The sequence below is a fragment of the Trachurus japonicus genome, chromosome 12 (genome assembly GCF_045865225.1).
Source record: "Trachurus japonicus isolate A0001 chromosome 12, Traja_1.0".
NCBI classification, from domain to species: domain Eukaryota; kingdom Metazoa; phylum Chordata; class Actinopteri; order Carangiformes; family Carangidae; genus Trachurus; species Trachurus japonicus.
The window spans coordinates 17,376,288-17,448,376 of NC_140918.1; the positions used below are offsets into that span (position 1 = coordinate 17,376,288).

A 72,089-nucleotide genomic window follows, 5' to 3' on the forward strand; every position below is an offset into this window, starting at 1 on the left:
CAGACAAATCTTGCATTACTGTGTTTATTTGTCAAAAGGCTCAAATTGAACTTGGAATATGTCTGAATGAACTTAAGCCGTTGGAGAGATGACATTTTTATGGATGTGAGGATCGAATAAAAAACTGCAGTTCTTTTTGATGTATGCTTTCAGTGTCTATTTGATGCATGCTTTCAGTGTCTTTGATACAAGCTTTTGGTATCTTTGATGTATGTTTTTTCTGTGGGATTTTTAGTATATTTCTTAGCAAAATAACAAGGTGTCCCAATCAATACATATAAAGTGGACATGGAGAAGACAAATCCAATTCGTAGCCTAGCTCATGATCATGTTTTAATCTACATGAATAGATGTTGAGATTTTGTAAATGTTGTCAGCATGTTTCAAAATCAATTTCAAGAGTTGTTTCAGAGTGGTGTCTGTTTTATTCTTTCTTTGGACATCTGTCAAAAAGCTCCAAGTTAACTCTATTTCTGAATGAACTTTGAGTTATAAGGACAGATGTTTCTTACCAAGACTGCAGTGGTTTGTATGTGATGACGTAGTCTAACCCGAAACTGTAAACCAAAGTCCATATAATCTGGAGGTTGGGATGATTGTTGGTGAATTCTTAATCTTGCAGACCATAACACCAAAACAATGAGCTGAAAGACCCCATGGAGCACGAGGTGAACTGAGCTGGTTTATAATTTTCTGTAGGTTTATCCTGAAGAATACAGGTCTGGACAACCTTGTTTGCCTATTGCCAAGAACTACCCCCATCTATTTCCACAGACTTATGCCAGCAGATCACAATTAACACTACAAGCATGTTTTAACCTTGTAGGCCATTATCTCTGATTTATTGTGGCAGTTACAGCAGAATAATCAGCACTGTACAATTTGCCAACTATGATGCCAAACATAAAAGGAATAAAAGGGTGTAGGATATGCTGAGGCAAACACTTGCCTACTGTATCATCAACCTTTTTCTCATTTTGACATTTGGAATATGGGCCAAAAGAGTTGAATGTAATACAAACTTCATATGTGCTTAGAAGGAGTATGAGACTATCTGCTTTGGTAATAAAGGGATACAGGCTCATTCCTCATACAAATCTTCCTCGCTAGACTCTTTTCGACTCATATTTATCTATTCCTCAGTCGTAGCGCACAATTACCCGTTGAAAAATGCTGCATAAGGCATCACTCGCATGCCTTATCAAAGTCACTGCAGCTGTACAGACAGATAAAGGGCAAAAATAATAAAATAAGTGTCTTTTCACACACTCTGGAATGGCCGGTTGAACCACATGCTGAATTTTTGACCCATGTCTCGTACAGTTTCATGGCAAGACACCCTCTGACACAAGTTGGGGAATGCCAAAAAAACTGGTTCATTTCATTTTCTTTAGCTCATAAACTTATGATGAAGCTTCCTTGTGTCCATTTGCAGCCATACCCCAAGAAACCTGTCCATGTAGTACAGACTGTCCATTTGTCCATCTTCCTTTCCCAAGATGGGCAAAGCTGACACTTGACTTGGACTCATCTGCTGTAAAACTTTTCTACTTTACTTTTTTTTATTTATAAATGAGTTTCTATTTGATTCCTTATTACTTATTGTTATTCATAGAGCTGGTCTTAATTTCTGTAACAAATTGAAGATAACAAATGATGATGATATACTGTATATAAAAGCACTGTTTTAGCCACGTTCTTTAACCAAAGATAATAAAATGACCAATCTGCGATAATGAACCACCACCCGCCGTTCAAAAGAAAAGACTATGTTGACCAAAGGAGTTCTTGATAGTTTTCCAATAGGAAAGCCTTCAACATAATAGTCCTTGGTCTTTGGGGGACATGCTACATCTGATCAAAGAGCACAGCAGCACAACACAACCGTTGTGTGATAAAACCCCTGATGGTTAAGATGTGTAGCCACCTACATAATATCTCTTGTGTGTTTTTTTCTCCACTTACCTTCATCTGGGCATGAAGGGCCTGAGACTTGACTTGTAGCTCGACTCGAGACTCATGCATCAGTGTCATACTTCGGTTCGATGACTTGGGAACTGACTTGTAACATCGCTTGAACCTATTCTGAAATGCTTAAACACAGCTCTGCAGTTATCTGGCAGTCCAGTGTGAAATCAATAAAGAATCTCTCAGCTCGCCCCGAAGAACCCTCGCACAGAGGAAAAGTGATGGTAAATGTAAGACTGTTGTCAGCTTGCACTAGTATTGCTATACTGTTTTGACCTTTTCTCTAAGATGTTCAGCTCCCTCACTTAAAGTTGAAGAAATGCAGGAAGGAAAATATAGTAAGGAGGACTCTAAAAATTACCAGGAGAACTTTACTGTTACTATTGTACAGAATGTACAGTTCCCTTAGTGGGTCAGGCACAGCACTGATGCTTGGTGGGAGGCACAAATGTCTCTCCTGCCTGCAGCATTTACTTAGACAAAGTATGCAACATATAGGCCTACCATACTTATCATATCTGAGGGTCACATGTTATGACCACAATTTACCCCTTGGCTGCCAGAATAAAGACATGTATGGAAGTGAAATGAAACCATTCAGCTATTTGATCCCCTCCAAACTTTTACACCAACTGTACAACAACTGGACTATACACCCACACATATACATCCACAACTACAGATACAATAAGTTATATACTTATCATATTATAAGTTATTTTAAGATAGGGGGTTGTAGGCCTACCTGAAACACACAGGTGTAGCCTACTGAGTGTCTGCCAATCAAACAGAAAACAAAGTCTACAAGGTCGACCACACCGTCTCCATCCACACAGTCGATGAATAGAAGGTTGGTGATTGCGGTAATAATCACAAGTTTGGTGATTGTGCAAACACGACATGCTGCACTATCAGCGGGGGCGGAGGACTGTCTGTACCTTCCTGCGGCAAGAAGCCAACACCTGCTTTTCTATCCCAGATAGAAACTTTCTCTAACCACCCAAACTTCGTCCCATATGAAATCCGCATAGGCTGTTATGAGTCACGGTGGAGTGATGGTTACATATGCAATTTGACTAAAGTATCTGAATAACTGGTTGACGTGAACTATTAAAACACAAGAATAACAGAGTGAATTCTGGTGATTGATGAAATAAAAGCACAAAATGTTTCTTGTTCATTCCTCACTTCAATCAAACACTTTTCAAGTGTGTTATTTGCAATCTAATGCAAGACTTCATCTAACACTGAGTTGCATCTACACCTCTCAGACATCTCCTCGACTCATTATATTTCTCTGGTGTTGGTGTTGTCATGTCCCTCGCTAGTTGCCACTGGAGACAAAGTAGTTTTGGCCTTTTCAATAAGACTTGAGCAGATTTAACAGAAACCAATCCAGCCCAATTTTCCACTCTGTCTAGCACTGTTTGGACAACACTAAAATCAGGATGACTACAGACTGATTTTTTTTTGCCACTCTGAGTGCTGTAATGGGACCAGAATTCAAAAGTTAAACATTTAAAGTGGCTGAGTTGTCAGACAACATGTTTTGATGGGTTTACTTGTGATAAAGTGAAAGCGGCAGCTGATAAAGGTCAGGATTTTTTTGGTTGTAGCTCCCTTTGTCATGTACATTGAAGACACATCAAGGCAGCTGGCAGGGTGCGGTTTTTAAACGGTTGCACATCTGCGAGAGGACAGAACAAAGATATTGGGAGTTGTTCGGAGATAATGCAGAAGAAAAACAGAACATCAGCTGCTAACTGTGCCTGTGTCAGCTGTTTGTGTTTGTCAGGAGGGAGGGAATATTCAGCATCCTCATGGCCCGGGGCTTGAAGCAGCGCTTTACTTTGGTAGTGTGGGTCCTAATGTTTTTGTACAATTCTCCTGATGTTGGAGTGGAGAAATTGACTATTGCTGGGACGAGGGGAGGTTAGAACTGCCCTCTGCAGACCAGTAGGACTGGGTTAGGATGTGCTTTTGATGGTTTATAAAAGGTGGTGAGGCAAGAAGTGCATTGATTTTGTTAGGTTGAAGAGTTGGCAAGCCTTATATACCATTTCTAATTCCAGTTCAAAGCTCCTTAGTGCGCCTCAGCTCCTCACCTGACTCTGGTGGAGACTATAATTGTGCTGTTATGACCCTGTGGCTCTATATTCTATATTTGACTTTTTGTTAATTTCCATTGAGCTGGGCTGCAACAAAACCCCAGACCTCTTGTGTTCTCAGCTCTCTTCGGAATTCTGTGGAGTATTTAGGTTCACAGACACAGAGGAGGAGGTTGCCGTCAAGCAAGGGGATCGCCTTTTTCTCTTTGTTCTGCAGTCAGTCCAAGTGATTCAGGACTAAATGTGATCATGTCATCAGCAAATTCAATAATTCAGAATGAGAAGTCTCTTACCCCTTTTCCATTGAGCTGGTTCCAGTGCTAGTTCGGAGCCAGAAACCCGACTTAGCACCAGTTCTTTGCCTTTCGACCGCCTAAGGACCGGCTCCTGACTCTCAAAACTGTTTCCAGACAAGAATCAACTCCTTGCTAGTCTAGAGCCAAGAATCGATTATGCCAGGGGCTGTGGCGGGGTTACCCGGCCAACAGGACCAGCGCAAAGATATACATAGACTTTATTAAAATCTTATTATGTCTGTAATCAATGCAAGCATAGTTGAAACTAAGTAGCCGAGCTACAGGCTGTGGCTAATGTTCATCAGAATCAAAATGTCAAAATGAAGTCACCGTTCGCTGCCATTACAATGAAGACGGCTTCCTTTTTTTCCATATTTCTTTTGCGGGGTTTGGGCCAAGAAATAATAGACGGGCCACGCTGGGCCTGGGCTTCAAATCCTCTGGGTTAGACCAGGTTTTAATTTTCAGGCCTGTTGAGAACTCTATGGTAGGCTTACAAAGACGGGAGCAGCCCCTACATGGAGAACATGGCTCTAACTCAGCTCCGTCCTTGCCAGTGGAAAAGCAAACTGGTTCTTTGGAGATACGTGTGTTGAACCAGCTGAGCCACACTGGCACTAGCACCAGGTTCTTTTTGGTGAAAAAGAGGTATTTGGTCATGAACAATGAAAACCCATAGTGTGTTGTCAAGTCTTTCCTGATTTTACGTTACTATTGCACAGTGGTGATAGTCAGCATCCCGAAATTGCTTTCTGAATAGGGTTTGGTTTCAATTAGACATGTGAATGGATTAGAATTAGCGTTATCGTTATTTGATCAAGGTTAGGGGGATGTGACATGGCTACAATAAGCACTTGGTTTAAGTTATAGGGAGCAATCACAGGCCAAGAGAAAACAAATTAATGTTGGAGATAGGAAATGAACATTGGTATTCTGTTTAACCCTGATGGTTTATTGACTATTCAAACAGTCTACAACCTCCTCTGTGTACAACATTTGTGGCTTGATCACAATCTCTTTAAACTTTGTCACTTTGACATAGACATTATTGTGGGCTTCTGCTGAAAGAAAATCTGACGCTGTAACTTGCAGTTTGCCTTTTCCTGCACACATTCAATTTGTGTGAAACAAAAATGCACTCAATGAACTAGGGAGTCTTGCGGTTAACAATGTCTGGAAGCCCAGTAAATACACTGAACCCTCAGAGATGTGACACCAATCTCTAACCAAGACCCGACGTACCTTTAGATCCTGAACAGGGTCTAAAGTTGGTAAAATAAAAATAGATGGATTGATTTTTATCTCAGCAGTGCTGCAAAAGCTCAAAAACAGCACATCAGTATGTTCAGGATGCTGTGGCAAAACTTTAAATGAGAATAAAGGGGAGAGGACTGCATCTCGCCTTTTAGTGTCTTTTCTCCATTTGCCTGTTTCAGAATGGATTTGGGCACTTTATTGATTACTTTGAGGTTCTGTATGACCTTAAAAGGGTTATCTTTCTCAACATTTAATCTCTTATGAGCTTGTACTCTGCCTGAGGTCATCAAGCAGGAAACTAGCAATTCATGTGCACTGAGTTTAATGTGCACTGGGTCACAGGTGCCATTTTAGCAGCAGCAGCAGACACCTGGAGGATATCAGATGAGTCTGTCGGGTTAATCAGGACTGTTGCCTCGACACTAAACTTTTTACAGTAAATGAAGGTGAAGGTTTGGGGCAGTAAATGTAATTTCTTCCATCATCAGTGCATCCTAAATGAAGGAGAGTGAAGAGACGCCCTGGAGGGCAGGTTGAACCTGTCGCTGATATTTGAACTCCAGCGTGACACAAAGGAGTCCACAAAGGTGAGAATGAAAATCAAGAGAACTGCCGTAAAGACACAGCTAAATCATAATTGAAACTTTATTGACAGTTTGGATTAGAAAGTAGTTCTGCATTAAATTCCTTACAGTACAAACCAGGAACAGAAATAGAAGGCCACGCACTAGAGCTTAGGGACAGAGTAAAAAATCAGAACAGCTTCTCAGGTAGATGGGTGAGAAGGAAAAGCTGGGGGAGGAAAATGAAAGGGGAAACAACAGTGGAGAATGGTAGTTAAGAGGGAGAGAAAATGAAATTATCCAAACAACACAACCCTTCATAGAAGGAGAGAATACAGACCTCCTGCAGCTTCTGATAACACTGCAAAGAACGACTGTCAACACGTGGGAGAAAAAAAGTAGGTTGTCTTAAAATACGATGCAAGATAACACGGGTTATTTCCACATTTTTTAGCTCCCCTCACCAAAATATGCCGACTGCCGACGTGATCTCCCAGCTGATGAACTGTTTTCTCAGGTACGGTGCAAGACCAGATATTTCGGCATGATGAGCACCTTCGCTTCACGCTTACAATCCCGCAGATGACACGATGTGACAAAATTGAACATGCTGATGCTCAAATCAAGATGATACAATAAATCGGGAGGGGGGGAAAACGCAGGGAAACGGATCCAGATCAGATAAATCTCCAGGAAATCGGAAAATGCCGCTTGCTGATAGGCCGAGGTTGTTGTGGCGACGAGCGGAAGCCTTGTCATCTCTTTAGGAACTGGGAGGCTGGAAGGTCTTGGAGGTGGCAAGCATGGCTCGCACTTTGGCCATCAGATCCTGAAAAAAAACCAGATGAGAGACAAATGAACTAAATGTAAGACACATCTCCGTGTGCCATGCCTGTCGATGAGTAATTGAGAATAAACTTACAAGCATAATGAAGCACACTCAGATTCATGCATCACGGGTGCAGGGAACGTGGGCGTAAGAGCCGACAACACTGGTATACACCTGAGGCTATAATAAAACCACCGACTGGAGAATAACAGCGGCTGCCAGCGTGATGAGGGCCTGAGGGATATTTACATCAGATCGCGTGTGTTGTTGGAGCCAGCGATGGCTCAAAATCCTGCTCAAAACTCAAGATGGTTCTCTGTTTTGGTTTCGGCTTAAACCCATCTATTGATTCTTGTCCAACAATAATAGAGAACTTCTACGTAAGAGTTCAGTTCATCCACAATCAACGATTGTGCTGAAGAGCAACAGCGCATAGAAATTCTTGAAAAAACTGTGAGCTTTGATCTCATTTAGAAATAATTGACAAATTGATCCGGTAATACTTTACTATTCTCTTTTTTTGTCAAAAAACCGTTAATAAAGCTGCTCCCACTGGGAATCAATTCCTGTGTTGTATTCAGCTTCTACTATTAGCTCTTTTTGTTTTTAGCTGTTTCGCTTTCTTGTGATCTGTATAGTTACAACGGCAGCACCATGAATTCCTGAATACGCCTTTAAACGTGATATACAGAAAGACAAAAGACTCAAAAGACCTCTTCTCCAAAATTCTTGTACAGCTAATCTTTAGTTTTGGCAGCTGACCTGTTTCGGTGGCCAAAAGAAAATGTATTACCATGTGTAAATACCTCACTGTTAGGACAAACTGACATTTGAAGAGAGCAGCAGTTACAAAAAGCTCAATGAGGAAATAGTACGGAGTGGAGTAAGGAGCTTCTGAAATGCAATGTCTGAGCTTTCTCTCTCCTTTCCTCCTTCTTCAGGTGGAAATGTAAATTTCTGCTGATCAGGGGGCAAATGCTTGCATTGCAGAACAGGAAGTGTTCATTTGCATCGCAAGAGTGATTCACACACATGCGTGGACAAATATCCACCTCTGAGCTCTCCTGACAGATGAGACAAATTAATAGCTGTAATCACAGAGGGAGGGAGCTGTCATATCAAATCATTCAAAACACCGTGTCTCTCTAAACCCTGGTGTATCTGAGTAAACGCATTCAACAAAAAAAGAAAAGAAAGAAAAACACAAAGAAAAAGACCACAAAATATGACAAAACATGATCCAAATCATCATCAACTGAATAGAAAGTAGCTCAGACAAAAATACTAAAAAAAAAAGAAAAGAAATCACATTAATAGATCATTACATGCTGCAATACAGCTGCCACATGGGGTTGGCAACTATGGTTACAGAATAATACTGAACGAGGATGAGCAATTATAGTAAAAGAAATATATAGCATGATAGCCTAAATGTTCTTTATAACATACTGTAGGAAATAAATAAAAAATTAGATCTGAAAACAGTTTAATTTTCAAACCCACTGCTGACTGAGAAACAACACACTCCACACCGCTGTGCCATATTTCAGCTGCGGGGGTTCAGTAATTGGAATGTTTACTTATTATATCATTAATTCAAAGGAACACCCAGATTACTGACCCTGTCTTAGAAATGAATCAGCCTCACTGAGCGCTGGATCTGAAAGGCCTGTGGGAACAGAAGCTGATTCTCCTCTGCAACTAACCTTGTTATATAGAGTATTTTATATTGGGTCACTGCAAGGTGCAATGGTGTCAATGAAGAGATCAAATGAGAGCCATTATTAAAAAGTTAAATCTTTAAAGGGATAGTTCAACATTTTGGCAAATTGGCCCATTGCCATAATCGCTATAGCCATAGCAGTAGGTTCATTACCTTTATTTGTCGGTGCAAGCTATTTTTAGAACGGAGGAGCGGAGCGGCGAACTGCTCAGAGCTACGCTATGGAGGCTAAAGGAATTTCTTGGTTTCCCTCATCAAACTCATCAAATACAAAATCCCAAAACTCCAAAACGCTTTCATGGACAAGTTGTGACCTGCACAACCACCACGCTATGAGATAATAATGGAACGTTACGAAACTGAGCCGTTTTCGAGGTAAATACAGGGTAAATACAGAGACTGCTTGCTGAAAAACTGTCCCTGAACGCAACACGCATCAGTGGTTTTGCATGAATTTACCTCTAAAACGGCTCCGTTTCGTAACGTTCCGTTATTATCTCATAGCGTGGTGATTGTGCAGCTCACAACTTGTCCACGACAGCCTTTTGGAGTTGTTGGATTGTGTATTTGATGAGTTTGATGAGGAAAACCAAGAAATTCCTTTAGCCTCCATAGCATAGCTCTGAGCAGCCTGCCGCTCCGCTCCTCTGTTCTAAAAATAGCTTACACCGACAATTAAAGGTAACGAACCTACTGCTATGACTATAGCGATTATGGCAATGGGCCAATTTGCCAAAATGTTGAACTATCCCTTTAAGATTTAGAAAAGCAAAATATGTGTGTGAGTGTGAATATGTTTCTGGTCACAGTCTTCCTCATCAGTGAAGGATTGGATTGGATTTCATACTGCTCCTGGTTTCTATTCTGGGCTATTCACCTGGCTTAACACAGAGGTGGCTTTCATTGTTAAACAGTCACAAGTAGCTGTCATGGCAATTGGAGCGAGGGTTACAGCAGTCGCTCAAAACGGTATTGAAGACAACAACGTCAATGGTCATTTTGGCCATTTTTTTGTGTCAGTGCAACGGCTTTAATTAATTCAGGGAGTAATGGAACAAGAAGACCCAGCCACAGTGAGCTGTTAGATGAAGAGTTGCAGCATGAAATCAGATTGTGATTGCTCACAGTGTGATGGGGAAAAAAAGAGGCAAAAATTATTGAATGATTTCTGCTATAAAACAATGGAATTTGTTTGGCTGCAACTGACGACAGATAAACCGGTTTCTCCACTGGTGTGTTTCTGACAAAGTAGCAGCTCAAACAGCTTTGGCTGCGGCCAGCATTAAACCACACTTGCCATTACCACCACTTATCACAGCTGGTGTTAAATCAACCTGGAACCTTGAGCAATATGATTTTAAAGTTTGAAATTATAAGAGGATATAACTCTTTGAATCCTAGTTGCTGCTTTTTTTTTTTTTTTAATTGTTGCCGGTTCATTTTCTTTGGGCTTTAATTTTCTTAGAAATGGCTGTGGGTGTTCTCTGTCTGTCTTGTGTTGCTCTTCTCACTCACAAAACATTAGTTAGTTAGTTACACATTATCCCGTGGGAGAAACATCTCCTTCCGCAAAAAAATTTAGCTCAATGTTGTGGGAAAAACTTGGATTCAGTAAAAAATAAAGGTCTTGTGGAGATCCAGACACCAGTGATGGCCGAAGAAGAAAGCATAATTATTCTTCATATGTAATTTGTGCAGTTTATACCCCGCTCCTAAGACTTACTGAGGAGTTAAGGTGTCTTAGTCCGGCTAAAGTTACAGGAGTTGTAAAATCCAAAACCAGTTTGAAAGTAAGTTGCATCACACGAGGCGAGAAATTTCACAGATTTTCTTCTGATTGCAACGTTAAACAATTCCACTGTAGGAACATCCTGAGCGAGCTGTGCAACACCTTGAGCTCATATTCACACGCTTGCCTGATAAATCTCACTGCAGGTTTAAAAGCTACTCCGAAGGTGCACAAATTATGAATCCAACACAGTAAACCGCATAAAACATAGAGCAGGGGAGGAGGAGAGGAGGAGGAGGGGGAGACAGAGAAATAAAGGCAAACATTAGGAAAATGAGAGGCGGGATGAGGCAAATAGCAACGGCGCTCCATCAGGAACGAAGAGACCATTAGGAAGATAAGGACGCGCTGAATTATTCAAGACGTGTTTGTAAAACATCACAGTCTGGGTATGAGTAGTTAGTGGTTGCGAATCTGTGCGTGTTGCAGCAGTGGGGCGAACGGCGCGTCTTCACGAGCTGCTTTATGTTGAGCGTGTTGAGATGAAGGCAGGAGAGGGGCTCGCGTTTTTGTTTGTTTGTTTGTGAGATAATGAGAAAGAGAAAAGAAATATGATGTTTCCGTTGATGAGAGAGAAGCTGCACGAGATGTGTGGCTGTGTGTGTGTGTGTGTGTGGTGCAGCTAGTTGGTAAACACTGGAAACTCATTCTGAGATCCCTCCCTCCCTCCCTCCACACGATCCAAATTTGGTGGATCACAGCAGAACAGAGGAGCCAGTGTCGTCTCTTCATTCACACTCTATTGACACCGATTAACTCCCAGTCTCTGTTGCTGCATTACATGTTTTACGAGTCATTTACGAACTAAAAACAGGAAAGCTAAATTTCACACTAGGTGTGTATGCCTACATACCAAGTACATTAATATATTGCATGTAGTTGCACACCGGTCGTACGCAAATCAATACATCAAAATATTGCATCACTTGAAAGGAAATTACAGATATTTCAGAATTATTAATTAAAGATTAATGGTGAGCTCGACTGAAAATGCAGAGAAGCTCAAACAATTTACAAATGTCTTTCATCTCAGAACTGATTTAGAGCTTTTGACAAATGAGGGTAATTGATTTTGAAATTTGTCTGGGATGTTTTCTCCATGTTTCCACAGCTAGTCAAAATTAGGTAAATGAGCAGTATATCACAATATTGCTAAAGGAAAGAGCCAGATTAGATTAAGAGGAGAAGTAATTAAAAGGAAAAAAGTCAACTGAACACTGTGGTTTTTGGTCTTAATAGTGATTGACTGAACCAAACACTAGCTTGCAGCTCACTTTACTATTTAAAAGCCTTTGTTGCTCATTTAGGTGAGAGTCTGTTGACACAAAACTCACACGAAGAAAATTAAAGACAAGCATAACTCGTGTTACCTTTGCACTGTTTTTTTTCTTTTTTGGCTTCAATCCATTTAGTTTACAGCCTTTGACACATTATTTGTCTCCCAGATCTGGTGTGTGCGTGCATTTGACTGCGATGCATTTCTGAAAGCAGCGATAAATTGCATGGTGCGACGGCAACAGGGCGGTGTAGGAGGAATGCGCACCGGGGGTCAGAGTTTATTGGCGAGGTGTGTGCGAGGTTACATGGAGACTAATGAGCGTGCACCGTTTATTCAGACACAGCATTTGCTTTATTGTGAGCTCTTAACAGCCAAATGGGGAACATGGTGTTCCGCACTAAAGCAAAACACAGACACAGCCCACCACTTAGCTGCATTTAAACTGTCACAGACAAACGAGTCATTCCATTACAGTACTCTATGCAGCTCAAAGAATGTGGAAACACATATGCTTCAGAGCAAAGAAAGAATCACTTCCAATTTTTTTTAAGGAAAAAGTCCGGTGTTCACGTCCTCAAAGCTTGTTAAACAGCTGTTAATATGAATTTTGGAGCACAGGCTGCGAGCGAGACCTCGTCGCCCACCTTCAGCGGCTGATCTCACTAACACTCCTGTGGATGAGTGGGATAATATCTCCGCAGTCTGGTTCCAAAACCTTGTGATCACCCAAAAACTCCTCTCATATTAAAGGTCCAGTGTGTAAAATGAGGGGAAAACAATGACATCTAGCATTCCGATTCTATTACCTATCTATTGAATAATTCTATGGTTTATTTATGATTATAAAACGGAAAGGTGAAATCCAGCGATCTGATTGGCTGTTAACCGTGGTATATTGAGCATATACCACGGCTACTATTCTAAAGCCTTATCACAGCGTAAACTATCACTCCGCGTCAGGCACGTATGACTGGTATGAATGGAAGTTGTTGTCATGTATCCATGACAACGGACTGTTGCAGTCCGTAGCAGAAGACAGCTGATGTTTTTACGATGTTAAAAAATTGACTAAAGTAGTTGAATTCACATGTTTAAGGTGAACTTTCACCTCCGGCGAGGGTTAACAATGGTAGAGGGGACTGAGCAGTGACTTTCACCTGAAAAAAAGCGGAGGAAAAGACGAGATGCAGAGCTAACTAGGAGCTAACGTCTGGAGAGGTGGGACTATTTTTTTCACAGTGGGGCTATTTTATTGGATAATATGTATTTATGGTTGAATAAAACTACATGAAATTGATTGCGTATCCCTCTTCCATATTGCCTTTATTGGTAACCGTTTTATAAAAGCAATATATCACGACAGGCCGTGGTATGCTCATTATACCACGGCTAAGGGGCGTTGTTCGGCCCGACGCGAAGCGTATTTATGGTTGAATAAAACTACATGAAATTGATTGCGTATCCCTCTTCCATATTGCCTTTATTGGTAACCGTTTATAATGAGCATATACCACGGCCTGTCGTGATATATTGCTTAAACGTGAAACTCTTGAAAAGTGCTCTCTGGTTGGCTGGATTTTTCCATTCCGTACAAACATGGCGGCGCAAAATGGCGACACTCTCTAAGCAAGACCCTTGCTATATGTATTTATAAAAGAAGAATTATAAGGCTATGAAAACCAAACGTATTTTATTTTATAGCGATTATACATTTATACAAATATATTCATTGGTAGTATATTCAGATTTTGTCAATAAACCATGACAAATATTACACACTGGACCTTTAAGTAGCGGCTGTTTTTGCACTACACAGGCATCCCATATCCATAGCAACCGGAGACTCCAAAACCATCTTTCTCAGTCTGGAAGTTAGCTAACTGTAACAAGAACAGTCTTCTTCTTATCCAGCAATTAAAAACAGTTCCAGCAAATATGACTAAATAACTGTTGCCAACTGTAGCTTTAACACCCATGTTTTTGTAATGACATTTCAAGCAAACATGTTATGTCTGCCATCGTCTTTTTGTGTCAAATCTGTGCCACACGTACAGTACAAGTCTGACTGTGTCAGAAATAACACTGTATGTAAGTGTTAGACTCACTTAGCGTTAAATATGAGTGCAACTCTAACATGACTTCACCACTGTCACTCTGACAGTTGGTAAAGACAACTGTCAGGAAGTGGCTGCATACAGAGCCTAGAGTATATGATTTTACGGATGGAAGTGTCTATCCCGTCTTTAAGCCCATGGCGACAGTGGCAGGCATCCAGTCTAAATCATATCACCACATACCGTGTTAAACCTGCAGCAACTCTGCTTTCGTGGCCACCTTAGAGGCAGCGGAAACACAAAACTGACTGCATCACCTTTTTAAGATAATATTATGACATATATGATATGATATTATGATGTTGTTTTTTTTTTAGATGTTCCATCTGTTCATTATATATCTGTCTGCCTTTTGGTAACAAGCAGATAGTGGTTCTACAGATGTTTTTGCCTTCTATGAAATGAATATGAATGCAATGAGAGGGAGCCAACACTGTGACGTTACTGGGCCGCCGGCTGAACAATGAGCTGAAACTGGCTGTGAAACTCTGTACAGCAGAGGGGGGAAATTCTGTGGTAACCTTTTACATTTGATGCAAATATGGATTACTGATGTTTATGGTCTATGTTATCTCAGATAGAAAAAGAAAAAAAAAAGTGTAGACAGACTGCAGCTGAGGAGGCTACACAGACATTCAAAAATACAGAAACTTTCAGACTTGAGTTATAACTTTGGTAAAAAACAAAACAAAACAAGAAACTGTCTTAATGGGTTATAATGTTTAGCAAAATATCTAATTAAAACTGAACTCACGGAAAGTGGAAACTCCCCATCTTGTCTGAATTTACAGGAGCGAGACAAGAAACAGTATCAGGGCGGCACAAGAGCACAGAAGAGAGGTGAAATCGCAAGAGATATTTTGTGTTGTCAGGGGCAGGCGTGCCACGACCTCTACTTTCGCCTGCCGCCAAACTGGCATCAACAATATTTAGCTATCGCCTCCACAATTATTGGCTCGGCTCCCAGAAAGAGTACAGGGGCCGAAAGTGCAATTTCAGCCAGAGTGAGTTTGTCAGCATGCAAACTTTTGTCTGCCAAAATAGCACCATTTGGCTAAAATGGTATTGATATCACATATAGCAGGGCAAAACACCAGAAGCACATTTAAATAAATAAAATAATGCTTTTCAACACAGCACCACCTTACCTAAAGGTTACTTGATGGAGCAATATAAACTCAACAAGCACTTCCTGACTTGTATTGAGGCAGAAGTTACTGAGTTCCTGTGTGAGTGTGTGTTTATGAGAGCTGTGAATAAATACATCACCTAGAGGTAAGGGAATTGGTTTTTAGTGGCTTTACCCAGGCCTTCCCCCCAGATTCCTGTGTTGCTATAGTAACGTTGTAATGTTAACACACCAAATTGAAATCCTGGCGCTGATGATACTGTGTGATACACTCGACAGCTTCAAAACAAGTTAGAGGACATTGAGTTGAGATCATTTTGTCATCAATTCCCAGTACAATAATAAACAGTCAAGCTGAGACTGACTGAGGTTGCTGTTCTGCAGGTGTTATAAATTAGATTATACTTCTTCATACACACACAAACCCCCAAAGTAACCACCAGGTAACAGATAAAACTATGTAGAGACTCATACTACTACATATGAAGTTAAGACAGATGTAATTTACTGATAGATTCAAATTTTATTCGTCCTAAATATTCTGCTTTATCTAGTCCATGTTTCTACAACGCATACATGCACTAGATTCTAAGTGCCATGTATTTTTAACTAGGCTGTATTTTTGTGTGTGAAAATGAACAGTACTTTCTGTCCCTCCCATTTGCATGGTGGAAACAGAACAACACTCAGTGCCTGTCCTGGGTGAGCTCTAAAGTTCAGCAGGGGACATATCTGGGATAAAAGCAAAGAACAATACCTGAGTTATTTTGGACTGAACAGAGGATACTATGGATGAGGACACAGCCTTGTCTTTCTCCTGAGAACCACCCCTGTGGAGAGGGAGAAAGAGAGAGAGGGCAAACAAAGAAAGTGAGGGAGGCAGAAAACCAATCATGTTAACAGGAGAGCATATACAATATTCATGATATCTTCTGAAATGTTCAAAGTTGGAGAGGCATCGAGAGTCAGCGCGGAGCAGAGGAGGGGGAGACGTCAGAGACAAACGAGACAAACGTGACCTGTAAAAATGTAAAATATCCAAACTGAACCAAAACTGCCTCGTCGACGTTATCAAACCCGACCGAGTGCGTAATCACGCAGGCAAACATCACAAGTGCCAAAATCGTAGGCCTCAAATTGAAATCCATGACTCTGTCCAAAGCTTTTAATCTCTCCGCTGTCTCACATTTCTTATTCATCAAGGGATTTTTTAAAATAGAAAAAAGTTGTGTGTGTCAAGTTGATTGAACACAACAGGTGACAAGAAACTCCATAAAACAGAAAAGTATGCGGCTGATGTTCCAAAGTTTTAAGGCTTCAGTCCACAGGGGGAGGAAATGTGTGTGCTTGTGCATGACAGTCAATCTTGGGAATTACACCTCTTAATGTATATACCTTGGGATTATTATGGTATGCTGCTTTAGCTCCCTCCCTAGTGGGAGGTAAACAGCAAAATCCCAAACTCAACAAACAACTACACTTGACACAAACCAGCTCCATCTAGTCACACTTCCTCTATCACCGTTGAAGAACTTTTGATAACAAAATTCATTTTTGCCCAGGAATGATTCTTCTTTAGTAGCAGCTCTAATAGTCGCAGCTCTCTGAAAAGACAAGACCTGGCAGTTGCGTCTCCAACCAATCAAGTGGCATAAAATGTGGTTTTTGATCTGCTTCTTTGTTCCTTAGTTTTGAATAATGGTCATAAAACATCAGCTTTTGGACATCGTGATCTCAAATTTAAGTTGACCTCTGACGCTCCACTATTTTATCCCATTAGACCTGTGTGAAATTTTGTCATGATTAGCATATCAATTTTCGAGTTATGGCCAAAAACATTTAAGTGAGATAATATTGACCCCTGACCACAAAATTCTAATGTCCATGTGGACGTTTGACCAGATAATAGGCCATTTCTATTTACATAGATATATGTTAATGTAAATACACTTTATATTTACATAGACAAGTGAATTTTAATCATAAGCGCATGCAGAGTGGTGGTGAATAGAGAGCTAATCTTGACCTGCAGAGGAGGGATCTTCAAAGGGTGTTAGCTTCACAACCAGCGAAGTGGTGACTCAGCAATATTTTAGGACGTTAGACCAATCAGACAACTCTATATAACTTGCATCCCTTGCACTGATTCAGTATTAAATGTCGCGTCGTCACGTGTCTTTCGATTTGACAAATTTTGTGAACAAGACACCTTCAGCTTTCACCACCAGAAAACATTCAGCTCATTCATGAGTTCAACATTTGCACTCATGCAAAAGAGACGGACGCAGTGAGAACACAATACCTCACCAGTGCCAGCGTGAAGCATAATAAAGCTCTTTTCTTAAAAATGTGCCATTAGACTAGAAAAAGGAGCTCAAGATAAAAGTGAGCTAGACTCAAAAATAATTAATTTCACCTAATCTGGTTAATTAAACTAGATATAATTTCACTTGTGATTTCTTTGTTGAAACATATAAAAATAATATTTTGATTGTATTCGTAATGGTCTGGTGCTTGTCTCACCACAATGGATGTATGTTTTTTTTCTGAGAACAGGGAGGGTGAGGGGAAACAAGTTTATTTTGTTGCCCATGTGACTCTATATCCAAAAATGAGCATGCAGCTTTAATTGTTTGTTTGTTGGACATATTTTTAACAGCACAACAATAAGCCCCGGACATTGGAAGAGATTAGGTCCCTTGCCACAAATGTCTTTGTGCCTTAAGACCTTTAAGTTGGCTCTGAGCCATTTATATCACTGGCCATTTAGATTTATAGCTTTAAGTATTTTCCAAGACCCAAGCTTTGTTTGTTTGTTTATTTATTTATTTGTTCACACTCATCGCCTTTACAGTTGTTTTCACATCTTTTGGACGATACTGTGATTTATAAGGATGGCATATTTGGATTAAAAATTCAACAGTACTGGCTCTCTTGCTGGATTTAATAGTCCAGCCACTTGTTTTAAAAGGAATATCCTTTAAAAGGGTCTTAAATATGATGGTCATATAATAAATGTCATGCTAAAAGCCTGAAGCTGCTTAGCTTGGACTTGGGAAAGGGTTAGACTGAGGTTGGATTTACACCTTATTGTTCAAATTGTCAAAACAGACTGTTTCAATTAGGCTTAATGTGTTGTGGTGAATGGTAACAAGTTTGGCTGGGGTTACTCAAGTGTAAACTTCCCCAAATCAAACACAGAGCGAGACAGAGCTGCTTTGTTACCCAGCACTCCGATGTAGTAGCCCCCCCCCCCACTAGACTTCCTGAAATTGCTCTCGGCCTCATGAATACTTATGAAGAACATGTGGAGATATCCACAGCCTTTCAGGCCGTGGGCACCTAGTTATGGTTGCTAAGCTATGATTGGATGATTGCCATTCGGGGCAGGGTTAATGATTCTTTCCACTAAATGACTAAATCACAGGAGAAACATGTTTTGAGTGAGAGTTGGTGTTTGCCAAAAGCCTAAAAAGAGAGGGAATTTATTTGCTATGATTTTCTTTCAGCCTTTATGTGAATCGGCACAGTTCTGACAGGTTGCTATAAGTTATAACAGCAGTACATCTGCTGATGTACTGAACTCTTAAAGGGACAACGAGGAGTTTTGGAAAAGCGAAGCGTTTTCACACTACATTTATGAGCCTCTGCGCGCACCGTATAATTCTTTGACCGGCGCAAGACGGACTCATGTTTTCATTCATCAATAATTAAAGTCAGAGGTCCGAAGATGATCACATACCGTCGTAGTTCCGACCATAAACGGCGATTCGGCGGCGTTATTCTCATGACTCGCCACGAAACTGAAAGTAAGGAAACGCTGGTCGGCTCGACCAGCGTTTCCACCACCACTAATAATAACAAAATAACAATAGAGACAAAATTATATATTTATCGAAAATGGGCCCATTAACAAGTGTGGGTAGCGTAGATTCATCCAAATTAACGTGAGACTTTTTTATAACCACATAGAAACTCCTCGTTGTCCCTTTAAGACACATTGTGTATTTGTGATCCTTTTTATTCACAAAGACAGAAGCCTGGGGGTAGCGATGCATTGGTCAATTGTATATATTTAATTTGTTATATCTACATCCAAGCTCTTCCAACAACCTGTTGTTTCTTAAGGGAGGAAGGAGACTTTCAGTAGTTACCTGGAGAGGGCGAGGCTGGAGGCGGGGCTACCTGATGGGGACAAAACTCTGCCGGGAGAGGAATACGGTGAGAGAGAGGAACCCACAGTTTGCATCTGTCCTGAGGATGACAAGGAGCTCCTCCTTTTCTCAGGAGGGGTCCTGGGGGACAAAAAGCGAGAGGGGAAGAGCTGCATTTCTGATTCAGACGGTGAAGACACCAAATAACCAAAATATCGGGGGGGGGGGGTGTACTCTGGTGTATTCAGCCTCATTTAAAGTCATGCAAGTGGAAGGTATCCATTGCAACTTCCCTCAGTGGTCATTTGGGGTTCAAAATATCGCTCGATATATAGTTGATAGACACAATGCATTATTTATCTCCCACAGTATAAGATTTCCCATTATTTTAGCTGCAACATAATAAAAAAATCACACATTTCAGACTCAGCAGTGAACTGTGGCACTGTAAGTGGCCCTCTGTGCTCTGACCGCTGTAACAATCAATATTTTCAGTGTTAAAATAAACAGAGCCGTATCAAGTCCCAGGGCAACCGCTCTCTCCACAGACTGCTCTGATGACACCCGCTGTTTGGTTTACCTGGATCTCGAATGCCCCCTGGGCAGGCTGGAGCTGCTGCTTGGATGATAGCGCTCCCGCTCCCTTTCTTCACGTCTCCTCTCTGATGAGTTGCCCCTCCTGTCCCGTCTCCCCGGGGAGTGTGAACGGGATCTGGCAAGACAAGTAGAGCAAAGCAAGCGTGAGATGGAAGGAAACCATTAAAATATGAAAGACAAAAGAGAGTTGGGGCCAATAAGGTTTGAATAATGTTCCAATAGACTATCTGAAGAGCTGAAAGTGACACACTTTACATTGAGGTAGTTAAAGAGAGACTAAGTACAGCAACTAGGCCACAGGACAAAAAAACCATGAATCATAATTCTGTGAATTACTTTAATAAACATTCTATCACATGGACTCTCAATATGCAAATGGTGTTTTTCTAAACAAGCCTGAAAAGAAAACAGTATTAAATATTAAAGGATAATGTACAAGATGAATGCACTTCTCAGATTTCTTTCCATAAAGGGCACAACTTAATTCATTTTTCCCCCACTAGTTCATATGCAGAGCATGCTCTTCATTTACAAACGTGGAATAGCGAGGGGTTAGAGAAGGAATTTAGACCACTTTCCTAAAAAACAAAACCAGACAGAAAAGGCCAGCCAGCCGAGGTAATGTCAGGTCTGAGCCGGGCCAGCAAAACAAAGCTGGACGGTCAAGATTGTTTGCTTTAACCTGCCGTCAGACAAGCGGCACAAACAAAGCAACACAATCTCTACCTTTGAGCACCTCCACTCAACCCTTAACCTTGGTTTTAATCCTTCCTTCAAATGTTCTTTCTCAAATGTTTTTCTTTTATTCCTCCCTTTGTCCCTGTTCTTTCTCATTATCTCCGATGTCTCTTGCATTAATTCTTCCTCTCACTTTCTTTTCCCATTTCAAGTGAGGAAGGAAAAGCAAAACAAAGTACAATGCAACAATGCAAATCGAGAAACAAGCGAAGAGACTGAAGGATGCATTTATTTTCTGGCAGTATTATTGCAGTGTGCTATGCACTAAAGGTTTGTATGAGGTGGGGCATAAAACAAAGGTTGACTAAAAATTGTCTCATATCATTAACAGCAGTAATGCTAATTACTGACAGGCTTCCTGAGGTAAGAAATTAATATTGCTTATCATTTCTATAGATAATGGATTTATACTTTAGAGCACAACAACCACTGTTAGGTTTACATGGCAACACTGTCTGTGAGTCAAGAATAGTTTAAGGGTTAAATTCCCCACAGAAATTATTTTTTTGATGCACACCTGTCCAACCTATGAAAACAGGAGAACATTAAGGATAAGGGTTGGTTACATAATATTGTAACATCCTCCTCCTAAGTTCATATTTTTACTTTTCCACAAAGGATTTTTTTCTGCTTAGGGCAGAACAAAATAAACAATAAATAAAAAACGCAATACCAAAAACTTACCGGGACCGGCGGGTTCTCCTGTAGGCACTGGGAAGGGCGTGTCTGCTCTTTGATCTTGACCGTGACCTCCTCTTGTGTTTTTTCTTCTTTTTCTCTTTGTCCCTCCCTTTGTTCCTGTCTCTGTCTCGGTCTCTATCTCTGTCCCTGTCTCTGTCTCTATCTCTATCTCTTTCCCGGTCTCTGTCTCTATCTCTGTCTCTGTCTCTGTCTCGGTCCCTGTCTCTCTCTCTGTCTCGATCTCTGTCTTTGTCCCTGTCCCTGTCTGCTCCTCTGGAGGTACTGTGGGAGGACGAGGAGGACGGGGTCTCCCTGCTGCGAAACGTTCCTTGGTTCTCCGTGGACGGCCTTTGGTCTTGGACATACACAGGTTGTGCAGAGGACACTTGAGAGGGCGCAAGGTCAGACAGGACAGAGAGGGCTTCCTGCATCTAGAGACAAAGACAGATCAAAGAAGACACAGAGCAAAGGCATCAGCGAATGCATACAGTAGTTTAAAGGACACACTTGGATGCTAGGCCTTAATTGTTTAATCGGTTTAAAGATAAAAAAGAGGAGAAATAATATACTGACTGAATTAAACAGTCAGCTGTGCTCTGAATTTATGGATTTTGCAAAAAAAAAAAAAATCCCAGATGCTTACTAACTCTGTACATCTGTGGAAAATCAATAGAGGGTCCTGATCACTTAAGGAGACGCAGGTGATGCACAAGGTTGACTGTATATAGACATTAGGGATTTATTTATGCAACACTTCAGTGGCCCTCCTGTCAATGTTAGAGATTAATACAACTTGCATAACAATAGAGGGATAGAAAATAAAGGTAGAAAAAAAGAAAATCTTAGTATGTTGAAGTTGTCAATATCTACCTTCTATTTGCCTGATAGTAACTGATGATGCATTCATTTAGGTGCTTACTCTAATCCTATATTTGACCAATATAAATATTGATTGCCAGATATTTCCACACTTTGTATTCAGAACTTTTAACAGAACAAAACTGAAAAGTAAAGAAGTAACAAATGTTGAAAAGAATGTACATTAGTAGATTGATTTTCAAATTAAAAATAATCACACATCCACTACAAAAGGGGGCACAGGATTGTAAAGAGGATGTCACGGGCGAAGTCAAGGTCCCTTGCTCTCTTGGGAAATGATCACTTATATTCCTCCCTTACTCAGCTGATTAAAAGATGGTATGGGTTACACACCACGGTGCGGCCCTCTGGCTACGCGGCCAGTTACAACTGTCAGCTGCAAAGTGGCTCTAATTACCCCGGTGTGGGACTGTCTGCTCACATTATACTGGTCTGCTGCTGGATTCACATGGAAAAGACGGCTTTGGTCCATCAGTAGATTGAATGTGATGGTGAATTTTCCAAGGTCAGGATTCATCTTACATGGTTCTGCCTTAGATCGCTCCTGGGGCCACCCATGTTACATTTAAATTATATATATTATATATATATATATGGGTTCATGGTTCTATAAATGTGTCTGGATTAAGTCAGACACCAAATGGCATCATCTGTATTGTAACATTAACATGAACAGGAAGATGGCCCACATGATAAGTGATAAACGTGGCGGTCACACAAGGAAATGTGTGGTTGTGTGTGTGTCATTCTCTAGCCTCAAATAAATTATAACTGAAATGTCAATTTAATAACAAGTGAGCTGTCCTCTCTTCTAACTTAAATCTCTACAATTCAATAACTCCCACTCTCACCCATCTGCTGAAATCTGCACAAAAAGGGCGGAGCATAAAAGAGAGAGGGGGAGGACCAGAAGAAAATACAGAGGGAAAGGACGATGATGAAAGACGATGAAAGAAGGTGGCAAATGAGGTAAAGAAAAGTGAGAGGCGGGAAAGAAACAAGAAAAAGTGCTCACGACAGAAGACAAGTATCTGAAAACAAGCGGGGAAATTGAGAAAGGAAGAATATTCATTACACCTTTCTGCTTGCGTGCAATCTAGTGCCTGTGCTAAGGAAGAGATAATGAAATGATAGGAGGCAAGGTTTGGTTTAAAATTAGGACTGACATATGGGAGGCTTATCCCAACACCAGGCCCGGAAAATGTGCTCCGCTCTCACACCTGCGCTGGTGAGATAGGGAGAGGGGAGGAGGGTGAGCAGAGGCAGAGGAATCCAGGGCAATCTTACATCTGAAAATACACACATTTGTGTATTGTTGGGGCGGTTTCCTAAAACCCCTTTCAACATAAAATCTCCAAATATAAATATCACAGGTTATAGCCTGGATCACTTTTCCACAAGTCATGGCAATCTTACTCAGCTGAACCTGAAGACATTTCTGTAACACTTCCTGCAAATCTGTGAGATTAATACAGATAAAAATTTCATTGGTTGATTGGTCGCAGGAAAACAAACAAACATTTGGAGCCATGTCTTGTCAAAATTAAGTCAAAATCAATATGACTGAACTGTATATGAAAGGCTATAGGGTTTTTCATTTGAAGGCCAGATACAGGAAGGCATGACACTCACTCACTGTCAGTTTTTTTTTTTTAACTTTTACACGGGTTAGTCGGATTAGTCGACCAATCCATAAAGGAGGACTACTGGTGAACCGAGAAAATCTTTGGTCGGGAGCAGCCCTAGAAAACACACCATGACACATCAATAAAGAACTACTTCACATTCCAAATGAGCCTTTTAAACCAAGATCTGGGAGGAAGTATCAGGAAAAACACTCACAAAATGTGAGCAAATAGGAATAAACTAATATCTTCACTAACATTCATCCTGTTTGTGCACTGAATGGCATTAAAAGAAAACAGGCAGAAACCTCCCATGAATGCAGACACTGATGAGCAAATTTATTAGGAGATTCAGGTGGGCCTCCCTTGTGCCCACAACGGTCATTAATTATGGATGCAACTGCAAAATAAGTTTTAAATTCCATCAGGGAGAGGCATCCTGTGAAAGAACCCAGAAAATGTTTTTCTAACTCTTTCATATTACTCTTCAGTTAATTGCTCTTCTCAGCAGTGCCACCGGTTCCCACCAGAGGATTGTTGCTCTTACATTACGATAACTGTGCTGTCATGTCTGAATGAACTGAAAAAGTATTCACTAAGTCACTAATGTCTGCCTAACTAAAAAAAAAAAAAAAACAATAAAAATAAGTCATTTAACCAAACAAGTGCATGTCTGGGAAGGGTTTTAGATCAGAAGACATCACACAGCTGTTTCCCGCTCTGCAGCCACCTTCACTGTATCACGGTGAGCCAAAATGGTACCAACAAACAGACGCTGTAAGTTACAGAAATAACAGAACTAAAAATTGGCCGCGGCCTGCGCAGCTTATTCAGAGTGTTTTTGTTTACTCGTGACAGCTTACACTAGCTACCACAGCGCTGTCACATAAACAACATGATGAGCTCTATGGGAAACATGGACAGCTTACGTCAACACGTCCAGGACGGCTCACTTAGCCAACTCTACAAAGATGTGGCATCAGCATCCGCAGCTCAAACACATCGATGGTGTGCAGACGGTGTTGCACCACTGTTTACTGGCCATCCCAAAACAAAACAAACACAAACATACAAAAGAAAACCACGACTTTACGATACACTTCCAAAATGCAGCTGACACACTCCGACTTTTAGTTTTAATCACCTTAAAGCCATGCTGAGCTCCTTTCACTCTCTCCGTGTTCAGGTAACATTTGTTCTTCAAAGTGTTACAACAAATCACTACACAGTCTTGCACTGTTCTATTCATCTGACTTCAACCTTGATTCTGAACCCCCTGCTGCCTTCTGATAGCAAAATGCTCATTACCCTAACACCCCTAGAAATAAATAAAACAAGTATAAATAATGATAATCAGAAAAAAAATCTTTCCATTGTTTTTCCTGTATCTCTACCTGACTGGAAACCATAAGAGTAAACTAAAGAAGCTACTCACTTTTTTTCTCACAATTTTATGCACAATAGTGGCACGGATAGTCACATGTATGTATGTATGTATACTGTCTGTATGTTCTGACAGATCAGATGGCACCTACTGCTCAAGCTGAAGCACTCAAACTATGACACACTCTTCCCCTTATCCTTGTAATCCATAGCAACTGAGAACATTTTTATTCAGACATCCTTTGCTCAATCTGTCTGAATACCTCCCCCTATTTATTTTATTGCTCCTTTTTTATTTCATTACTTTCATTCTTATATCTCTTGAACTTTTGTACTTTTCTCTTTTATGATGGATTTTGTCATTCTCTATCTGTCAAAGGTAGTTCTTTACATACTTGTTTAACCACAACGTGGCTGTGTGCTACCTTCCTATTATCAATAGTGATCAGATAGACTACTACTGCTTTTCGCACTCAAAGAATTCAATAGATCGCTTACAACAAGCATCCATCAGTGCATATTCATCAGTGATACAATGACCTGAATGTTGGTCGTGCCTTCAGCACGTGGAGGCTCTCGTGGCCACTGCAGATGTCACTGAACATCTGGAGAAGAGTGACAGAGCTGGTGCAGTAGTGACAGGAGCCAGCCCACTACCACCTGGCCTAAGAGGCAATAGTCCAGTTCATCCCGCATCAGCACGGCTCACACGAGGAGCTGACAGGCAGCATCCATCAAATGGTTAGGCAATCTACACATCAAATGACCACAACAGTCTTATTTACACTATAAAGTGTTCTCGCCTTTCTTGTCTATGTTTAATATGACAGACAAAGGGCCTCTAAAATTTTTGCTTTAATGCAGCAACCCTGTGAAACTTTACAAAGGAGAATTTTAAAAAGGGACATACCCTGCATCATCCCTGGGAAAACCAAAACGGAGAACAGGGAGTCGGTGGATAGAAGAAGAAAGGCATTTTCTTTTTTTATCACTCAGTTTTTTTTTACTTTCTTATTAGGAGCCACACTGCGTGGCTTGGTTGTTAGTTTTCCACCTCCACAATGTGTGCTCTGAACATTTTACGCAATAATTACATTTTCCAAACTAAGTCTTCTTGGTGCACGGTATCGTCTTATTATAATCAACAAAATGCAATAAACATTTCCACAACATTTTACACTTTCTGAGAAAATGAAGAAAGAAAATCACGGTTTAAAACATGCCTTGACTGTGCTTCCTTCACCCTATCCATGGACACTTCTATATTGCATAGATGAATGCAGTAGCTCATATTGATTAACTTTCCATACCGTACTATATACCTCATACATACAATACCAAAATAAGCTCAGTAAATCCTGAGTATGAGCCCACCCCTTATCTCTGGGTCAGTTTCTCTTGTTTACAACACTATATTATGAGTCAAGGAAAAGGTGTTAGGCTTAATTAGCGGTGCCAGCAGCTGCATAGCGATCAGCTTATTCAGCATACAAATCCCACCTGTTTGTCACACAATGAGTGAGTGTCTCTCACCCCAGGGCTAAGGCTGCCTATACATGAAAAGCAGTCTGAGCTTCCCACTGTGTTCACCACACAACTCAATAGCTTTAAAAAAAAAAAGAAAAAAAAAAGTGATATGCTTTTATCAGCTGTACATGTACACAAGATGTTTGAGGGAGCAGTGTTTATCAGCGTTCACTTCGGTGGCACTGATGTATTTGAAGATACTCGCCCAGCAACCAGACATTAATCTCTTAATGTATTATTGTACGGCTTCATAAAATGGACGGCTCTATCATTACAGCCACACACACACACACACAAAACTGACAGGTAATAATATATCTGTAGGTGCCTGCAACTTAATGTATGCACACACAGTCAATAAAAACACACAGGATATAAAGACAATCAAGAAAACACAGTATGCCATCTGGTGTTGATATGTCTAAATTCCCACTAAGACATACAGAGGAGCTGATTTTATTTGAGTTTACTGAACTGTATTAGACGTGGAAAAATAGATTTTCCAATTTAATGAACCTTTTTGACCAAACATTTGACCACAATTCACTTCATGAAAAAATAAAGGGTTAAAAAGAGAAAGCGGAGCCAGTAATAATTTGCAAATGACCTCAGGCCTCAGGGAGGATGCTTCTAGCCACGACGAGTGTGGACTGAAAACTATTTGTGAAAAGCTCTATGTTTGGACTGAACCTCCAAAAGTTCAGCTTATTTATACACCGCCACTGATGCATTGGTGGTTGTAATTGTCTATCTTGTACTATCCAACAGCATATTACAACAAAAAAAATCCCTCTTTCACCCAATTAGTTATACTCAAATGTTGTAATGTAGCTGCAAAAAAAAGCCAAAGCTTTATTTGGATCATTACACAGAACAGAGCAGCAGAAGGTGAGACGTCAAGGTTGAGTAACGTCAGCTGAAACATTTGTTCAGTCTGCCTCTGAATATTGAGGGAAATAATGGCCTTGGGAGCCTTGACAAAAAAACAAAAAACAAACAGTCATTAACGCTGGCCTAACATCAAGTGGCATTTTAATGAACTAATAAACCACTGATTCCATAAATGCAAACAAATCTAGATGAGGTAAACTTAGTTTGAATGACAGTAAATAACTGACTGTACACAAAAACATCTTCTGCGCTCTATCATCCAGATAATGCGGTGACATTTTCAACAGAAACAGGATGGCCAAACATCCTGGAAATGCAGAACAGCTTACACAGAATATTTTCCTCTCCACTTTGTATTCCACATTTCATTTTCAAAGCACTGTAGTTGTAAAATGACCCTTCAGGCCCTTGATTTCAGATTGTTAAGTATCCCAGCAGCATTAGTGAATCTGCCTTAACTAAACACTTGGGAATTAAGAGCCAAACAAGAGCCTTTTTAGCAGTTAATAAGATATACAGTGCAACTCTTGAATGGTGAAAAGTTGGACAAATATTTTGTGATGACACACCTTTATCGACCAATCACCTACCTCAAGCTGTGCAGATGGGTCTAGCTCAACTCTCTTGGCCTCGGGCTCCCCAGCGAGGGGGCTGCGGAGGGTCTGAAGGAAGAGCGCTGCCTTCCTCTTCCTCTCCGCCTGTAGCTGTTTCTCCTTGGACTCCTTAGATGCCTGGGCCAGCTTCTCCCTCGCTGCAGCTGCTAGACGATCCTCTAGTTTCTGCTTGGCTAAGGGCAAAGAGATGAGAGCATAAAAAATGGGAAATAGATGCTGGATGAAGATGAAAAAAAAAAAATGCAATCATTGTTCTTTATTTTTGTTTCTAGCGCAGATGGATGCAGGGTACCTCAACTAAATGGAAGTCGGAGAGGAGAAAATGATTGAAAAGACTGACAAGAGGAGGAAAGGAGTAATTGTGCTGTGCTTTTTCACACAGCCAATTTTTTTTCTGGCCACTAGTAAATGGGCTTAGGAAAGCAAGGAATTAATGAGAGAGGAGAAGAGAGGGTGAGGTGAGGGGGAAGAGACACATATGCGGACTATAGTGATATCAGTGAGACAGGTCAAAAAAGTGACAGGAGCAGGAGGAGAGGGTGATAAGAGAATTTTCCACTCTCACTGTCACATCTGAATAAGGCGATGACTGGCATTTTCAACTGCTGTAGTCTGTGGTGGTACATAATTCCAATGCGATTCAAGGTTTATACAGAGAGAGAGAAAAAAAAAGCACAAGTAGGAGGGAACATGTGGGTGGAGAAGAGGAGAAAGACGTCTTTATGAGAGTGGGGGTGGAAAATGCACGGTTCTTCTGAGAGATGAGAAACGGATATGAAGTGACGGCGATGGGTAAGGGGATAAGGTAGGTGAGGTGAGGGGAGCAGAAGAATGAGCCGGGGCGGGCAGAGAGCAATAGGATGAGTGAGACGGAGAGGACGAAACAAGACAGTGAAGTATAAAGCAAATGCTTGTGGAAAACAAGTTGTTTAAGTTATGCAACCACTGGGGCTACCGTTATCTCTTCGGGGTTAAAAATAGACCGGCTGCCGAGGCAAATCATTTTTGAGTACAGTGTGAACAACAGCCAAATGGAGCAGAATCCATCTGTACCCAGTCAGTGACACCGCACAGACGCTGCCAGTCTGAGTCCTACTACTGTATTTACAGACTCATCTGACACACCTTATCACCGACGACAACCTCGATGTACTATTCTGTCCGCTGTGTTTATTCAGTAAACACGTTTTCATTTGATGTGAAAAGTGCTCAAAACGATTATGGGATTTACTCTGCTGAAAGCTTTCCCCTGTTCCAGACTCGCACGAGTGAGAATCTGCTGCTTTTCTCTGTTTTACATCACAGTATAATAACAACTTTATTCTAAATGATTAATCAACTGAAATAAGTTACTAACCCATATTATTATGACTGGTTGTGGCCCTAAAAAATGAACTTATGTGGCAAACAAAATAAGTCTGTGAATGAATGGATTTGAGCTATACTTACAGTACATTTCTCACAATCTCAATATCTATCGAAAATATATCATCTTTATTTATTTAGTTTTTGTACAAAGTCTTCCACCACAAACATGCACATCCACATCCACTAGACTAGGAGATGCTTGCAGCCTAAATGATTCATGTACTTATCACTGGAAACTGCATTTTGGTGTGTGTGGCTGTTTTCCAGTCCATCAATACAGATTAGTGTTCTGCTGTCTGCCACTGATTCTCCCTGCTATCTGATCAAGTTAGGCCTGCTGACTGACAGCCACTTTGCCACACAGCAAAGCCAATTCAGTCAGCTATTTATTAGGCTTCTTCAGCCTCTTTCTCTGGCCATCTGTCAGCTCTGAGAGAGACCATTACACTCCAAGACTGTTCCACTGAACCTAAACGGGACCTGTCAGCCCCCTTGATGCTGAAAAGTAGCAGATTTGCCTTTGACTGTCTATCTGCCCATCTTTTCAGGCTCTATTTTTCCGCTGTCTTTTTTGGTATGAGGGAGAAGATCGCACTTTAACGTGTCCTTGTAGACCTCATGAAATGCTGAAATCAGTGTCTTTAAAGGACCTGCAATGTCTTAGGGTATTTGGCTGAACAACTGGCTGGAGGACTGGTACCTTAATCATGAGACTCTGACAGGCAACCTCATGCTATTCCATCACCACACAGTCTGGTGAGTAACTGCAGGAAATATGACCACCTCGAGCAAAAGCACACGGACAGACATTAAGTGGCCAGAGCTCATGCAAGTTTTTGCTCATTGGAAAGACCCATTTGAAAATCCAGAGCACCAAAAGTAACTATTAATTGCTCTACATAATTGCAGCCTGACAGCGTTGCTTACATATCTCTTCATGTCAGAGAGATTTAATGGCACTAAAAGTCGTTCTTTTGTCTTGCTGTTTCTTCAAAGAAAGTCGAAACCTTGAGAGGTTTAAATGTACTTCAGTACATTTTTTTAATCATCTGGTCAAAGAGCTACAGATGAATTTCAGTTTGCATGTAGCGCAATTACTCCCACATATACAGCATGAAAAGGCGTTAGCATGCAAGTAGTACAAGTAGCATTTCCACGGCAAAAATATTTGTTAAATTGTTCCTCGTTATTTGCAATTGTTGGCTTATAAAACCAAAACACATTTCATCTTTTATAGAGGAGAGGCTTTAAGAGGCAGACATCTGAGTGTCTGCTCCAAAAATCAGTGAGTCACTAACTAATCAACTCGCAGAGACATATAGTGGTTATTTTGAGAGCTGATAACACGACTTATTGCTTTTTACACGTTTGATATAGAAGGCTTACGTGTCTGGTTAACGAGTCGGGTCAAATGGATTATTGAAGTCCCAATTACAATGGCATCTGCCGCCTGTCAGCTTTTGATTGACCAAGAAGTGAAAATGTCTTGTTGGAGCATCATCTTTATATTTCAGCCGCTTTGTGATCACCCAAAGAGCCATGCAGAGGAGGGAGAAGCTGTCCAATTTTTGAAGCTAAGAGGGAGCAATTGCAGATTTTGGAGGGTGTAAAAGTATCCCCAGATGCCATGAATCAATGTCAAGTACAACAGCATCCAGCTTCCAGAAAAAAAAGACTTATTACTTTTGAAATTAATAGCCAGTGATACATAAGAACATGTGAATAATTTAGAGAAGTGCCTCTGACATTTGGTGGTTTAGCTTTCTGTAGACATGGTTAAGAACTTGAACTGAGGTGACTTATTCCTGTAACTATTTTTAAATGATACCAAACCAAAAACCAAAAATCCTTATTAGGAGGTGAAAGCACCGTGTAACTATTTTGCAGGAGAAAAATGTTTTTTGTGTAGGCATTCTGACAGGGACCAATATGTGTGTTTAACTCTTTTTTTGTGTGCTGTCACTTTTGCATTGCTTTAGGACTGCAGAGTGTAAATTCACAGCTGAACACAGACTACTATAGAGAGAATACAGTATGTCTCCATTGGGCCTTTACAGAGATACAGTATACGACTGTCATTTACTTCAGGGTAAGAGCGTATAATTCAGACCCGGAGGATTTATTCATCCTTCTCTTTGTTTTTTCCTCCTTTGCCAATCCTCCCAGGAAGTAACAAAGACCAGTAGGTGTGACAGAGATGTCTCGTAAGGACCTGTGCTTATTTGCTGATGCTGAGACGCACAACTCGATTTCCAGCCCTCCCACATAAAAGCCATACAGCTGCAGAAAAGAGGGGGCAGGTGGGCTGGAGGGAGAGATATGGGCTCTGTCATAACCATCAATAGATGCTGGTGTTTATTAACCTTCTGTCAATCACGCCAGGCTGACTGAGGCAGACATTTATCTGAATGCACAAACTGACAGGCAGAAATAACATCAACAAATCAAGACTCTTTACAAAATTTGAAACATGACATATTTAAGAGGTAAATAATATTCTGAGTATAATAATTACTCCACAGCCAGACGCAAAGTCTATCTAATTGAATCTGTTTACATTCACATGTTTTTGTTGATTCTTACCTTGGAATCGAAATATTATTTTTCTGTCTTAGCGCTGCTTAATAAGATGTGTATGAAGAGTTACAGTGCCTTAAAGGATAATTACCTTTTTTTTTACAATCTGGACCTTATTTCTAGCATAAAATACGATCATTTACTCACCCAGATAACTTTGGTGTTGTTACAAGTTGTTCCGACGAAATTAGATTCAGCCGAGAGCCGCGTAAATCCGTATAATGCAAGAACACGGGGCACGCAATGCAGCCTCTAAATAACACATTATCCGTCGCGAAACTCGTTCATTTCACCAATATTTTGTGATGATACGCTAGTGCTATTCCCCTCTGAGTCCGGGATTAGCTGTTATCAACATCCGGGGTCTGCAGTTTGACCTACTGACCTCTGACCTGGATGATGTCATCTCCGACCGCTGCCCGGCTCATTTTGATAATAATCATTCCACTTCGGCATTCAGCTCCATTTTTAGCTCAACTAGCCTGAGCTTTAGTGAGTCCAGGTTGCGGAGAGGAAGCCTGTGGAAGCTGAACTTCATCCAGCTGCTCATTTTGTTCTGACAAGTCGGAAACACGCAGAAACAAACCGTAGCATTAGCGGTAGCAACAAGCTGCGCCACACCGGGTTCGGAGATGACATCATCCAGGTCAGAAGTCAGTAGGTCAACCTACAGACCCCGGATGTTGATAACATGCCACCACGGGCTCGGAGGGGAATAGCACTAGCATATCATAACAAAATATTGGTGAAATGAACGAGTTTTGCGGCAGATAATGTGTTATTTAGAGGCTGCATTGCGCTGCCCCGTGTTCTCGCATTATACGGATATACACGGCTCTCGGCTGGATCTAATTTCGTCGGAACGACTTGTAATGACACCAAAGTTATCTGGGTGAGTAAATGATCGTATTTTATGCTAGAAATAAGGTCCAGATTGTAAAAAACGGTAATTATCCTTTAAGTAGGAAGAGCACTAGTTTTAACATTATTTTAAAATTTCCAAATTTACCTTGCTTTGCCTCCAGCTCCTCCAAACTGAGGGAGGGTCTCTTCTCTTCTGGTGCGCTGAGGGTGGGTGGCTCCTTCTCAACCATCTCAGCTCCACCCATCACAGCTTCCAGCCCCTCCTCCTCCAGCAACTTCATTCAAATTATGTATGATAATGTGTTAATTTCAAGGTACTAAAAATACATTTTGGAGAAGCAGTTTATATCCATGCCAAATGGTCTGGATGGATGTGTGCATGCACTGAATACATGAAGCTGAACTAGACCTTGTCCTCGTCTGAGTCATCGTCCAGTCGAACTCTGTTCTTCTCCAGTGGCAGCAAGTCATTTTCCTTTGCCTTGATGGCGAAACAGATGGGAGCGAACGAGGCTGTAATAGCACAGAGAGAGATAAGGTTAAACCATGATGCCTGAACAGCAAAAATGGACTGGAGTGGTATGTTCATAGCAGGTAGACAGCCGCATTCTTGTGTGCTCTTGATAGACGTAAAAGGTACAACAGAAAGAGTAAAATGAAAAATGCATGAAAAGCACAGGGAAAAAAAAAGATCTGGACGAGGAAGAAAGGAAAGGCTGCATTAGGAGAAGGATGGACAATGAGATGACAAAATGATGGAGAAATAGGGACGAGAATAATGAAAAAGATGGGACTGAAGAAAATGTAGGAATGAAAGAATTTGTGAAACGAGAAGCAGACATACAACACACGGACGGGCGAACAAACGGATTTGACGAGATGCGGAACACAATGTCGAGTCGACAGAGAAAGAGTCAGACAAACAGACAAATAGAGAGCTGCCCACGAAGCACCTTGATATGAAGCTGCGGTGGTGTGCCACATTGATTTCTGTTTTTTTGCAATCAAATGTGTCAGCTCTAGTAGAGATGAAAGAGCAGACAGAGCGCCTGATTCCATAAAGAAATAACCTTAATGAAGGGCCTTGATTCTTATTGTGGAAGGCTGGATAGTTTATTCGTGCAGCACTCCAAATAGTTATTAGCCTTCCAAATAGTCTGTGTGAATTCATGCCTTCATTTGCATATATGTGAATGTTTATGGCTCCTGCCAGCAATGTGGTAAGCAGACTCTTTCATCTCTGCACGGACATTTACAGCCTGATACTACCAAATGAAATTGCAAGCATAAATACCACGACTCACAAGCAGCTGGGTATAAACACCAACATATGACACATAATCACACCCGCATAGACACCAGTGTGAATATGTGCACACACACCGTGCGCTGTACACATATTCACCCAGAGGGCTTTGCATCTTATTCGATGAGGGAATTAACCAGAGAGTCAAAGTAGAAAAATGTCCTGTGGATTTCTACTTTGTGTTAGTGTCCTCTACCTTTAGTCAGCTTGGCGTCGTCGGCCGATTTGTCCGACTGCAGTTTATCATCATCATCATCATCGTCATCATCATCTTCTCCTGTCCCACTCTGGAAAAGAAAGCAATAGCGAGAAAAAGATGAGATACACACCAAGAATTTATTACACTGTATTTCCTGTTTCTTGATTAGTAAATGAGTGACATTTTTTTAAGAGGCCACTATTTGTGTTTTTCTTTTAAGTATTTAGATTTACGACTTTGACAACACACAGATGGTTCTGAAAATGAGATTCCACAGAAGCCGACTTGTCTTCATTTCTTTCATTTTGTACTTTTATGATTTGAAAGAAGCTGTGAAACAATGTTGGTGTTAAAATAAATCGTTAAAAGAGGCATCCAGAAGTGCTGCTTGTTTATTTACCTGTCAGATGATAAATAAAAATAAATATATATATTTGACGGATATGAAGTGTTTGGATGAGTCACACCTTTACTCCTTTGCAGCCGACGGCAACTGCAGAGAACAGACAATTCTGGCTACAGTCTAAATGATACTCATCGGTACATGAGTATTTTTTTTGTAATGGCAGCATGTGGAGGTGCTGAGCAGAATGGAAAAGGTCAGGGGATGATTAACAAAGCACAGGACTCTTTTCAGTTGTACCATTCTTATGAGATGAAAAAGAGGTTCTGTACTCGGCTGCTGTCACAGCACAGAGACAGAAAGTAAAAAGAAGAAAAAAAACTAACAGTAGCCAATGTGCAGGAGCAGTATATCAGTGCAGGTCTATACATAACTGTGCCTCTCAGATTGCCTGCGCAACACATGACTGACAGGTCCCTCCTCCACTCAAACATAAACATGCTTTTTTTTTTCCACCTGACTGGGAAAACTCACAGCTCACTGGATTGTCATTGGTCCTTGAATCCAAATAAGGCAGAAAAAAATAAGTCACAGATATGAGTTAAAAATAAAAACAAAACAAAAATCATGAAATGATGAGGGGATTTCAATTTAAGAGCATATTCCATTAAAAAAAAAATCAATGACACTGTTGAATAATTTGTGCTAATTTTTTTGTTTGTTTGTTTTTTGTCATTTTCTATGTTATTCTCTTCCCATTATTACCTTCTCTATTGTGAAGTGTGATTAACATTGAAAATGAAAAGAGAAAACAGCATCTGAGTGAATATTAAATTAAAAATTCAAACCAGCCTGCTATTTAATAATGTGAACTGTTACGTACATGGATCTAAAATAAGGTGCCTCAGCCAAAGCATTATGATCATATCCACAACACCTTAGTTTAATAGTTGTTTATGCAAATCATGTGAATAGTCCCATCTCAATTCATTTCAGTGTTTACTGTCTGGATTTACTCCTCTCTCTTTCTGCTGACACTCGGAAATATAATTAGTTGCTTATGTAGCTTTAATTATCTTAATTGGCTTTCTAATATTGCACTGTATGGTTCTGTTCCTCCTCGCATCAACAAAGCATCTTCACAGACCACTTACAACTATAATGTGTGCACACAATAGATAACCAGAACCCCTCTGTAGTAATACCTGTGGACCAAGTGCTCTGAGCTGCTATCCCTAATGTAAACTGCTGATGGAATGAAAGAAAAAGGTGGCGACGAAGCCGATGCCACAGGAGAAAAAAAAAAACTAACCTCATGAGGTTCATTTTACCATGTTTGAAGAATGCTTCAAAGGCAGCATCCCACTATTCTGCTATAATTGAACAGTGCTTTCAACAGTCAAAGCACTTTACAGAGGCCCCAGAGAATATTACTCCTAAAAAGCTCATAAATCAAAGCTCACAGCAGAAGAAGCAGGAAGAAACTTACTCTAAATCCTTCTGAGAAGACCTCAATAGGAATATTCAGAAATTTGATCGCGCTCACTGCTCACATATATACTGTAACTTCATCTCAGCGTTTAGAATACTTAAAAGTATTAATTTCCATGTGTTACCTTCACACAGCACAGAACAGTTCAGAAGGTAATAATCCTCTGCTCAGAGTGGGGGAATGCAGCATTTCATTGCAAGGTTGAAAACTGTGCTGGTGGTTACAGACCTTGGCTACACCCGACGAACTTTCAAGATTCAAAGGAATTTAAAATGGAAAATGCTCGCGGCAAAGCGATAAATGTCTGACCCAGCAGCCGCACCATTTCTTTAAAGAATTACTGAAAGTCAGAACCATGTTAAAATGTCAGGTCAATTCAATAAAAACAAAAGAATACAACAGCAGAGTTATCCTATATGAGCTTGCAGTGCTGTGCTCACTGAAGCTTCATATGGACAATGTCTTTTGTAAACATGTCAACTGGTCTGCCTGTTGGAAAATTCTCTTGCATCTGACTTGACGTGGTAAATAGATTTTTCATTGGCTATTATACAGAGGCTTCCAGTCATGTCTTAGCAGCAGATGCTAACAGCTGAATGCTAACAAAAGGCATTGTGGGAATCGTCTGTAGTTTTTCTTTTTTTTTTTTTAAGACAATGGATCCAGTGTCGAACACAGCACGAGGCGCGATGCTAGTGTATTTGCTAGTTTCCGAGTCACTCAGTCATTTCTCTCCTGGCTGTCACATTGATTGGGAAATGTGTGTGTGTGCTGGGACTGGGCTTACTGGTCAGTCGCACTATGTATAATCAACTCGCCACAAATCTATTCTGATTCTGTGCCATTATAATAGATTTCCACCAAGGTGAGAGTGCACCTGACTGACAAAACATTCCCATGACCAATTAAGAGTACTTAGCACAACCCTTTTGAGTCGAGCAGCAACTTGTTTTTTACTGTTAAAATAGCAAAAGTGATACGGGCTTTGTCAGTGTGCTTCGGATTGTTACAATAGAGCCAATTGTGTTCCCAGAAGTCCGGCTGGGCTTAAAATTTTCTATTTGATGCCAGGATAGATGGAAAACAAACAATTCTACTTATTTTGTATTATTTGTTCAATGCTTAAAATGAATTTGGGTGCCACATTCAACCCAGTGTATCGACGTAATCCATGGCTATCTATACATCTTATTTGCACAGCTCTCCAAACAAGAAGGAGACAAATCTTGTGATGATGTGGACTATTTGGAAAATGCTCCTTTTTAGATAACAAATTCATTTATCCATCCCCCAAAAAGCAGCACTCTGAAGCCTTTAGAGATTTCGGCGATACGTATACAGAGGAACGGCAGCCGCAAACCCTACAGCTGTCAGCTTTGACTGATTCTAGCTCCCTTTCTCACTTTTTCATTAACTATGAAACTATAAATAATAGCACTGACTGAGAGCAGCGATATCTGCATCCCATTACCCATGGCACAAATCACAAACACAAGGCAGGTTTTTTGATAGAAAAGCCCAGCAGCTGCTTGTTGGAGCAGCCTGAGCTGTGTCATAATGGGCCACACTCCTCTGCACTCTGACAAGCTAATGGATTTGATTCGTCAGAAGACAAATTGCCCCTTACAAAACTTTCTCACTTACTTCTCGCTTTCCCCCCCCCCCTTCTCACTCTGACAACAAAGCAGCATCAACAACCCTTGAATATATGTAAGAATATATAAATACATTATGTACACAATGTAAGGCATATGCATCTATTCACCTTGATGTCTGCCTGTTCAGATCGCACACAATACCCACATGTAAGGGGTGATGCTTTCATGTGTGATCTCCTGTAAACTTCTGAACACTATGAGTATAATGAACAAATGGCAAAGCTCAGCTGAACAATACTTGAGCTGAGTCACACAACCCTGACACATTCTTAAGGAAAAGACATAGATTCCATTGTTTTTTTTTCTTTGTAAGAGAAGCATTATAATACATGAATACTAGTATGCATCATACATTCAGTTATTCACACCAACTTTCGCTGGAGAAGTTTTACATTAGTATCTGCACTATCAACAACCGTATCACCGAATCACAAACCAGTTTCAACAGCCTTGGCTGTCGTTGGGTAATGAATCAAAGAAAACTAACTACTGCAATGCAAAAACTTTGACATTATGCAGATACTTATAGTGAATGTGGTAATATGCATAGTCTTATTCATCATCAGTGGAGACATGAGATCATATTCTGAAGGGACCTTGGTGGGAAAACAGGTTGTGCTTTGAGGAGGTTGAGCACATAATTGCTTTTATTTTGTGCAGTATGTAAGATTAAACACACGTGTAAATAAACTGTATGATGATTTTTGTGTATCTCTTCTGTGCCTAGCAGGTATATTCCAAATTAAGTCTTTCTGGTGTTGGTCCTTTTCTGTTACTATGTTTTCACCACACTACCTGGCAAAGAAACCAGGATAACACAAAGAAGAGAAAGTATGAAAACTTTAATTTGACTCGGGCCATTGAATCCTCATCTTTTCAATGCTGGACAAATGTAATGTGCACATGGGTAAGCACTGCAGCTATAGAATTTCAGTGTTTTGTCACATTGAATTAATCATCTGTATTCATGTATGATTTATATAAGGATATATTCATGTTTCTATTGTTTGACAGGTGCATTCTAAAGTCACTGTAATACAGGGCTGTCAGAACGAACTTCGCTATTCAAATACAATTCGAATGTTAGTCAAAATGAGAACATTCAAAGGTGGAAACTGACGTTCGAACGTTTTTAACGAGGCAAATTAACGTAGTGCGTCGCAACGTTCAGAGTAGTACACGTTGATGAAACAAAATGCAGTTGTTGTTGTTGTTGTGCACAAGGTAAAGCTGCAGCTTCAAATATACGAGCAGAGTTTTTTTAATTGCCCGTTCATTCACGGTGCGCATATGTGTCCCCACACTACACGCACACCTTTTTTTTTTTTAAGTTGATCGATCCGCGGACCACTGTGCTGATCACGGATCAGCTGTAATCTCTTGCACCACTACTCTGGGCTGTATAGGCTAGAGGGGGGGGGCATTAAAAATTTGAATATTATTTGAATATTTAACAAAAGATGGGTTAGAAATTCGAACCTGATTTGGGGGGAAGACTGACAGCCCTACTGTAATAATTTCAATGCAGTGACAAGGTAATACAAGAAACATTACAGATTTAACTGACATACTGTCAGAACGACAGCGTAATGACACCATCATATGACAAATTGGTTCAAAGGGTACAGGGAGAGCCTGACTCACAATAGTGACAGAGCGGCCCATTACAGCAGCCAGATAAATTGAACTCATTCAGTATCATCTGGTGGTTGCCACACACAGATGCAAAATTACACTCCTAGTGCCTATTTCCAAGGGGATACGTACTTGGCTGCACCATTGACGAATCCCCATAAGCGTGATCTGTATGGGGCTCAGTTATGTGACACACTGCGCAAGTTTTGTAATCATGGAAATAAAAAAATAAAAAACACTTCCCCAAAATGTTATAGAGAACATTCTGTGTCATTCAGGGGACAGGAGACAATGAAGGAACGTATCTCTGGAGACAAGCATCCTTTGCCACCATGGGGAATTTGTTAGCAACAGTCACTTGTTCACAAATACACCATACAGCATCTAAAGCATGTGCCACTAGGGAGGCAACCTGACCAACCGGAAGAGCAAATGAGAGCACTACATGTCTGTTTGGCACTGCTGTTAATTGGTGGGATGCCTCATTAAAGTCTTGATACACTCCGACTGGATTTTAAGTTCTGGTGCATGTGCACAGACAGTGAAGGGGAGTGGATATAGAGGCCTTGCAGCACAGGCGATGCTGGACCAGTCTGTTAGTTTAATCTGTGAAATAAATTGGTTTTAATAGTGGTGAAGAAATTTGTCTTATTTCAAGATATTAAAATTTGATTTGACCAAATTCCAAAAAATACTGGTTGACGAGAGGAGTATTATATTTTGCAGTGTATTGCCTGGTAGTACTCTGCTATTTAATCTCTCCCCTGTTTTCTGTCTCACTCTCGCTCCTCATTTCAATATTTTGGATCAGGATACCTCTAATTTCTAGCACGGCAGGTCCAAGCATATCAGCAACAAGAGGCAGCTAATTTCAAGGTTGACTGTAAGTGCAGCGACTGCTTAGACAACCCTTTTCCATGCTTTTAAGCTTCAACTACAAACGCTGTGAAACAGAATTACATACAGGAGAGAAAACGCTGATTTTAATGACAGTGACAGTGAAGAGAAAAACACTGTTTCTCCTACATGTATGTGAGAAGGCTATTTACGTGGGCGATGTATTAGCGTCGCATTTAGTAAAGTTGTATCTTCTCAAGGGTCAACATCTACTGAGGAATGGAAATTAAATGAACAGAACACAATAACACTTACAGTATATTGGTAGATATAGAGATATATAGAGTATTTCTATAGAGATATATAGAGTGTATTTCTCTAGATAATATATAATTATAATTTTTATATTGCATACTCTTTAAATGATTTTGAATCCTGTGTGTGTGCTGTTCATCCCTGCCCCAGCACTGATTGGGTGCCACAAATTCCTGCTGATTTTGTACATGCCTGTTAGTCCTCCAACAACTGCACCATCCCACTGTGCACACAGAAGTCCATTTGCTGTCATTTAATTTCATCAGCTTTGCGTGAGACGTTAAGTCTGAGGGTTGTAATGGCAGAATTGGAGCTCTTTTTTGCTTGACTGATGTGAGCCCAATTACACTGACATTTCTTTCTGAAAATTGACTTGACTGATTTTGTCTAAATCCCCTTCAGCAGCGTCCGTGACGACAATGTTGTTACTCATGTGATTCTCGGCTTTATGAAGCTGTTTAAGTGACAGTTTTAATCATCTCTGATGCTGTAGAGGATCAATCTGTTGCAACAATAACTATTCAAATTCGTTATGTATGAGCCACAAGTGCCCTTATCAAATTTCATGCAAGTGTGGTAGTAGTGTACTAGTAGTACTGTCAGCTGTATCAAACACATCCCTGTGTGCAATATACTAACTTTGATCTGGTGTCAAGGTGTCAAGCCTGAAGCAGGAATATTAAGTTGCTAGGAAACACGGAGAGGGTCCATCTTATGCTTATTCTTATGCTCAGAAACACGTTCACACATATATAGAGCTTATAGTACCTCTGCCAAGCTCCTTCCTTCCTTCTGCATGAAGTAATTCTTCTTAAACTCGTAATAGGTGTTGTACTGGTGCCAAGACTGCAGAAAGTCAAACCTACAGTGGACAAAGGGAAGAACACACACTGTGTAAGATGAGAGGCGGAGACGATGAGCCAGAGGATGATGTGGAGGTTCTGTGGTATCAGGGAACGTTACTGATAAGAGCTCCTGTAACCAAAACCCTGACCTGAGCAAGATATTAATATTTGGTGAGCACACATTTACCGTGGGTCATTCTTGGCGCGGACGCTGGCCTCAAACTTCCCACCGTTCCTAACAACGTATTCGGCCAGCTTGTCGATGACCGGCTGGATGTCGGGTGGTGGGGGGATGATGGCTGATGGTGCTGGTGTGGGAACTTGAGCTTCGACTTTTGAACTGTTTTTGGAGGCAAGTTAAGATGCATTAAACTGGGAGAAATGCTTCGTATTTATAAATGTGCCCTTTCTTCTCAATTCTGTCTAATTACCCAGATCATAGCTAATATGCTACACCTTTAAAATACCCACACAGCCAAGGCAGAACAAACGCCGCTAATTGAGCTTTTTAAGTAAATACTTTGATTGAGCCAACAAAGACTCTCTTTCATTCATGCTTGATTAAAGTTCTTGAATATAATAATCAACATATTAGATCAGATAACTTCATTTTTGATGAAGCAAAACACCAAAAACATTGAAAATGTATCACATTTAATTGCCACTAAGCCTATCATGAAGAAAATGGCTCGTTCTTCCATGTCCTACCTGGGTTCTGGTGCACTTGCTGGAGCAGCAGAGCTGGTGACCTGAGTGGGGGCTGTAGCTGGTGGTGCCATGGTTACAGTTTCAGGAGGAGTGGGTGTTGCCATATGAGGCAAGGCCCCAGAAGAAGAAGATGAAGAAGAAGGGGGAGCAGCCATTACAGCTGAGGGCATATTGTTGTAGTAGGAGGTTGCCTCTATCCCCGGGGGCGGTGGGGCCAAGCAGAACGTTCCATCAGGAAGCATGTAGTACCCATAGTACACTGCTGCTGAATTCAGCGTGAACAAAATGAGAAAAAAAAAACAAACATCAACGATTAAAAGGGCTATCTTTCACAAATGCTTCAATGGTGACGGATGAAGAACAGAGAGTTCATATGGGTTATGTGAGGACAGAAATGTGCCTCAGCAGTTGGGATGTATGGGAGAAACTGCTCTGCTTTGTTCATGGATGATTGGATGAACGATTCCGCCTTTGCATGTTGTGGACACTGAACAGTATTACTATTAATATGAAGACATGATTTACTAATTCATGTCAGAGTCTTGAATGTTAATATTTCTTTTTCCACCCTCGGTGAAGAACATCAGCGGGTTCGGGGAGATGGCATCTGCCACAGGAAATGTAAACTGTCGAGCCAGGCTTGTTTAGTAAGCCTATAACTAAAACAAATGCTAAAATTGTGCTCAGTCACTGTGTTGAAATTGCATTCACAAAGTGGAAAAGATGGAAAAATTGGACACAAGAATAGCGCTTATAATCACAGCATTGCTTCTAAGAGCCGTTTGATGTACAAAATTGTCCGCGGACCCATTATTCATCTATTTATCGTAAACATGACTATGCACTACATGTGGGTTTTCATGTTTTTTTTGTCTGTACACAAGTTTTACATGGCAAGAGACAAAAACGTGAATCAAACTGAGTCACTTTACTGCAACCACTACATGAACTTGTTCTATGATTTCCTGCTCTTATGAATACTTTACGCAGTGTAAACACTAAAATTGGAGGTGAAGTGTAACTGCTGCATCAAAGTGGCCACTGGACAGCAGTGCATCAGAGTGGCTGTGGTCAGACCTCAGGAGTAAAGTGGTGCAGAAGTGTTCATTATAAAGCTATAGTGTTTTTTTTTGTTTCTGAGACTTGTTTTGTGTTGTGGCTGTTAAATCCGCTGTGCTGACCTGCTTGCTGTCAAGATGTATTTCTATGTTATGATCAAAATGTCTACCGCAGCCATTAATTTAAATCAGTAGAAGCAAGCGGGCATAAATCAGTGTGTGACCTCAGTACAGAAAAGGTCATCTGCCTTATCTATGTGTTTGTATAACAAAAACTTTTTAGAAAGGAGAGAGGGGAAGACGGGGAGAGGTGGGGGCAGTGTAGGGACAGGCGCAAAATAAATGATCAGTGTCAAAGTAGAGACAGTGTGATATTAACACATTAGTCACTGAGCTGGTTGACTTTAATGACATCCAATTTTCTCCAGTCAGGAAAATGGAAAACCAAAGCTGAACCTCTCATTTACAAACCTGACATGTGACACCATTGGGATAGACGTTTAAAATGTGCTAGTGGGAGGCAAAGGGAAATTAAAAAATCAGTTTACAGACAGATGGACTGACTTTAAAGTTGAAGTTAGGTGGAACTGGTTTTATTGTTAGGTCAAACTCACTCTGTATCCATTAAGGTCACAGAGAGTGATTACCGTACATATACTGAGAGGCAATCCAGTACTAAAGAGGTAATGGAGCTACCTATTACCCAAGGCCTGCATTAACATCATAGGTGACAGAAGAAAAAGGGCCAAATCAAGCGTAGCACATGAATGAACAAATTAACAGCCCTTTGTCTGCCACCAAGATCAGGTTAAAGGACGGTTTCCTGAACTTTCTCAGAGATGAATAAATAGCAGTAATGGACAAGTAAACACTCACGGGTCAACAGAAGCCAGTGACCGTGGGTTTATTTTAGGAACTGTTTCACGGGAGGGTGAACACATGGTACAATTACTTAAGTGGATGTGCGATGAATTACGTAGAGTGCAGAGGATATGACTCACCATGAATAAATATGGATATGGTCTTATGTACAGTATGCACACATGGCTGCCAGTGGTCTTTTTCTTCCCATTTAAGTTGACATTTTCATGCAAAAACGTCATCTTGAATGACATTTTCGTTCAGAAATGTTTCATTTCAGGGATACTTCATATAAGGAAAAGATCAAGGTTCTACATTATCTTCAATGCTATTTGTCACATCTATGTTATTTTACGTATTTATTCTGGCATCTCCATTTTATTAAATAGTGACGGTGAAGATCGACAGGAGTGGCAGAGGAGATAGGGGGGCTCAAGCCTGGATTTAAACGCCGGCTACCGAGGTGAGGATTTAGCCTTGTTAGTGGTGCATGCTCTACCTGGTGAGCTTCATAGCATTTGCAATCTGAAGTAGCCCATAATCACACTTGGACCTAAGAGGTTCACAATAGCAGCACACAAGTATCTGTAGATGAGGTGCTTGTTTTGGGGGCGGTGTTGTTCACGGCACGCACATCTATCTGGGAGAAAAGTGAGTGCAATTACATCTGCTGAGAAATAACCGCTATAGAATTTCCATATGAAAAGAGTCTTAATGAATTTCAGAAACGTAGTCTTGGATTCAAACAAACAAAACCAACAACCAAACAAACGATATACTCACGGTCAGCAGTGTACTGTGCAGGTGTGCTGGATGCAGCTGGATCTGCCACTTCCTCACTTGGAGTGGGTGGAATCGCTGCTGCAGTGCCATTTCTTTCTTGTTGGGCTTTTCGTACGAGCGCCGCTAGAGGATGGTCCGGGTCCATTACCTTGAGGGGCTGCAAAAGAGCAAGTCCTGCTTGGTGAAAAACACGTATTTCACACCCTCATGTTATGTTTTATTGGAGTAAATGTCATTGAGACTCAAGAAGCAGAACTGTTTTACAGTAATAATACAATACACCACATATTCAAAACTCTGAGGCCAGAGACCGTGAAATCATTAACAAGTATTTCAATGCAGTGCAATATTTAAGCACCACTCTGCATGATGCAGTAATACTCCTCTGTGCTGTATGTGAGATCTACAGAATTAAACAGTTAACCCAGTAAAATATTCAATAAGAACCTTTCATAGAAAATTAAAGTAGCTGATGTGAAAAGGAACTCCCACTTGATGGGAAGCAACTGTTTGACAGCTTTCTACTAAAAGGAGCTCATTATGCTTCTTTAAAAAGACATGCTTCCATTCTTGCTGCTCAGTCAAACACTAATGGCTGTCCTGTCAAGGCACATGAAAGAACTCGTAAAAAAAAAAAAAAAAAAAAACTATAACAGAACGGGGAATTCAGTTATTATGGCAGATAATAACAGTAATGGGCAGTGCAAGCAAGGTGTAAAATGTATTTCACATGACAGGCAGTGGTGCCCCGTTGATTAGAGCACAGTGACATTATAACGATGAGGATGTGCTGAAGCCAGTTTTCCTTTGACTTCTTAAGATAAACAGCTTATTGTCACAGACCGGTGCAGAAGCACGTAGTTTCATATATTTGATAAGCATGAGCCAGCTTCAAGATGTGAAGCAATGACAGAGCAATGCAATGTAAAGTAACAGCTGCATCAAACAGGTGAGGTTCCTCACTCTGTGACCTATTTTGCATTACCTTCACCAGCTCCTCCAGGCGAGAGCACTTTTTTGGGGCAAACAGGCTGGGATGGAGGTAGCTGCCGTCCCCGTCCTCATCAGAGTCATCCGAGTTAGACTCTACAACCAGACGGGGAAAAAAAACAAAGAAAATGTAATGAATATATGCATGAAGTCAAATGTTTAACATTATAATTGATGCAAATTGTTAATGATTCTTACTCAGTCCTTCTGTTCACTTGTTGGTGTTAAACAGATCTGATATTTATGCATTACAGCACAGTGAATGTCTGTGTAAGTACACTCCAGCTACCGTTTCAGTGCAACTCACCCTGTGACTGTTCCTGCTTGTTGCTGGAGACGAGGTTGTATCGACCTTCCTTCATGGCCCGCAAGATGTGTTTGTAATAAGGGTTGAGGTAATGGTCAAAGCGAAGAAAGTCAAACTGGGAGTTGCCGGACTGCTTGGCTTTCAGCACTATCTCAAACTGAGCCCCCTGCTGACTCACAAAGTTGGCCGTCCTCTCGATGATGTTATGGGTTTTAATTGTCGCGGGCTAGAGAGAAGAAAAAAAGTGAGGAAATGAACACAGTTGTTTTCCCCTGAACATATTCGATGCAGGAAGGAACTTGATACCTGTTTTGAAAAATGAGCAGTGAGTGAACCTGCAGTGACTGCAAGAGAATAGCATTAAGACGCAATGTTTATGATTGACTTCTTCATACCACGGACACAAGCAATTAAGTCTCTGAAGTATTTTCATACCAAGCACTGTCATGTTCACGGTGATGACAATAATTCTGAATATACACATGGGGTGGAAATCAGTGGAACAAGAAATGGTCCATTATTCATTTGTTATTGTTCCTCTTGTGTGCTCTCAGTTATTAATCATTGTCATTACCTAGAGAAAGAACAGACAAGTGCATCAATCTCCAAAAGAACAAACATATCTCATCAAAATGAAAGTCATAAACACTACCTTTCAAGACAGTGACCAAAAAGATGCCTGTGTCAGACAATTATTGTCTTCTCAGCTACCAAGGACTTTCTGACATACAAGGACCTTTCTCACTCCTGTTTAAGAACTTAGCCATTAAAGAAAAGGGCGTGAAGGGTGTAATTCTTATTTTATGTTGATGTGTTTTTCACAAAGAAAGTGTCCTCCCTCACACCTGTAACGCAACAGTCATAAAGCATACCGGCACCCTGAGAGTACAACACACGGTTTATAGCCGTTGTCATATTCTGGCCCTTTTACTCAAGCTATTCCTCTGAAAAATTGAGAAAAAAAAAAAAAAAACATTCTTTAGTAACATGAAAATAACACCATACTGAAATGTATTGAGATGGATATAACCTGAAAATTTAAGAAGCAGAGGCGTATAAGCGTTATCTGCTGCAGCTATTTCATGCCCTGTATGTATGCACAAGGGTGTTTTGGCTGTTTTCTGCCCAGCATGGTATATACTGAATATTCACACAGACAATGACAACATTAAAGCTTGTCTTTCTTCTCATGCATAAGAAAGTAACTGCTGAAGGGGGTCGTAGTGGGTTCTGGTTGCGTACTGGCCTGGTCCTGAGGGAAGACTCTCTGACACAACGTTGAATAGAACCGAGCAAGAGCAATGCAGTTTAAATATTTCAGTGTATTGCAGCTCGGCTGTTGTTATCAATGGATGTTATGTCAATGCAAACTGTTACTCTCCACATACAATGGATACAAGTTGTTTTGTAGCATTAAAATGTATGCACTCTTGTGACATATACGCAATTTCACATAACAAATGCATGAAGAGCTACTGGTTGACCATGATGAAATAGTTAGTGAACGAATCAATTAGTGAATAGATAGAAAATGTTTTTAATAATCCATTAGCTGTGCATATTAACTATTAAAGCACAAAGCTCAATATTAATTTTGGTGGTTTTAATACTATGTTATATATAACATGTCCTATTAGACTCTGGAAAATAATAATGGGCATTTTTTGATGAGCTACACTCTCTGCACAGCTGAAATGGGAGCGATCACATGTGGCCAATATGAGAATGATGAACACTGGCATCTCTTTCCTCATTATGTGGACTATTACATAATGCCCAAACACCAGAGATTAAACAAAGGCAGAATCTATTAGAGGTGTTTTGTATTGGATTGCATATAGATTTTTCTTTTAAATGTATTAATCTACTATATATGTGCATGTTGTTCTTTTATTTATGAGTACAGACAGGTATTTACTGACAGAATATTTAATACTCACCAGTTCCACATCAGGAGGGATAGCCAGTCCCGGGGGAGCAACGAATGGTTCCTCACTCTCCTCAGGCTCTGTCTCTTCTATGCAAGTGGTGACACATTAAGAAAACATGATCTATTAGTCATTATTACAAAAAAAACTAAATATACCATACAACTAGTCGTGCCATAACAACACAAATTCTGAATTACGTACTAATTCTATAACATTTTAAATGGAGGACATCCTCTCTCCCTGCAACACAAATATAACACAGTAAAATGCTCCAGCAAAGTGCTCTTAATCATCACTTCAGTTATATAATAGGGTTATTTTCACAGTAGACTAACTTGAATTTGGATAATGATGCTAAACTCAATGTGTTATTTTGTAATAGTCAATTTCTATCATACATTTTAACTAAGCAGCCAGAATGAAATGTATTCTCATTGGCCAAAGTCAGTTCAGCATTGTTTCCAATCACTCTGTGAATAAGTTAAGCTAATATGTGGCCATACACTCAGCAGCTAAATATAGGCAGACAAGAAGATAGTCTGTGGCAATTACACATTAATTAATGCTTTAAATAAAATATTGCATATTGGTGGTAATGTGATTAGATTTAAATAAATTCAGCTAAGAGATATATTCGAATTAAGTTCCTTATTCTGACAGAACATGAAATTAATGGCTATATTGACTGAGTAATAATTAGTGCAGGTTGCTTAACAATAAGATTTGACAGAGGGCAGATAATGAATCATACTGCAATTAACCCCCATGGCTTATGTTGCTTTCACTGAGGAGCTAATAACAGTGACGATCATTCCAATTGTATTGTGATAATCCATCTCGGGATATGTCAGACCTAAAACGCTCTTTTAGAGGCAATAATTGTTATTTTTATAGTGGAGATTCTTGACTTGCACTGTGATTTTTATTTGTAATAATGTCAGTGTCTTTAAAGGAGGCGAGGGAAAGGCGTGACAACAAACACAAATCTAAAGCTATAGCAGGCATTCAGCTGAAATTGGTAAAAATGTTAAGAGTCAGTGTGATGTGACACCCCCTGACTTCCCGAAAATCTAATTGTGGGAGCTTTGGCAAATATATTCATACTCTTGACTTAGCTCTACAGACAAGCATCTCGTCTGTTTAACTATTGGGCCACCGGCTGGGACAAAGTGCTTCCAGCATTGTCTACATCAAATATTTAAAGTTGCAGGAGAGCGTGTGTGTGTGTGATCAAGTCACATATGGGGCCATTAGTTGATACTACACAGGTGATTAGCAGTAAATGTCAGACCAACCTCCACTTATGGCTATAATGTGCAAAAATGGCCTTAAATGGGGAGTTGGTGACACTGTCAAGACAAAATTTGATTATTGTGTAATATTGGATTCAATTTATAAGTTAAAATATGTTTGACACATTCACACTGTGTGTGTGCTCTACAGGCAAAAACTCAAATGGAGGGTGTGTATCTGCAGATGGTTGCCTGGATTAGAATAGTTTGAAAAAAAAAAGAAGAAGAAATGGATTAGATGGAGCTGCTGTGTTCTTCACAGCAGACTGCAGTCACCAAAAATTCAAGAACTAAGTCAAGCAGCTAAAAACTTAGACACGGCACAGAGCCCACCACGAGCTACGTGTCACAGATAGAGGGCATGTTGACACCCTCTTTTATACAGCCTGTTCAAGGTGGGAGTGTCGTGCCGCTTTTCCTCCTCACTGTTCTGCATGAAAGGTACAGACACAGAATGGGAGGGGCATTGCTATTCGGCCTTTAAGCCGGCGGTGGAGGCGGAAATCGACACCTGTCTAAAAAGGGAGAGCCGACGTTGGACAGAGAAAGATTTGATTGAAATTACTAATCCCCATCCCATGACGTCCTGTCTCTTGCAGTGTCTGCAGAGTTGGCTCTTAACAATACAACTTGGGCGACAGACTGGCCGACTTCATGAGTATGTGAGCGTGACTAACTCTGTGTGAGTTTGTGAGTGACGTGGATTCTAACCCTGTTCCCTGTTTGCATCCTCTTCCTCCGTGGGCTGAGAAGGGTCGTAGTAATCAGCGCTGTATTTGAAGGCCACTGCATTGTAGGTGCCTTCGTCAGCAAGAGCCTCACTCAGACGTTTGTACTCCTCCTCTGTAGAAAACAATCAAACACAAAACAATTAGATACAGTGTGAATGAACATTTTTCATCAGATAATAACTATGCTCCGATTTTGATGTTTCATTTTGCTGTTGTCCCTGGTAACGACTACACAAGTTGGCACCAAATGCTTTATGACAGTCTCTCAGCACTTTCACTATTGAACCATTATGTCTTAAATCGGCTATAATGCCTGTCATTTTCCAAGTTTTACAATTTAAGAAGTGGTCAATAGAAAATACAAAAAAAAACCCAACTTCCTCATATGGTGCTGGGGAAATGATGTACATAGTTACTTGGCCATAGACACCAGCAATTCTATTGAAATTCATGGCAAACTATATCTTTATTAAAGAAGCAAGGGCAAAATTCCCACTAACACAATCAATATTTCTAATGCTTTCCTGCTGTCCCTTCACTGGACAGATGGGTAATAGCCTGACTGAATGGGGTCAGGTCTCCAAATTCAAGGGCAAACCAGCCAGGGGGATGAACCCTCTGCAGTGAGTGTGTGTGTGTGACACATATCATTAGCTGACTCATTCTGTCCTGTCAGTTTGGGCATAAGACACCATATTTCACTTAAAACTGTGGCTTATTAATTCAATTACAGTCATTCCGTCTGTCTTTCAGAAGGGTGCTTTGTCATCAAAACAGCCTGTTTCATTACAATGTAAAATGACTGAGATGCAAGAATCCTAGATGAGTCGAAAGTGATTTCCATAGAAATGGCAGCTCTTGAGCTCAGAGTCCTTTTTAAAGAGACAGAAAGCTGAACATGCCTTAAAAGGAGATGACACACTGGAAAATCAGATTCTGTTAAGAAGCAAAGATTAAAGTACATAGCAGCACTAAGATTTGCCGCTTTTCTATTTGTACAGACAGACTTGTCACATTAGCCGAAGTGCTAAAAGAGGACATGGACTTGAGATTAAAAAAGATCGAGACACTAATTCAAACACTGACAGCCCGGGGAGAGAGTGAACCCTGTAAACCTCAAACAGCAAAACATCACTGACAAGGGCTGAAACGACGGCTTCAGAAATGCAAATAATTAGTGTGATGAGATGTCAATGAAAACAGCAAAGATAAACCCGACAAAGTGTCAAACTTTTGGAAAGATTTCAGTTTAGCAGCAGCCACGCTACTGAGCCATGTTGGTTGTCTTTGTGTTTAGCTGTGGCTTGCCCTATAACCTCGGCTACCACAAAGTGACACCTGTCTGGAGGGACCGGCGGAAGCATGGGAAATATAGGATGGGGTGATGGGTTTTCATATCTGTTAGTGGAAGGTATATATCAGGTCATCTCTGTGTGAAAAATTGTAAAAAAAAATTGATATGCCAAAATAACAACAATAATGGAAAAAAATTATAAATATGAATGGAATATATATATATATATATATATATATATATATATATATATATATATAGACATATATAAATGTTATTTAAATTAGGGATGACCTGATTGGTCAGTCACTATTAATCTCTTTTAAAATGATGTGAAATTCTCACTAAAGATCAGAATTAATGTTTCTTGTCACTAAACTCCTGTTGTTTAATATTCTGGTGTCCATTGCTTAGAGAACCACTGTGTACTGGTTGGTGTAGTCCAGCCTCCCATCCTGTTCAATCCGCTGATATGTGCAAAGCCATCAAAACTAAATAATATGTCGGCTGTCTGGAACTAATATAAATTGTGACAAACTAAAAAAGCATAAGAGATCTAAAAATGCATGCCAAAAATGATCGTTATCGATCACGGATTGGCCAATTTAACTCATATGATCATATTGGTGGCATTAAAAACAGAGCACTCCTTTCAAAAGAAAGACGTTAATTTAAAAAAGAAATGAATTGTCTTTTACACTTGCTTATGGTTTTCAATTTCTAACTCTTGTATTAGAAGTTACCCAGCCACAGCAAATATGTGCGTAACAAACTCAGTCCACATTGCGATGTGTTTATGGCTGCATGGTCACAAATATGCTGTACCTCATTACACCACCGTGTCAAACGATGATGGGGTGAAAGATGACAATAATTGCAATAGGATAACTACACCCTCAACTGGTTGGCTGTTTGCCTTCATGAAGTGTGTAACACAACACCCAATTCAAGTAAAAGTTCAAATTAAACTACGGTAAAAGTTCAGTATAATTTTTTATTATGGGTGGATTCACATTCAGATATGCCATATGGGCCTGTGCTGAAATCTATTTTCAATATTCTGAACGGCCAGTGTCATAAGCACTGTGCTTACCTTGTCTGGCTTCTTCTTCCAGCAGGTCAGTGTGCAGAGCCAGGTACCTCTCCTCATCACACAGCGCCTCAATCCTGGCCTCCTCCTCCGACAGCTGGTATGATGTGTTCCATGACCCGCTGTCATACTCTGAGAGGTCATGTAAGTGACCGCGCCCATCGTATCTGTTGGATGATTGAAAGGATTAGACAGAAGGAAATGGACAAATCTCTTTAGACACAACATGGACCTACTTACCAAGGAAAGAGGACCTAAAACCCAAAATATATAACATCAAAAATGCTCTACCTCTAGTCTCTCAGGACGGATTATGCTTGTTAAATGCTAGGAGCTGCGAAACTTTCTCAACATATTGACAACACAATGATCTTCTAATTAAGTCCTTGGGCTTAATTGTTAATGGAGCTCTTAAGATACCTAGCAAGCTTTCTGCTGCTACTTCAGCCCTGAACAACTCTTACAAACCGACAACCTTACATCAAAAGAAAGGAAAATGAAAGAAAAACAAACAAAGCAACTCGCCTCTTACCTTACAGGGTTCAATCCCCACCCCCCCTGTAACACTCATCATTACTTCTACATCTGCAAAGATAGTTACATTCACACAAACCCGAGCACATAAATACCTATCCGTAAGAACCCAAATGGACGACATTTTCCAGGGTTCGTCCCTCTACGCCACTTCCCAGTTGCAGTTTCTTCATGAAGACAAAGAAATGGGGTGCTGTGGTTGGCATTCGGGGTTTTGGCAGGACCCCTTAGCCTACCTTGCTGGGGAAAAAACTGGGTTATGTGATAAAGACACACATACAAAGGCTGTACAAATGAAACACAAGTTGGGCCACTGCAGATCAAGGCAATTCAAAAGAACAAATGCACTATTTAAAGGTTTGAATAATTCATTAAATGTTCTGTGTGAAGGTAGCAATAATGCATAACTCCATCACCTGCAGTATTATGCAGGAAAGTTGAAATAATTTGCATCCACACTCACTTTCTAACTAAAGCGACCTCCAAGTGAGAGACATCACTGTAGCTTCAGTGCAGCAGGACAACTACCAATCAATTTTTAACTTTTTTCTTCTGTAGTCAAACCAGAGTTTTACAATGACATTGTGATATTTTGAATAACCTTAACTGCAGCAACTTTAATCTTGGTTAGAATTTGCTCTGGCCTTGTTGATATCAGCACAGTATAACAAAATCCCAGGTCATTTGCTTTTTGTACACACTGGTATAGGTAAAACTCTTTTTGAAAAAGGACAGAAAGAATGAAACATCTTCCGTATCATACTCCCATTTTTTTACTTTCATGTTTACCGACTACAAAGTGTGCATTGCGTGAAAGTTTCCAGAGGAAATTCTCCCAACATACCAAGATGCAAAGTCCACCTCAAGGCTAACCTGAGTTGTCTCAAGATAACTTTAAATATCATTTGCCTATTAAGGTAGTGGCTGGCTCAAACGTATGCAGTCTATCACAGCAACTCTGCAAATAATCACACACCCATGGATGATATAATGTGCAGGTTTTGCTCAAAATTGATGCTGCTGTATGAGGCTGCATTGGTTTAAGGATACTGTGCCTACTGAATTAGCTTTAGAGGCCCATACAGAGAGTTCAGCATCATGGCTAGTGTTAGCAGAGATAGGCTAGGATTTGCATCTTCGCATGTTACTCTAGAAACTTCAAAATACCATCTGTTGTCATTTCAGCACGTCCAAAAGACAAGTTAGCAGGCAAGAAATAAAACCAATCGTCGACAGGTGCAGGTATTTCCAAGCTTCTGAAAGACAAATTCCCATGTGGTCCCTTTGCATTTTTGAAACAGGCTAACGGACAGGATAGATGGTTAGCATAATGTTTCGGTCTAAGTTTGTTCAACCGACCTATCAATCATGATGCTCTTGTCCCCCATCCATGGGATAAGATGTTTTCCATGTTCGTGGTATAGAGCCCTTTCGTCGTCTCGGAAGAGTTTGCAGGCATAGCCGAACACCAAAAGGTCGGCGTATTTATCACTGTCACTCACATCCTTCTTCACTGGTTTGTTGTTGTGGTCTTTCTTTGCAGCTCCGCGACGATACATATCCCAGTTGAAATTGGCTTGCGAGATTGTAAAGTAAAGACGGCGCAGTGGTGGTTTAGAGACCCAACCAGCTCGCCAGTAGTCCAAATGTTACGATAATCCACTATGTTACCCTCAAAAACAAATTTCTACGTGCCAACTACCGCCATGTTGGAAAGCACGTACACACAGCTGCGTTTCCGGTACGCATTTACGACACACTTTTAACATTGCCAGTGTGTGAAATGTTTAGTTTTACAAAATTGTATACATTTTATTCAATTATATTAATTAATTTTTAAAATAAAAGGCATGTTAGGTTTTGTAGTTGCGTCGTATTTCTGCCAAGACAAGGGTTTTCTGTTTTGTCGAATGTGCTCGTAGTGAAAGGGGGTTCGTTTTACACAGTGCTGCTACACAGCCGAACTGCAGTTTATCACACTACAGGCATTATAGCCGATGCATCCATGCACTACAGTCAAAGCTTCGCTAGACCTGTTTGTCAGTTTCATTATAAGTAGTATTATGGGTCAAATATGAATATATTAAGGTTTGAAACATATTCTCATTACTTCACATGAAGATAATTAAGTGAAAAGATGCAGAGGGATTAGGTCTAATCTAATGAAAACAAATTGGGTGTCACTCACTGTAGGCTACAGTAAACTGTAGGGTAAGTATTTTCCTCATTTTATTGCATTGAAGAAAGTATTACTTCTTGTCATAACAGATTAATCTTGTGAACTACTTGGCTTTAGAAGACAATGAGGAAAAAGCCTACAGTATTTTCAACACCACCCAATTTGTTTTGATTAGATTAGACCTTCATTAGATTAGGCTAGTTCTATAATCCATGTGTGACACTAAAGTGCCTATTTTCTTTCTTTTTTTTCTTTCTTTTTTTTTAATACAACTCAGCGTATTGGGCATGGGAGTTCTGTTTTAAGGGAGCTATTCGTAAATTTTGTTCTTGCTATTGGCAGCAATGAACAGCTGTTTAGCCTACCAGTCTTCTATCTAGAAGAAACACAGTTCAGGATCAAACTACATTCCTTGACTCTCCTAGGGGTATCTCTAGTGGGGCAAGTATAACCTCTAGTAGGCTAAACACAGTGATTTCTGAAGCTCCTGTAAAGCTAAAATCACCACCCACTCACTCCCAGTAAAAGAAAAAACACATTTGGCGAAAGAGAAAACTTACAGCCCCTACAAAAAGTCTATGGAAAAGAACTATAACAAAAGATTTGTATTTTTTCAAGTGTAAATTAACTAAACTAGCCATGCTCAGGCACATGGGGATAAGTACGGTAAGTATGCCTGCAGGCTAGCAGGCTACAGGATAGTCTTTCCTTATTGCATGCAATAATTAAGGACTATCTTTAGGATTTAGGACTACCCTTAATTGTTTCAGTATTAGGGTGGAGAAAAGTGTTCTCCGGTGTAGGTGTAGCTATACTGTAGGTGATGGAATAGTGAAAAAAAAAAAGAAATAGAAGACTGAGTCATGTGTTTGAGAATTAGTGACCTTATAGACAGCAGTAGTTGTATTTTTAGGATTAAGGTTTATTTCTTCTGTAGAGAGAGATGTAGAAAAGTTTACCTTTTGTTGAAATTGTGTCACTGATTTGGAGTAAATCATTCCATTTCAACTTCAGTCATATTTTTAGACAGGTAAAATCAGTAATGGAAAACATTTTTAAGTCTCCCCAGTTTTGCTTCTTTTCAAGCATGCTTCTGTATTAGTAATCTCTTTCACAAATCTGGCAGGACAGATGGTGGAATGGAAGCAGCCACTGTCCCATTGTTTTTTCAGATGAATGCGCTGTAGCCAAAAATACTTGGGAATGAATAGCAACCTGGACAAGAGTTGTTTCTCATATTATTTTGATGGAATTACTGTTTTCTCTTGCCACTGAAAACATAGAGGATTTTTTTCATTTTTTTTCTAAATCATTTTTGAAGTTGAAATATGTTTTCATCTGCAGCAGCTCCCCTTACATGTATCAACCTATGAGGAGTACTACAGGAATAGTTTACACTGCACATGTTGTGTGTGTGTGTGTGTGTGTGTGTGTGTGTGTGTGTGTGTGTGTGTGTGTGTGTGTGTGTGTGTGTGTGTGTGTGTGTGTGTGTGTGTGTGTCTGTGTGAGAGAGAGAATGAGATACACTCCGATCAATAGGCTATAACTGATATGTCTTTATGATGTACACAAACAATAGCTCTATTCAGTGTCAAATTGAAAAATCCAATCAAGAGAAAATCTGAGTAACTCATAAAGCCTAATCAAGGACATAGTTGAGCTGGTATACTCCAGTGATACAAAAGAGATAGAGCATGCTGGCTTTGTAGCCCTTGCCACAAAGCTTTTATCTCTCCCCTCTATTATTTACAAGCCCTTAATGTGTTTTGTTAGAATTTGTCTATAGGTTCAGACTAACACACTCGTGAAAGCAGAGAAGAGAAAAACAAGGAGGGCAGAGACCATTGTCTGAAGGTTTTTTAGACACTGACCTGTAGTAGGCTACTGCAGCAGAAATGTATGTCTGAAGTTTTTTGTCTCTAACTCTGTTCACAACTAGAACATTTGATTGATTTGATTTACTTTTTTAATGCACCTATGTTCCTGTGCAGTAACACACGTTCATTTATTCATATGCACTAAAAGTTCCCATATGTGAAATTGTATTCAGCATCCATTGAAATTCTGCAATTCTACTTTATAAAAGTGGACTTACATGTGTGCTGGACAAAAATGTCCTTCATGGGTATTGTAAAATAACCCATCCTTAATCAGTTATGAAATACTTTGGGTTAGGGTTAGAGTCAATGCAATCTTTTTTTTTTTTTTTTTTTAAATGCAATGCAATGCAATTTTTACAGCTAAATCCTTCATTTTAAAAAGTCAATCTCATTGAGACAGGAATTATTTCAAGGACACCAGCATAAAAAATTAACATATTTAATTAACACAAGAGTACATTACAAACATTTCACATTTAAGAAAACCTGTGCAAGTGTGATTGTAAACACTTGCATAATCTACATATTGTTGAAGCCCATTCTATTTGTATGTGAAAAGAGTTGACTCCATTAAATTCAGTGATGATTAAAAACATGCAATACATGAAATGGAGAAGAATAATGTAAATATGCATAAAAAGACAACAATGTGCTACATTATACAAATTGAGGCAAAGCAAAAGCAATCAACAGACTTAAAAAGCTATACCCACATAACCATAAAGAAACATGAATCACTCCAGCAAGATAAAAGCGAGAATGCAGGTACACAAGGAGAGTGTCTGACTGACTGAATAGTGGCACTGTCAGAGCTGACTGTTAATTTACAATTTCTTTAAATGATTTCTGAATAAATTATGTGTTGAGTTTGTGTCCTCGGGTAGAATACCAACACAGACTGGCAAAAAGCAAGGTGTTCTGTTACCTACAATATTCTATCAATTTTGATCTATTTATTTAACAGTACATTTTATCTAAAAGTTGCCAGAGAAGACCAGGGTGAAACGTTTTTTTTTTTCTTCAATATAAATATACTGCCTAGTGGTTGGTGATCTTCTGTTGTGCATGAAAATTGGAAAAGAATGAATGAATAGTAAAATGCTAAGAGAACAAATATCTATCTGGTTCATGGTGTACAGCAAGGATGCCCATTTGGGGCCTGTGCCTTTAGGCAGCAAATTGGGCTCAGTGGGCAAGGCCACGCTGGGTTGCCCTAAGCCTACAATTGAGCGTGCCCAGATAAGGCCAATATAGAGGCCCATATAGGGGCTCAAATGGTCAAATGGCATGTGGGCCCTGTGTGGACAAACCTGTGCAGGGTCCACATTGGAGTAGTGTGGGCTTTGCCTTCAGGTTTGGTACCTGCCTTATGGTCTAACAGCACATGTCAGTTCAGTAAATGTATTTTTATGTGTTAGCGCATCATTCATTTAACATCTCGAATGAGCTTCTGTATAAATGTCCACAGTGTACAGTATTACAGCATGAAGGATTACAACATCAACTCTTCAGGATTGGGTACATAAAAGTGAATAAGGGTTTCATCCACAGTCACTCACCCCATTCTTTCTTGTTAAACTCTTGAGGTGCCATTGAAAGCAGGTATTATGGTATAATTTCGGGATCCAACCAAGTGCCTATTCTTTATAGTCAGTCAACATAGCCTCAATAAAAGGCTTTGTGTGTCCATGCTGGGAACTGAGAGTAAAAAAAAAAGGGCTTGAAAATTTCTCTCAACAGGTCTTTATATTTTTGAAAAGATGTGGTGAATAGAAGGCTGCATTGTCCTGTCTTTATTCTACCATCAGAACAGAGTCTCACTAAACAGAGAAACTGGATCAGATGTGGGTGCATTTTTGACTTTGAGCATATTTATAGAGTGATATATAAATGACTATTATAGTCTCTACAGTATGTAGTGTTTTTTCAATGTCCAGTGTTGAGTGTTTTTAAATGTGGCTTTGCATGATCTCTAGTCTTATCTGTGGGTGATTTACAGTATACAGAACATTTACAGTTTATGCCTAGGTAATTGCATTAATGCATCTGGAGTAACATTTTAAAGCCTGGAATGGAAGGTGTCTCAGCAATCATCGCTCACAATCAGGACATAAAGGTTTGCATGCTCTTAGTTTGTTCCTTGGTCTTAGTGAGTTTAGTTCTCTGAGAGGATTTAACTGTCACATTAGATAGATTTGCCTCTGTGGAGAATAATGTAGTGAGATCCATAACCTTTTGCATCAAGCGGCTGCATGATGCAGAATGGATGAAAAATGCAAATCTCTCCACATTTAGACACTTTGTTTCTTTTTTCTTGTTATGCTTGACACAACACGTTCAAAATTCACAAGGGTGATAGGAAAGAAAAATCTACATGGCTGCATAATAAGGTCGTATATGAAAATTGAATTTATCGTTGCAGCGAAGTGCATCCAGCAGTGAATTGAACAAGCGTGGATTGTATGATTGATACAGTGGCTGTGGCTGACTAACGTGCTCCTGGGAGTCAGCAACATCTCTCCTTTGTGTTTTTAACATTCTGATGTTGGACTGCATCGTTCAGAAATGACCCTCTGAGTCCTTATCATCGGCTTCATGCTGTATCACACACGCAGACATGTCTCGTCAAAGTCCATGTAATCAATCCATGTGATCCTTTCCATGACTGACTGTTTGGACAGGACATGAGCCAACAAGGACAAATGTCTCCGTGCCGCACCTGTCACTATTATTTAGGACCAAGATGAGTCAAGTTGGATCGCACTGCAGAGGCAAGTGGATTTATTGGGATTAGTCAGAGGCTTAATGGGACCCCAGGGTTCTTATCATTATTTCACACAGAGCAAACCTTTCCAGGTAGGGTTAAACACATTAGGAAATTAATTTATGAATATTTATGGCCCTCTCTAACAAGGCCCTGCTAATCCATCAGGATTTCTTCTGTGAGGATTGTGTACAACACACGATATTTTGAGCTTGCCACCTGTAGGGCTGTTTATCTACTTTCTTCACAATATCTGAGTGATTAATGCTGTGATTATGACTTACCTAAAACAGATTTTTAGCTTTTAATAGCCACCAAGGTTTGTCATCAAGGTGATTAGTATCTGTCCTCAAGTGAGTCAGAAAGTACATAAACACAGGGGAACTGAAGCACGTACGTGCGCAGAGACACAAACTGACGGATAATTAGAGGGAAGAGCATATAAAGAGGGGAACACTGTTTGAATTGCCCCTTAACTCTGTGAGTATACCGTCTCACCATGTATTTATTTAACCGGAAATCCACTGCTCCATAAATGCGAACCCCCACATAAACCCAATATACATACATATTCAACATTTCACTTTCAGAGGCTGCACAGGATGACATGCAGCCTGTCTGCAGCCATGAAATTGATATGAGTTTCCAGTGATGAGTAATGGGTAAACTGATGTGAATTAGGTCATCACCAAGCTGAGGGAGAGAGCACTGAGTAAATCTAGTTTAATATGCCCTGTGTGTGATCCCAGTTGTGATTAGGCTAATGTGACTTGATGGGAAAATGTGGCATTTTGAGTAACAGTCTCACTTTAAGTCACAAAGTAATTGTCACATTACACGTAGGCTTTGTGCGTATTTGATTAAAATGACTGTGGTTCATCTTGTCTATTATAAATGATCACCCACTACCCCCATCACCTCACCAATCCTTTCCTGTGTTTAGTCCATTCTGTAGAAACATTTCAACATCCATTCCCATATTGACATATAAAGGCCTATGCTGCATGAAAGCACAATTACTTTCAGGTGATTGTACACTAATGAAAACATAATTATGAATTACAAATTGATTTTCTGCCAGTCAACTCCTTAACCCTAAAAAAAACTAACCTGAAACCAAAAGAGTCGGCCTATAATTTACAGGTCTCCTAGTCTTTGAATCCCTGTCACTGCCTAAGTCAATCAAGCACAAAGACTTAATCTACACAAGTAGATTGGCCTCTTACTCTTAATAACACCCGACAGCAGGTCATGAATATGAACTCTCAAATTTTATTTTGGGACTGATCAAAACGTATTATTGTATCAATAATCAATAGAAACTTTCCTCTAGTAAACTGACCTTTTTCCGTGGCCTTTTCCTATGAATAATTGAAATGCTCTGTGACAGCGGCTCCTGGCAGGATTGAATTAGTGCAGAGTAAAATCCGTTTTATCCTGACCACTGTCTCAGAATATACAGGCGCTTCCATGAAGCCCAGACTTGGCATTTCACTCACTGAGCTGCAGTTCCAAGATATTAAATCACAGGAAGTATCTGTGTCTGCACAGGAGGCCAAACACCTTGTCTGGCACCGATCACAGAGTAGAACTAATCTGTTTTAAGTTGAAGTTGAGTAGAGTTTGCAGTTGAAGTCATTTTTGAAATGTTAGCAGATGACAATGTTAGTCTAGTTAGCAGTCAGAGAAAAAAACACTGCAAGTTCCACATCCAACTTTATTCCTTTACCCAACATTAGCTCCTTTCTATAAAATGTCTTCTCCTCTTTTGAAGTTAGCGTTCTAACCAGCTAGCCCCGGCCCATACATCACTTTCTGACCGTGACTCTGACAGTAGCTTTCAATCTGCCCGGAGGGTGTATTACAACATTTAATCTTGAAAACCACCTTCACATTTGGGGGCAGAGACATAGAGATGGGTGTGGAATTGTTAAAGTTAGTTTGGCAATTATTGTGTAGCCTAGTACTAAAAAGTAAAATGATAAGCAGATGGCCTACACAAACATTTATCAAGTGTGCAAGACATAAATTGGCTTAGCACCTTTTTATGCAATGAGTTAATGTCGCCGGTAGACTGAGGTTTTGTATTAAAATGAAAAGGTGGCTGTTTTGTGGGCTGATGTGTTGTGGACTGATCGTTGGAATAACTTGGTACATGGACAGATGCTGATTGGGACTTGAATTCATGGAGGAAGTAGTGGGACTGTTGAGACTGTGGGGGGGGTGGTGTGTACTCTTTTTTGTTTGTTCACAGCTGATCTGGATGAGCCTAAAGATTAGGACTGGTTGCTGATTGGTTGGCCGCAGGACCAGCCTTCCAGGGGGCCGTGGTGATTGGCGGAGCGGGGGGTGTGCCGGGGGGCTCACCTGAGGAGAAAAGGCAACAGCGTGAGACACGGGGAGATTCGGCTTTTGGTGCAGGCCAGCAGAGACGACGGGGACGAGTCGGGAGCCCGAAGGAAGCCCTGGACGGATCGGTGCAGCGGCCGTCGGCCTCGGGACGCCCTGGAAGAGCATCGCTGGACCGCCTGCTTGTGGAGCGTGGAGACGCTGCGCCATCACGGACAGCCGTGCTGTCGCCCTGCTGTTCGGGACCTCGCCGGTGGTGCCCCGGGGCGAAGTGAGAGACAGTAGGCTATTGTTTAGATTCTCTCGGTCGTGGTTCCCGACCGAGAGCGGACATTTATTTTTCTTATCCCGCTGTGCAGCCAGCGGCCGCTATCCTGGCACCTCGTCATGACAATGTTTATATGATAGGTAATTAGTGCCACCGCTTGCTAAATTCCACCCTCGTTTGTGACTGTCTATACTCCCCTCTAGTGGCCAGGGGGTGCCATAAGGGTGTTTCACTGGGTATAGTGTGCTGTGAAAAAGGGGGTGTCCCACCCTTGTGTGGGTTTATAAAATTGACGATCGGGTGCAGTGATTTATTCCAACGAAGTGTTTGCTGTGAAATGTCCTCTCTTCAATGAGTGTGTGTAGTGGAAAAGTGTGGGTTCATTTCTTGTAGTGTCAGTTTCCGGTGCTACTCCTCTAGCATCCTTAGCCAGGAAGGAAGGGGAGAGTGGGGATACAATGTTAGAGTGGTTTTAGTAACTTACTGTCGTGTTATTGGTCGAGGGCCGGGGGGGGGGGGGGAGGTGGCTGGGCAGGTGGGATTGTGTAACTATTTTAATGCATTGAAATACTAATAAAGTTGTTATATTTTTTGTACCTGACCTCGCCTACTGTCTGTGTGATTTGGGGGATCTAGATCCTGAGTGTTTCGCGACACCTCTCTTTTTGGCGTTGTCGGCAGGATCCCCCTATACACACATTCAGTATGTCGAACAATGGTAATGAGAACCTGGCTGACCCAGCCAATGTGCCTCCTAATATTGTGAATAATGTCATGCTACCTTGGTATATGGGGGGGCCATGGCTGCCCATGTTTGAAGGAAAGAAGGGAGAAAAAGTTGAGGAATGGCGGGCTAAAATTGAAATGTTTGTGCGGGCACAAGGTCTCCCAAATGAACAAAAGACTGATTTTATATTGAGTGCTCTGAGTGGCGAAGCCAAACGTGAAGTTTTATTGCTACCTGATAATGAAAGAGACACTGATGTGAAAATATTGGACTTCCTGACAGTATTATATGAGGGAAGTCAATCTTTAGCCACACTGAGGGCTCAGTTCTATGAGTGTAGGCAGGGGGCAGAAGAGGAAATGGGGGCTTTTATTCTCCGTTTCCGTGAGCTCTATCACCGGTGGCAGGCGAAGGAGCAAATTGACGTCACAGTGGAGGACGAACTGCTACGGACCCAGTTCATCAGAGGACTACAGGAGAGCCATGTGAAGCAAGAGTTGAAAAGGCTACTTCGTCGCACCAGAGAGATCACCTTCCCTGCGATCTGCAAAGAGGCGAAAGCACTTGAAAGAGAGCGCACTAAGGATGAAACGGAGACCTGGGCCTGCCACGCTTACACCTCCAGGCCTCCCCAGAACCAGCGGCCACCCCCGCCTACGCATCAGGCAGCACTACAGCAGGCTCCTCCAGCTCCATCTACCCGTCACCTGGAGCCCCCTCCTGGCCAGGACACTCGAGCACTGTGGGAATCCTTTGCGGGCAGATCTTCAACAAGACCTCAAAAATCAGATGTCGGCATTGGGCAAATCCCTGGCAGAGGAGTTGCGGGCCCAAATAGCTAATCTTTCTGTGGGGCCTGCCGACCCAACCGTACAGACTGTCCAACCAGGGTCAACGTTCCCGCAGAGGCCCCGTCGGTCCACCCCCGAGGTGTCCCGAAGTCAGTTCCAATGGGACCCTCAGGGCCGACCCATTTGCCTGGAATGTGAGCAATCAGGTCACACTCGCCGGTTTTGCCCTAGGCGACGCCGTGGCCCCCAGGATTTTTAGCTTCCTCGGTCGCTGCAGGGCGAGCGGTCGAGGAAGGGACCCAGACCACACCCCCCACCAAGCCCTCATTTATTGGAGAAAGTCCTGAAGTAGATGTTATCATGGGAGGTAAAAGTATTCCATGTGTGTTAGACTCTGGTTCGCAAGTCACACTAATCAAGCATTCTGTGTTTCAGGAGCAATTTGGGGAGGGACTAGTCAAGGGCAAGATCCCCTGGCTCACCCTGAAGGCTGCCAATGGACTCCTGATCCCGTATATTGGGTATGCACTTTTTGACTTTGAGATAAACGGGGTCAAGGTATTGGGAAAGGGGGTGGTGGTGGTTGAAGACTCGTGTTTACAACATGATAGTTGTTTGTTGGGGATGAATGTGATTGGGGATTGTTGGACGAGTGTTTTCCAGGATGGACCCCAAGCAGAGGAAAATTTTAAGTCGGCAATGACACCTATAGCGGCCGCCAAGTGGGGGAAAGCCTTTGCTGTTTGTCGGCGTATCGGCCTTGTCGAGTCCTCCACCGAACTGCAGGGTGTCGCCAAACTGCCGCGTCAGGACCCTGTGGTGATCCCACCGGAGACCGAAATGATGGTTTGGACCCAGGTTCCTCAAGCAGTTGGTAGACCAGACTGCTGCATCATGGTAGAGAACCTGCAAAGTGATGACCAAGAGTGGCGTGTGGCAAGGACCCTGAGTTGGGTAAGGGGTGGAAGAGTTCCAGTAAGAGTGTGTAACCCTCACCCTTTCTCTTTAGAGCTCCCACAGCGTCGGGCCCTCGCTGCAGTTTCTCAGGTGGATTCCCGAGATGTGCGAACTGAGGAAGAGTTGGTGTTGACTCCCAGTGGGCCCTCAGCAGTGGAGGTAGAGGTGAGGAGAATAAATGACCCTTCAGCCGCAACAGTTGCACCACTCGAGAGCCATCCAGCCCTGGCACTACAGGGGGAGGGCCTGGACCTGGACGAGCAGCGGAGGTTGGCCGAGCTGCTGCAGAGATGGACTAAAGTCTTTGCGGCAGATGAGGATGATTTCGGCCACACTACTGCAGTCCTTCATCAAATTCCCACTGGGGACGCACCGCCAGTACGCGAGAGGTACAGGCCGGTTCCACCTAACCTATATGCTGAGTTAAGATCCCTGTTGAAAGGTATGTTGGACAATGGTGTAATAAAGGAAAGTGCCAGTCCCTGGGCTGCCCCTGTGGTGCTGGTCCGGAAGAAGGATGGGTCCTGGCGGTTTTGCGTGGATTACCGGAAATTAAATTCCATCACTCACAAAGATGCTTTCCCTTTGCCCAGGATCGAGGAGTCCCTCACCCATCTCAAGGAGTCGGCCTGGTATTCTACCCTGGATCTCGCAAGTGGGTATTGGCAGGTCGAGGTGGATCCGCGAGACCAGGAGAAGACGGCCTTCACAACACCAGTGGGCCTTTTCCAGTTCGAGCGGATGCCCTTCGGCCTGTGCAATGCCCCCGCTACCTTCCAGCGGCTCATGCAGCGTTGCTTGGGGGGCCAGGTGAATGATTTCCTTTTGATATATTTGGATGATGTCATTGTGTATTCCCCCTGTTTCAACAGTCACCTGGGACACCTCGAGGAAGTGTTTGAGAAACTGCACCAGCACGGCCTGAAACTCCAGCCCCAGAAATGCCACCTCTTCCGTAAAGAAGTCAAGTACCTGGGACATGTGGTCAGTAAAAGTGGGGTGGCCACCGACCCTGACAAGACGGCAGCGGTACAGAACTGGCCGGTTCCTGAGACAGTCACCCAAGTCCGCTCCTTCCTTAACTTCGCCGGTTATTACCGCCGTTTCATCCCTGGATTTTCCCGAGTGGCAGCCCCCATCAACGCTCTCCTTCAAGGTACGGCAGGGGTTAAGAAGGCAGCGATTCAGTGGTCCCCCAAGTGTCAGCAGGCGTTTGAAGAACTTAAACAAGTGCTGCTGCAGGCACCGGTTCTGGCTTATGCGGACTTTACCCTACCGTTTTTGCTGTATACAGATGCCAGCTTGGAGGGACTTGGGGCGGTGCTGTCACAGGTACAAGGGGGGAGGGAACGGGTGATTGCTTATGCGAGCCGGAGCCTGAAACCCCCTGAGAGGAATGACCAGAACTACAGTTCATTTAAGTTGGAGCTGTTGGCGCTGTTTTGGGCAATCACTGACAAGTTTAAGCACTACCTGTGGGGGTCGGAGTTCACGGTGTTCACGGATAACAACCCCCTTGTACACCTGGAGACGGCAAAACTGGGGGCGGTAGAGCAGAGGTGGGTTGCTCAATTGGCCAACTTTACCTTCTCAGTCAAGTACCGGCCTGGCACGACGAACCGGAATGCAGACGCATTATCCCGACTTCCTGGAGAGACAAATGCCCAGGCCGTCCAGCTCGCCCCTCCCAAGGAGGGAGGGCCGGAAGAGGAGGTTCCTCGAGCGGCTCAGGACGATGGTTGGGGATCCTGGCAAGAACGGCAGCAGCAGGACCCAGAGTTGAACCAGGTGAGCCAGTTGAAAAATCAAGGTCTAACAGTGTCCCAAATACGGAAGTTGGTGTCTCCTCAGGTTTGCAGGTGGGCGCGAGAATGGGATCGACTGGAGCACCGCAAAGGGGTCCTGGGACGTTGCATTCAAGAACCAGATACTGGCCAGCTGACCTTCCAGTTGATTGTTCCAACCCAACACGCTCAAGATTTGTGGAAAGACTACCACAAGGCTGCTGGACATGCCAATAGTGAAAAGGTCCTTGGCCTTATGCGCCGCCGTTTTTACTGGCAAGGGATGGGAAAAGACATAAAGGTATGGACGGCTGAGTGCCCCGAGTGTGCGGTTGCAAAAGCCGGCCCCGCAATACGGGCCCCTCTGCAGCCGATTGTATCAAGCTACCCATGGGAAGTGGTGGCCTTGGATTATTTGTCTTTGGGGCGGCCAGCTGACACACACCAGTATATCCTTGTCATGACTGACCTGTTTTCTAGGTTTGCAGTGGCCGTACCTACTAAGGACCAGACTGCTCAGACTACTGCCAACGCCCTGTGGGCTGCCCTCATCCAGCCATTTGGCTGTCCAGAGCGTTTCCTGACGGACCGTGGGGGGGCTTTTGAATCTGAGGTAATGCATCGACTCTGTGAATTGTATGGTTGCACAAAGAGCCGGACCACCCCATACCACCCGCAGGGCAATGGTGCGTGTGAGCGCTTCAATAGGACGCTACTGTCCCTGTTAAATACACTCTGTGAAGAGGATCAGTTGCGGTGGAGAGACAAGCTTCCAGCCTTGGTGCAAGCGTATAATAACACTGTGCATTGTAGTACTGGCCTGACCCCTTATTTTGTGCTTTTTGGACGCCATGCCCGACTGCCTATTGACCTGTGTGTAGATGTTGTCCCCCCGCAGGATCGACGGACAGTGGCGGGATGGGTGGACAAGCACCATCGGACACTGGTGGATGCCTATAGCCGGGTCCGAACCCACACAAAACAAAGGCAGAACTGGGATCAGGCTCGGTATGACAAAAAGACACGGGCCGTCCCTTTGCTGCCCGGCGAGAGAGTGTTGATCAGGAATTTCAGACGGAGAGCTCGGGGCAAGTTGGCACCCATTGGATGCCCTCTCCTTTTGTTGTGATTTCGCAGATACGGCCTGGCCACCCGGTGTATAAAATTCGACCTGAAGGGAAGGAGGGGCCGATTCAGACGATGCACAGGAACAACTTGCGCCCCTGCCCAGCAGGACTCGGGACTACAAGGACTGAGCCCAAGGTGTGTACCCCAAAGACGAATTCTTTGCCTAGACAGCCTACCTTTTTTTTACCTTTTGCCCCCTTAGCCCGACTGGCCCCGTTGGCCGTTGCAGAGCCTGCCATTCCTCACCTGGGGGTTGGGCCAGCACAGCTTGGTGGACCAGCTCAGGCCCCTGCATTGTTGGAACCTGAAGCTCAGATAGGAGTTGATCTGCAGCCAGGGGGGGAGCCGAATCCTCTGAGGCGGTCACAGCGTTCCAATATTGGTATGCCTCCACTAAGGTATGGGGAGTAAGTGGGTGGCCGAGGACGACCACTGTAATGGGGGGGGTAGAAAATGTCGCCGGTAGACTGAGGTTTTGTATTAAAATGAAAAGGTGGCTGTTTTGTGGGCTGATGTGTTGTGGACTGATCGTTGGAATAACTTGGTACATGGACAGATGCTGATTGGGACTTGAATTCATGGAGGAAGTAGTGGGACTGTTGAGACTGTGGGGGGGGTGGTGTGTACTCTTTTTTGTTTGTTCACAGCTGATCTGGATGAGCCTAAAGATTAGGACTGGTTGCTGATTGGTCGGCCGCAGGACCAGCCTTCCAGGGGGCCGTGGTGATTGGCGGAGCGGGGGGTGTGCCGGGGGGCTCACCTGAGGAGAAAAGGCAACAGCGTGAGACACGGGGAGATTCGGCTTTTGGTGCAGGCCAGCAGAGACGACGGGGACGAGTCGGGAGCCCGAAGGAAGCCCTGGACGGATCGGTGCAGCGGCCGTCGGCCTCGGGACGCCCTGGAAGAGCATCGCTGGACCGCCTGCTTGTGGAGCGTGGAGACGCTGCGCCATCACGGACAGCCGTGCTGTCGCCCTGCTGTTCGGGACCTCGCCGGTGGTGCCCCGGGGCGAAGTGAGAGACAGTAGGCTATTGTTTAGATTCTCTCGGTCGTGGTTCCCGACCGAGAGCGGACATTTATTTTTCTTATCCCGCTGTGCAGCCAGCGGCCGCTATCCTGGCACCTCGTCATGACAATGTTTATATGATAGGTAATTAGTGCCACCGCTTGCTAAATTCCACCCTCGTTTGTGACTGTCTATACTCCCCTCTAGTGGCCAGGGGGTGCCATAAGGGTGTTTCACTGGGTATAGTGTGCTGTGAAAAAGGGGGTGTCCCACCCCTTGTGTGGGTTTATAAAATTGACGATCGGGTGCAGTGATTTATTCCAACGAAGTGTTTGCTGTGAAATGTCCTCTCTTCAATGAGTGTGTGTAGTGGAAAAGTGTGGGTTCATTTCTTGTAGTGTCAGTTTCCGGTGCTACTCCTCTAGCATCCTTAGCCAGGAAGGAAGGGGAGAGTGGGGATACAATGTTAGAGTGGTTTTAGTAACTTACCTGTCGTGTTATTGGTCGAGGGCCGGGGGGGGGGGGGGGAGGTGGCTGGGCAGGTGGGATTGTGTAACTATTTTAATGCATTGAAATACTAATAAAGTTGTTATATTTTTTGTACCTGACCTCGCCTACTGTCTGTGTGATTTGGGGGATCTAGATCCTGAGTGTTTCGCGACACCTCTCTTTTTGGCGTTGTCGGCAGGATCCCCCTATACACACATTCAGTATGTCGAACAATGGTAATGAGAACCTGGCTGACCCAGCCAATGTGCCTCCTAATATTGTGAATAATGTCATGCTACCTTGGTATATGGGGGGGCCATGGCTGCCCATGTTTGAAGGAAAGAAGGGAGAAAAAGTTGAGGAATGGCGGGCTAAAATTGAAATGTTTGTGCGGGCACAAGGTCTCCCAAATGAACAAAAGACTGATTTTATATTGAGTGCTCTGAGTGGCGAAGCCAAACGTGAAGTTTTATTGCTACCTGATAATGAAAGAGACACTGATGTGAAAATATTGGACTTCCTGACAGTATTATATGAGGGAAGTCAATCTTTAGCCACACTGAGGGCTCAGTTCTATGAGTGTAGGCAGGGGGCAGAAGAGGAAATGGGGGCTTTTATTCTCCGTTTCCGTGAGCTCTATCACCGGTGGCAGGCGAAGGAGCAAATTGACGTCACAGTGGAGGACGAACTGCTACGGACCCAGTTCATCAGAGGACTACAGGAGAGCCATGTGAAGCAAGAGTTGAAAAGGCTACTTCGTCGCACCAGAGAGATCACCTTCCCTGCGATCTGCAAAGAGGCGAAAGCACTTGAAAGAGAGCGCACTAAGGATGAAACGGAGACCTGGGCCTGCCACGCTTACACCTCCAGGCCTCCCCAGAACCAGCGGCCACCCCCGCCTACGCATCAGGCAGCACTACAGCAGGCTCCTCCAGCTCCATCTACCCGTCACCTGGAGCCCCCTCCTGGCCAGGACACTCGAGCACTGTGGGAATCCTTGCGGGCAGATCTTCAACAAGACCTCAAAAATCAGATGTCGGCATTGGGCAAATCCCTGGCAGAGGAGTTGCGGGCCCAAATAGCTAATCTTTCTGTGGGGCCTGCCGACCCAACCGTACAGACTGTCCAACCAGGGTCAACGTTCCCGCAGAGGCCCCGTCGGTCCACCCCCGAGGTGTCCCGAAGTCAGTTCCAATGGGACCCTCAGGGCCGACCCATTTGCCTGGAATGTGAGCAATCAGGTCACACTCGCCGGTTTTGCCCTAGGCGACGCCGTGGCCCCCAGGATTTTTAGCTTCCTCGGTCGCTGCAGGGCGAGCGGTCGAGGAAGGGACCCAGACCACACCCCCCACCAAGCCCTCATTTATTGGAGAAAGTCCTGAAGTAGATGTTATCATGGGAGGTAAAAGTATTCCATGTGTGTTAGACTCTGGTTCGCAAGTCACACTAATCAAGCATTCTGTGTTTCAGGAGCAATTTGGGGAGGGACTAGTCAAGGGCAAGATCCCCTGGCTCACCCTGAAGGCTGCCAATGGACTCCTGATCCCGTATATTGGGTATGCACTTTTTGACTTTGAGATAAACGGGGTCAAGGTATTGGGAAAGGGGGTGGTGGTGGTTGAAGACTCGTGTTTACAACATGATAGTTGTTTGTTGGGGATGAATGTGATTGGGGATTGTTGGACGAGTGTTTTCCAGGATGGACCCCAAGCAGAGGAAAATTTTAAGTCGGCAATGACACCTATAGCGGCCGCCAAGTGGGGGAAAGCCTTTGCTGTTTGTCGGCGTATCGGCCTTGTCGAGTCCTCCACCGAACTGCAGGGTGTCGCCAAACTGCCGCGTCAGGACCCTGTGGTGATCCCACCGGAGACCGAAATGATGGTTTGGACCCAGGTTCCTCAAGCAGTTGGTAGACCAGACTGCTGCATCATGGTAGAGAACCTGCAAAGTGATGACCAAGAGTGGCGTGTGGCAAGGACCCTGAGTTGGGTAAGGGGTGGAAGAGTTCCAGTAAGAGTGTGTAACCCTCACCCTTTCTCTTTAGAGCTCCCACAGCGTCGGGCCCTCGCTGCAGTTTCTCAGGTGGATTCCCGAGATGTGCGAACTGAGGAAGAGTTGGTGTTGACTCCCAGTGGGCCCTCAGCAGTGGAGGTAGAGGTGAGGAGAATAAATGACCCTTCAGCCGCAACAGTTGCACCACTCGAGAGCCATCCAGCCCTGGCACTACAGGGGGAGGGCCTGGACCTGGACGAGCAGCGGAGGTTGGCCGAGCTGCTGCAGAGATGGACTAAAGTCTTTGCGGCAGATGAGGATGATTTCGGCCACACTACTGCAGTCCTTCATCAAATTCCCACTGGGGACGCACCGCCAGTACGCGAGAGGTACAGGCCGGTTCCACCTAACCTATATGCTGAGTTAAGATCCCTGTTGAAAGGTATGTTGGACAATGGTGTAATAAAGGAAAGTGCCAGTCCCTGGGCTGCCCCTGTGGTGCTGGTCCGGAAGAAGGATGGGTCCTGGCGGTTTTGCGTGGATTACCGGAAATTAAATTCCATCACTCACAAAGATGCTTTCCCTTTGCCCAGGATCGAGGAGTCCCTCACCC

The 72,089-nt window shown here is 42.1% G+C and overlaps 1 protein-coding gene across 9 annotated transcripts; it reads right to left on the minus strand.

The window, feature by feature from the left end:
• Positions 1–6,256: 6,256 nt before the first annotated feature.
• Positions 6,257–54,886, minus strand: sfswap (splicing factor SWAP). Of its 9 annotated transcripts, none has more exons than XM_085793640.1 (20): positions 54,522–54,886; positions 53,258–53,329; positions 52,632–52,795; positions 50,225–50,356; positions 48,231–48,307; positions 46,291–46,516; positions 45,979–46,079; positions 44,994–45,150; positions 42,292–42,553; positions 41,771–41,923; positions 41,507–41,600; positions 34,456–34,546; positions 33,363–33,466; positions 33,099–33,228; positions 28,121–28,317; positions 21,229–21,656; positions 19,790–19,921; positions 19,210–19,350; positions 15,813–15,885; positions 6,257–7,021 (listed from the first exon to the last, which is right to left on the minus strand). In XM_085793640.1, the coding sequence occupies exons 2-20, from the start codon at positions 53,284–53,286 to the stop codon at positions 6,956–6,958; spliced, it is 2,757 nt and encodes a 918-aa protein (XP_085649766.1). In that variant the 5' UTR covers positions 53,287–53,329; positions 54,522–54,886; the 3' UTR covers positions 6,257–6,955. The 9 variants fall into 9 exon arrangements, with proteins under 9 accessions (XP_085649766.1, XP_085649764.1, XP_085649762.1 ...); XM_085793638.1 differs by having other exon boundaries at positions 42,292–42,556; positions 54,522–54,748; XM_085793636.1 differs by lacking the exon at positions 53,258–53,329 and having other exon boundaries at positions 21,235–21,656.
• Positions 54,887–72,089: the final 17,203 nt, after the last annotated feature.

Excerpts from the sequence above, each read along its gene's own strand:
- sfswap (XM_085793634.1), bottom strand. The coding sequence starts at position 54,721 with ATGTATCGTCGCGGAGCTGCAAAGAAAGACCACAACAACAAACCAGTG. Across the intron at positions 46,517-48,230 it reads TCCCTCCTGATGTGGAACTG|CCCGCGACAATTAAAACCCA; the intron begins GTGAGTATTAAA and ends TCTTCTCTCTAG. Across the intron at positions 41,924-42,291 it reads GCAAGTGCACCAGAACCCAG|TTCAAAAGTCGAAGCTCAAG; the intron begins GTAGGACATGGA and ends CTCCAAAAACAG.